The sequence below is a fragment of the Lycium barbarum genome, chromosome 9 (assembly GCF_019175385.1).
Source record: "Lycium barbarum isolate Lr01 chromosome 9, ASM1917538v2, whole genome shotgun sequence".
Taxonomy (NCBI): domain Eukaryota; kingdom Viridiplantae; phylum Streptophyta; class Magnoliopsida; order Solanales; family Solanaceae; genus Lycium; species Lycium barbarum.
The window spans coordinates 31363860-31435948 of record NC_083345.1 but is presented as its reverse complement, the minus strand read 5'-3'; the positions used below and the strand labels follow the sequence as shown (position 1 = coordinate 31435948).

Below are 72089 nucleotides of genomic sequence, written 5' to 3'. Positions count from 1 at the left end.
GTCCTTGATGAAGAGAGGGATGAACTAGTGGCCAAGCTGGCCCAGGCTGAGGCCGATTTGGCAGAAGCCCTTAGGAGTGTGGAGGCTGCCGAGACTCATACCTCGATTGCGGTGGAATATGAACGGTGGAAGTCCCGGAGGGCCACCCTTGAGCAAGCCGAGCATGGCTTTGCGGATCTCCCGGCCCTGATACTCGAAGCTAAAAGGATCGAGGAAGAAGCTAAGAGAGCCCTCGATACTGACTCCGAAGATTCCAAGCGGACAGTATCCGAACAATCTGGATCCAGCCACACTGGATAGACCAGGGCCTGTATTTAGCCTTTATTTTGTCTTTTCCCTTTTTGGATTGATTTTTGTTTTTCAACTTCGTAGGGATTTCAGGTGTAAAAACCCTTACATATATGGAATGTGCATTTTTCTTGACTTTCTTTATTCTTTTGCTTGAATGCTTGTTATGACTTTTGCCCGAATTTTCGGTATGTTTTAAGGACAAGCAGAGACTTGGAGTCATTTTTTCAGACTGTTCCTGAATATTGGCTTTTCTCTTCGTCCGGTACGTTTTGTCCGGGAATTTGATCGAGTGGTTTGCCCGTGGGACTTATCTATGCTTTGTGAATTCAGACGTCTCTGAATCACGTTAGGAATTTTTAGGGCCGATATATTTTCGGCTATTCACTTATCATAGATTAGGTTCGGACACCTGAATCCCAGCCTTAGCAAATTCTGATGTGGCAGTCCCCATTCGAGGGTGTTAAAGATTTTGGCTCGGTTCATTGTGACCTTGTTGCCTTTGTCGAATTTCGACTGTAGTTCCCGGAGTAGGGTATATGAATAAAGCGATGCCGAAATACGGCGGTAATCACCGGGGTAGGGTGTTTTAACAAGAAGACATATCTGAAATGCAATAATCTGAACTTTCAATAATCTTTGTATTGCAAGTATTTGTACATACATTATATGAGAATTTTTTCCGTTTCCTTCTGTTTTTGCCTCAGCAAATACTAAATGGACACGATTCATTCTGATCGTTTGGTCCTTACATCAAAACCTAATATAGAAGGTCCAATTTTGGTTTTCCCGTAGCAAATACTAAGTGGACACGATTCATTCTGATCGTTTGGTCCTTACATCGAAACCTAATACAGAAGGTCCGATTTTGGTTTTTTGAGCTCCTCCGTTTTCGACTAACCGGGGTAAACCTCGATGTGGGTATAGTAGTCCCCTAGTGCTTATCCGAGCTGCAAGATCGAGTAAGCACTATCAAGTCCCCACTCGTAGGGTGTGGCCCCGAGTTTCCGGGCGCTTGTCCTCGTCTTTATCAAGTAACACGTTATACTTGTTGCCTCATTAAAAACCTTGTCGGAAAACCCATTTTGGGACAAAACCGTACTAAGGAAAAGAGTGCAACACGTGTTTTCAAACCTAGCTCCTAACTTTATCTGGTACTTGACTTCCTACAAAAAAGAAAAGGTTAATAAACAATGTGTCCATACCTTAGCAGTAGTATCTCTTCAAATGAGCCACATTCCAGTTATTGCGCAACCGTTGCCCGTCCATGGATTCCAGCTGATACGATCCTTTGCCCGTTACCTCGGTTATCTTGTACGGCCCTTCCCAGTTCAGACCCAATTTTCCATCGTTGGGATTCTTGGTGTTCAAGGTAACTTTCCGAAGCACCAAGTCCCCAACTTAGAAATGTCAAAAATTGGCCCTCTGTTTGTAGTACCTTTCCATTCTCTGCTTCTGGGCAGCAATACGGACCAACGCGTTTTCGCGAAGTTCATCCGTGAGATCGAGTTTTACGGCCATGGCCTCCTCGTTTGACTCCTCGATGGAGTACCTGAACCGGAGACTCGATTCACCAACTTCTACGGGACTGAGGGCTTCGGCCCTGTAGACCAACGAGAAAGGTGTTGCTCCCGTGCTTGATTTCGATGTGGTTCTGTAAGCCCACAATACCTCTGGTAGTACTTCCCTCCAATGATGCTTTGACGTTTCAAGTCTTTTCCTCAGATTTTGAATTATTGTTTTATTCGTGGATTCCGCATGTCCGTTCGCACACGGGTGATATGGAATTGATACGATTTTCTTGATCTTCAACCCTTCGAGGAAATCATTGACTTTGCCGCCAACGAACTGAGGACCATTATCACAAGTTATCTCGGCCGGGATGCCAAAACGACAAATAATGTGGTCCCATATGAAGTCAATAACTTCCTTCTCTCTAATTTTTTTGAAGGCCTGCGCTTCAACCCATTTGGAGAAATAGTCAGTCATAAACAAAATAAAACGGGCCTTACCTGGTGCCCATGGCAATGGACCAACAATGTCCATTCCCCACTTCATGAAGGGCCAAGGTGACATCACCGAATACAGCAACTCCCCGGGCTGATGAATCATCGGGGCATGCCTTTGACACCCGTCACATTTCCGGACAAAATTCTTCGAATCTTCCTCCATCCGGTTCCAGTAGTAACCGGCTCTGATAATTTTTCGAACCAAGGCTTCAGCACCGGAGTGATTGCCGCAAGTCCCCTCGTGTACTTCTCTCATCACATACTCCGTTTCTCCGGGACCCAAACACTTGGCCAGGGGTCCGAAGAAAGACCGTCGATACAATTGGTCGTCTACCAAGCAGAAACGCGCACCTTTTGTCCTTAGTGATCGTGATTCTTTTGGGTCACTCGGGAGCTTTCCATTTCGCAAGTAGTCGATGTACTTGTTGCGCCAATCCCAAGTTAAACCCATTGTGGTTATTTCAGCATGTCAGTTTTCTATCGCTGAATTCATCAAGTGCACCATAGTCCCGGGGTTAATTTCTTCCCCTTCGACTAAAGATCCCAAATTGACCAATGCATCGGCTTCGTTGTTCTGCTCCTTGGGTACATGCTGCATGGTCCATTCTTTAAACCGGTGTAGTATCACTTGGATTTTTTCCAGATACCTTTGCATCCGTTCGTCCTTGACCTCGAAGATGCCATTCACCTGGTTAATGACCAAGAGAGAGTCATACTTTGTTTCAATTTTTTCGGCCCCCATACTCCGGGCTAATTCCAAACCTGCAATCATAGCCTCATACTCGGCTTCATTGTTAGTCAATTTAACAGTTCTAATGGATTGTCGAACGGCATCCCCCGCGGGGGTTCTAAGGACGATTCCTAGCCCGAAACCTTTGAGGTTCGAGGCCCCGTCCGTGTGTAGCGACCAAATACCCGAAGCTTGCCCCGAGGTTAGCAGAAGTTCTTTCTCAACCTCGGGGACCATAGCTGGGGTGAAGTTCGCCACAAAATCGGCCAAGATCTGGGACTTGATGGCCGTCTGAGGCTTGTATTCGATATCATATCCGCTAATCTCTACAGCCCATTTAGTTAGTCTACCCGATATTCCGGTTTATGCATGATGTTCTTTAGGGGGTAAGTAGTCACTACACGCATCGGATGGCATTGAAAGTAAGACTTGAGATTTCTAGAAGCACTTACCAATGCCAATGCCAACTTTTCCAGGTGGGGATAACGGGTCTCCGCATCCCCTAAAGTTCTACACACATAATATATAGGGAATTGCGTACCTGATTATTCTCGGACCAAAACACCACTTACCGCTACCTCGGAGACGGCAAGGTAGAGAAAAAGCTGCTCGTCCGCTTTCGGTGTGTGCAGTAGCGGCGGGCTGGACAAGTACCTTCTTAATTCTTGCAAAGCTCTTTGACACTACAGTGTCTAAACGAAGTCATTATTCTTCCTTAGTAAGGAGAAAAAGCGGTGACTCTTATCCGAGGACCTCGATATGAAACGACTCAGCGCCGCTATTCTTCCGGTGAGCCTCTGCACTCCTTTGACATTATTTACCACCTCAATATCCTCGATGGCTTTGATCTTATCCGATTTGATTTCAATCCCCCGGTTTGACACCATGAAACCAAAAAAATTACCAGAACGGACACCGAAGGCACATTTTTCCGGATTAAGCTTCATGTTGTACTTGCCGAGTACATCGAAGGTTTCCTGCAAATGCTTTAAATGGTCCTCTATTTCCAGGGACTTGACCACCATGTCGTCAATATAAACTTCTATTGTTTTCCCTATTTGTTCTTCGAACATTCCATTAACTAGGCGTTGGTAAGTTGCGCCGGCATTTTTTAATCCGAAAGGCATGACATTGTAACAGTAAGTCCCATACCGGGTAATAAAACATGTTTTCTCTTTATCCTCCAGGTGCATCCGGATTTGGTTATACCCGGAGTAAGCATCGAGAAAACTTAACATCTCATGCTCGGCCGTCGCATCGATCATTCTATCGATGTGAGGCAACGGAAATGAATCCTTCGGGCATGATTTGTTTAGATCCTTATAATCAATGCACATTCAAAATTCATTACCTTTTTTCGGCACCACTACTACGTTAGCTAGCCAGTCCGGGTACTTTATCTCCCGGATAGAGCCTATTTTCAAAAGCTTCGTTACCTCATCCTTTACGAAGGCGTGTTTTGCCTCTGCCATGGGCCTTCTCTTCTACTTCACCGGGGGAACCTCTAGTCTAGGCTGAGCTTGTGAGTTGTTACTTCCGGTGGCACACCTATCATATCTATATGGGACCGTGCGAAGCAATCCGCATTAGCTTGAAGAAATTTAATTAACTTGTTCCTGAGCTCCGAAGTTAACCCCGTGCCCAGGTATACCTTTCTATCCGGTAAGTATTCGAACAAGGTGATTTGCTCTAACTCCTCTACTGTTGACTTGGTTGCATCCGAGTCATCCGGCAAGACGAATGATCTGGGTACACCGAAATCATCCTCTTCATACCCCGGGTCCAACCCCTTCTCCTCCGTTATCGAACCCGTGTAATTTAGTTGCTATTTGAAGTCCTTGCCCCCGGTTGACTCATCTTCTTTTTTATCCGGTTTTTGGGAAGAGGTGACGCTTCCTCGACTGCGAACATCTCCTTTGCAGCGGACTGTTCGCCTCAGATGGTTTTTATCCCCTCCGGGGTCGGGAATTTCAACAGCTGATGTAATGTCGATGGCACGGCCCTCATGCTATGTATCCAAGGTCTATCCAGAAATGAATTATACTTCATATCTCCTCCGATTACATAGAACACCGTTTGTTGGATAGTGCCATCAATGTTGACCGGCAAAGAGATATCCCCCTTCGTGGTTTCGCTAGCCATGTTGAACCCGCTGAGCACTCGGGCTACCGGTACGATCTGATCGAGTAGCCTTAGCTGTTCAACCATTCTCCACCGGATGATGTTGGCCGAGCTACCTGGGTCAATCAAAATACGTTTAACTTGTGATTTAAAAATAAGAATAGAGATTACCAATGTATCATTGTACGGTTAAATGATGCCTTCTGTATCCTCGTTGTTGAAAGAGATGGAACCCTCGGGTAAATAATCCCGGCTGCGCTTCTCACGCACAATGAAAACCTTCATCCATTTTATCACCGGCCCTCGAGGGGTATCGGTACCCCCGATTATCATGTTGATTATATGCTGAGGTTCTACTGGTTCAGCCCGTTTATAAGATTCCCTTTCCTTGTAGTAGCCTTTAGCTCGTTCACTTAGCAATTCTCGGAGGTGGCCATTCTTCAGTAACCGAGCCACCTCCTCTCTTAGCTGGCGACAGTCCTCAGTTCTGTGTCCATGGGTTCCATGATATTCACACATCACGCTCGGGTCCCGTTGGCCCGGGTCTGACCTTAGTGGTCTCGGTCATCTTGCTTCTGCGATACAGCCAATAGCCGACACGAGGTCTGAAGTGTTGACGTTGAAGTGGTACTCCGATATCCTTGGCAAGTCTTTGTTGCTGGCCGAGCTTCCGGCATCGCTCCTAAATGAGAGACCTCGACTGTTCGACGGGCGCTCGGCCCGTTTATCACCCCGACCGGAGAATTGACTCGGGCCAACCCTTGATTTTTCTAACCTGAAGCTTGGCTTTTCCGAATGAGAGTATGGCCGATACCTTTCCCTCGATGGTCTGGACTCCGACTCGTAATTTGTTCGCGATCTCTCTGAGCTTTTGTTGATATTCACGGGCCCCGGGGGGAGCTCGAATTGGTCATCCTCTACTCGAATCCTTGATTCGTATCTGTTATGGACATCCGCCCAGGTCACAACCTCGTATTCCAACAAGTTTTCCTTTAGTTTGAATGGGGCCGTCGAGCTCCGAGGATTGAGCTCTTTGGTGAAAGCTTGTACAGCCCATTCCACCGGAACCGAAGGGAGCTCCATTTGTTCCCTTTGAAATCGGTTGACAAATTCACGCAATAACTCATCGTCCCTTTGGGCTATACGGAAAATATCCGCCTTACGGGCCTGCACCTTTTTGGCACCGACATGAGCTTTTATGAACGTATCGGCGAGCATTTCGAAAGAAGTGATTGAATGCTCGGGCAGATGGTCGTACCAAGTCTATGCTCCCTTCGACAGAGTTTCCCCAAACTTTTTCAACAACATGGATTCAATTTCATCCTCTTCAACATCATTGCCTTTTATGGCACAGGTGTATGAAGTCACGTGTTCCTGACGGTCCGTTGTGCCGTCATATTTCTGGATATCTAGCATTTTGAACCTCTTCGGGATCAATTTCGGAGCTGCACTCGAAGGAAAAGGCCTCTGAATGTACCTCTTCGAATCCGGTCCTTTCAGAATAGGCGGAGCCCCCGGGATCTGGTCTACCCGAGAGTTATATGTTTCCACCCTCTTCTCAGTCGAGTCTACCCGCTTCGCCAATGTTTCGAGCATTCTCAGAACTTTGGTGGATGAATCAGCTCCGGACCCATTACTCTCGACCATCCGCGTCTTGTCCCTTCTGGGTTCGGCAACACTTTTCGCCCTCTCCAGGGTCATTTTATCATTTTTGCTTTGCAACTGGCTATTGCGACTCCTTGTTCGGCAATAGCTGCCCTCTGTTCCTGCAATTCAAAAATTAAACGTAAGTTAATATTATCATCTGGGGTATCCGACACTTTCTGGCCTTGTGTTCGGGACAAAGTAATTGAATTGTGAGTATTTAAAGGATCGGTGGCCGGCGGGGCGGCAGTCTCCTGATTCACGGTGTTTTGCCGGTTGAGGCCCTCCCTCGAATTAACGGGGTTTGGGTCGACGGGATTTGCTGGTAATCCTCGTGGCCCACTGTCTTCATTTTCGGCCACAATCTCATTGTTGTTGACGTGACCAAATTGTCCACTGTTTGCCATTTGGTCCGTTTTCACAGAGACGAACAAAAGATTTTTTCGATCCTAACGGGTAAGAGATAGAAACCAAGATCAAAGACCACTATTATCCTAGTCCCACGGTGGGCGCCAAACTGTTTACCCCGAATTTAGGTAATCAATTGAATTTGTAAGTGAGGTATAGGATATGTGGGTGAATTATAATCTATTTGGTTGGTAGGAAATGTATACGGATTCGCTGCAATAGATATGTGTCTATATGTGTGATTGTCGTGAGCAAATGAATCGATATTTGATGATTTATATCAAATATGTGTATTAAATAGTATGTAAATATTGGATGAGTAAATAAAACTAAAGAACATACAAATCCGGACCAATATCAGAGAGAGAGAGAGATTTTATATATTTTGCTATTACAAAGTTCTTGATCTTGAAAGGCTAACCCCAGAAAGTAGAAAAATGCCTCCTATTTATAGTTTTGTCTTATGAGCCTTCTATACAACATAAAGCCCTTTTGAATAAAGAAAACCCTAAAAGGATAAGGTTGGGCTGTACGGTCTGACACCCATACGATTGGCAGTACAATGTGGCAGAATGGTCTTGACGCGTGGCAATTGTGTAACTGAACACCCAGACTAACTGAAAGAATTATTTTCCGTAGTTTCCTTTCATTCCATGAGTTGGTTAATATACAAAAATATCCTAACCTAAAATAGGAGAGTCCAAATATACAAAATATTCTAACCTAAAATAAGAGATTACAAAATATTTACATAATCTATCACACCCCCGCAGTCGAAACGGGAGGTTTACGAATGCTGAAACTGTCACGAAAATCTTCAAAAAGGACCTGAGGAAGACCTTTAATGAAAATATCTGCAATCTGATATCGGGACGGGACATGAAGGACACGAACCTGTCCCCGCGCAACCTTCTCACGCACAAAATGAATGTCCATCTCAATATGTTTGGTGTGTTGATGTTGCACCGGATTTCCGGACAGATATATGGCACTCACATTGTCACAATATACCAACGTAGCCTTGCGAACCGGACAATGTAGTTCCAATAAAAGATTGCGAATCCAGCAAGACTCAGAGACAACATTAGCCACACCTCCATACTCCGCTTCAGCGCTACACCGAGAAAGAGTTGGTTGTCGCTTTGACGACCAAGAAATCAAGTTGTCACCCAAAAATACATAATACCCCGACGTAGAACGACGAGTGTCCGGACATCCACCCCAATCTGCATCGGTGTAGGAGACAAGGTCGGTGACCGATGAGGGGTAGAGATGCAATCCATGGTCAAGAGTGCCCTGAACATACCACACAATTCACTTAAGAGCATGCATATGATCGTCCCTCGGATAATGCATATGTAAGCACACCTGTTGGACAGCATATGAAATATCGAGTCTCGTGAAAGTGAGATACTGAAGAGCACCTGCGAGACTACGATAATGAGTGGGATCCTCATAAGGAGCACCCGAAGTAGCACTGACCATCGGTTTTGTGTCAACCGGAGTGAGAGAGGGCTTGCAAGAGGACATACCCGCGCGATCAATGATTTCCTCGGCATACTTACGTTGAGAGAGGAACATCCCCCCCTTGTGACGGGTCACAGCAATGCCAAGAAAATAATTCAAAGGACCTAAATCCTTCATAGCAAATTCGGAACCAAGCCGATCCATGATGGAACGACGGAGAGTGTCTGAGGATGCAGTGAGTATAATATCATCAATATATAGTAAAATGTATGCCATGTCAGTCCCCGTATGGTAGATGAACAAAGAATTATCAGACCTGCTATTAGAGAAGCCAATGGAAAACACAAAATCTGCAAATCGTCTATACCAAGCACGTGGAGCCTGCTTAAGCCCATAGAGAGACTTACGCAATAGGCAAACATAATCAGGATGTGTGCGATCCCGAAAACCCATAGGTTGATGCATATACATAGTTTCCTTGAGCTTACCGTGAAGAAAAGCATTCTTCACATCCAGTTGATGTATAGGCCAATGCTTTGACAAAGAAAGACTAAGAATAGTGCGGATAGTCGCCGGTTTCACCACCGGACTGAACGTCTCACCACAGTCAATGCCAACCTGCTGAGTTTTGCCATCACCTACAAGTCGGGCTTTATGCCTCTCAAAATCACCATTAGACTTTTCTTTATGAGTAAAAATCCACATAGAACGAATAACATTAACATTAGGTGAACGGGGGACCAAATCCCACGTCTTATTCATAACAAGAGCATCAAATTCATCATTCATAGCCATTTTCCAATTCGGGTCACGAAGAGCGGCCAATGGGTTACGAGGTAGAGGAGATTTTGTAACCGTGGTATGTAAGTTAAACTGACGTTTAGGCTTGACAATACCCCGTTGGCTGCGGGTGACCATAGTGGGTCGGGAATGGGGATAGGCGGCTGGACAGTGGCATGGGGAAGGGGGCTGACAGTCGGGCTAGGGGCCTGGTGAGCAGCCTGCACGATAGGCGATGCAGCAAGAGGAGTATTATAAAAAAAAAAAAAGTGGAACCCTCACCACCTGTGGCAGCCACCATCGCCGAAGGAGTAGTGTGGGCCGCCTGCATCGCCTGTTCTCGTTCCTCCAGAATGAGTGATGAGCGCGCCTCGGTGAATGGAGGCAATGGTTTGCTGTGACGAATCTGCGTTCCCACACCCTTGAATGCTTCGGTGAGACCCGAAACAAGCTAAAGAACAAGGCGGGAATTGGAAACCGGAGCCCCCACATTTTTTAATTGATCGGAGATGCTCTTGAGCCTTTGACAATACGCAGAAGCGTTTGGGAAGTCTTCCATCCTAGTTGTGGAAAACTTTTGTTCGAGCATGATGGCACAGGAGTTTTGATGGTCCTGGAAGATGTCACGCAAGCGAACCCAGGCTTTCATGGCCGTTGCTTCAGGTTCAAGAATAGTAGTAAGGAGGTCATTCGAAATCGTGGAATAAATCCACTGGAGCACAGTCGCATCAAGAGTCGACCAAAGCTCTTTTTCGTCATCCGAGGGAGGGGCTGCCTGCTTCCCTTTCTCTGGTGCGATGATATGGTGTATGACCTTATGGGATTTGGCGTGGATTTTAAACAATTACGCCCATGTACCGTATTGTGCATTCTCCATTTCAAGAACCACAGGAATGTGATTACGGATGTTGGAGACGGCAAAAGCGGGGTGGAAGGATGATTTTGAGTCAGACATGGTGGCGGAAAGAGGGTGGCAGCCGCGACGGAGCTAGGGCAGCGGAGAGGAGAGAGGAGAGGGAAAAAGAAAGAAAACCCTAGACTTCTGATACCATGAAAGAATTATTTTCCGTAGTTTCCTTTCATTCCATGAATTGGTTAATATACAAAAATATCCTAACCTAAAATAGGAGAGTCCAAATATACAAAATATTCTAACCTAAAATAAGGGATTACAAAATATTTACATAATCTATCACTAACGGCCACGATCACCCGGACTAACGGCCACAATCAACTCGGCTATGGAGAAACCGGACCAAACGATTTCCTTCGCTTTCTTCTGATCAACCACTTCTAGTGCGATACCTCCGGTCCGAAAGAAATTCTTCATGCTCGTGCTTGTTTCTTTCTTCCCTCGATTCCCGGTCTCACCGGTCTAGCATAAATCCGATTTTTACCGTATACAAAATCAACTCAAGCAAAAGAGTTCTTGGCATCTGTTGAACAACAATTCAAGGTTTCTGATAAGGTATTGGCAGGTATGCTCATGGGACTTTTAACTACTAAGAAGTATGATGAGACTGATGGTGTGCGTTAGCACATTATGGATATGGATAATATGGCTGAACAACTTAAATCACTGGATATGACCATTTCAGAAACCTTTTTGGTGCGATTTGTTCTCGATTCACTTCCTCCTCAGTTTAGTCCATTCTAAATTAGGTATAACACAATTAAGGATAAGTAGACTGTAAATGAACTTATCGCAATGTATGTTCAAGAGGAGAAACAATTGAAGAGAGAATAATTGCAATCGATTCACGTGGTATCACAATGTCATAAGGAAAAAGGACTAATGAATAAAGGAAATCAAAAGTGATTCTTTTGCAAAAAGAAAGGACACTTTACGAAGGATTGTCTGAAGCGAAATAATTTGTGTGAAAAGAAAGGTAATTCAATTACTTAGGTATGTTTTGAAACCAATCTTATTAATTTTTTTTATAGGCTGAAGTCATACATGGTCCCTTAAACTTGTCTGAGTTTTCCATTTAGATACTTGAATTATTCGTCGTTCCTATTAGACACCTAAACTTTGAGCTAAGTTGTGTCTATTGAACACATATTTTACATGTCTATTGGACTATGTTTATTCTCTCTGTTTCTCTTGCCGTTAATTAGTCTGAGAGTCCAAGCAAAACTAATTAACCATTTTGACATTCAACTCGTTTTTTTCTTGATTTTTAATTTTAATTAAGTTTTTGATCTAGTCTAATTTAGTTGGTCACAAATTGTATTAAACAAAAACTTCACCCAGTGCAGGTGAGAAATATGTCTATGATGGAAATGAAACGGATGGTGGTAGAAGGTGACAGAGGTTGTAGTAAAAAGAGAGTGGGGAAGAGAAGAAATTTTTATTTTCCAGAAAGAGGGACTTCCCACGCTCTCTAAAGTAGTGTAGCACACATACTATGCTATGTCATCAAACAGTGTCCAATAGACATAATTTAGCTCAAGTTTAGATGTCTAATAGGAACAACGCATAGTAGGAGTGTCTAAATGGAAAACTCAAACAAATTTAAGGGGTCATGTATGACTTCAGCCTTTTTTATACTTGGTGGTTAGATTTTGGTGCCATGATACATGTTTCAATTTTTTTTATAGGGATTCCTTACAACTAGAAAACCAAATGAGGGTGAAAAGTCTATTGCCGTGGAAATAAAGTCCAAGCTACAGTTAAAGCTATATGGACCTATAAACTTATTTTAAGTAGTGATTATTTACTAGAGTTGAATAATACCTATTATGTTCCGTTTATATCTAGAAATTTGATTTATACTTCTTGCCTTGATGGTCAAGGATATCATGTTAAGTTTGGACATAAAACTTTTAAATTATATAAAATAATCTGTTGGTTGAGAGTGGTTCTTTGTGTGATCATTTATATAAAATAAGTATTGATCATTATGTTTTTTTTCGTCAACCATCTTCGACCTTACATGTGGTAACAAATAATGGCACCAAACTAACTCGTCGAAATGAAACTTCATCTATGTTTGTGGCATAAAAGATTAGGACACATCTCTAAAGAAAGGCTAGAAACACTAGTCAAACATGTAGTCCTACAAACCTTGATTTTGCAGATTTTGGTACTCGTATTGATTGCATCAAAGAAAAGAAAACTAAAAATACCAAGAAAGGTGCCACAAGCAGTTCATCTCTACCTGAAGTGATACATACATATATATATATATATATATATATATATATATATATATATATATATATATATATGTGGACTGTTTTCTCCTTGTATAGGCGGTGAAAATTATTTTATCACCTTTATCGATGACTTTTAACATTATGGATATCTTTGTCTTATTAAAGAAAAAATTGTTTCTTTAGAAGTCTTTAAGATTTTCAAAGCAGAAGTTGAAAATCAATTAGATAGAAAGATAAAGGTTGTGAGATCCGATAGATGAGGTGAGTATTATGGAAAATACGACTAAACAAGTAGCAATTTAGGACCATTTGCCAGATTTCTTCAAGAAAATGGCATTGCAGTACAATATACTATGCCCGGAACACCTCAACAAAATGGTGTTGCTGAAAGGCGCAACATTACTTTGTTAGATATGACAAGATGTATGATTAGCGACACTTCTTTACCCTTGTTTTTATGGGAGAAGCCATTAAGATGACAATGTATATACTAAACCTAGTTCCTACGAAGACAGTCCCAAAACAAGTTTGAATCTATTTGAGTTATGGATGGGTAGGAAATCAAGTTTGAATCATATGCATATCTGGGGTTGTCCAGCTGAAGCAAGGCTTTATAATCCTCCTGAAAATAAATTGGATCCAAGAAGTATAAGTTGTTACTTCCTTGGTTATCCAGAAAGGCCAAGGGGAATAAATTTTATTGTTCTAATTTATATACTAAAATAATAGAAACAGGTACAGAACAGTTCCTTGAAGATGGAATCAATAGTGAGAGTCACGAGCCTAGAAATATTGAAGTGTTTCCAAATGAGGATTCAGCTGATAATCCACATAAATAAGATCAAAATAAAATTGTGAAGAATCAAGCTAACATGGAGATTCCACATCATAATAATGACACCACTATTGAGTCCATAAAAGAAAGTTCACATAATAAAAAATATATAATTAATTTGAAATTATTATGATGTTCTCAAATAACTAGAAAGTCAGCAATTTCGAATGACTACATAGTGCACTTGGAGGAACATAGTTCAATTACTGGAATTGCAAATGATCCAACAACGTTTTCACAAGCCATAAGAAGTAAAGAATCTGATAAATGGATGGAAGCTATGAAAGATGAAATGGCATCCATGAAATCCAACCAAGTTTAAAAATTGGTAAATATACCCGATGGAGTTGTTTCAATGCAATGTAGATGAATATATAAAACAAAAAGAAACTTCAAAGAGAATATTAGTTGATATAAGGCTAGGAAAGAGAATTGATTATAATGATACATTTTCTCCAGTTTCAAGAAAAGATTCCTTTAGAATTTTTATGGCTTTAGTGACTCAATTTGATCTTGAATTACATCAAATGGACGTGAAGATAGTCTTTTTGAATGTATATCTAGAAGAAAATATTTACATAAAACAACCTGAAGGATTTGAGATAGGAAAAGAACAATTAGTGTGTAAATTAAATAAATTCATACATGACCTTAAACAAGCTTCCTATCAGTGGTATCTTAAGTTTCATGATATTGTGACGTCGTTTGGATTTAAGGAAAATAATTTGATGGATGTATATAGCGGAAGGTCAGTGGGAGCAAATATATATTTCTAACTTTATATGTAGATGACATACTGCTTGCATGTAAGGATCATGGTCTATTACATGAAAGCAAGATTTTTTTTCTAAGAACTTTGAAATAAAAGATATGGGCGACACATCTTATGTTCTTGACGTTGAAATTTATCGAGATAGGTCTAAGAGATTACTTGGTTTATCTCAAAAGGCCGATATAAATAAAGTTTTTGAAAAATTTTCTATACAAGATTATTCGACAAGCTCAGCACCCATTGTGAAAGGAGATGTTCACTCTTTATAAATTTTCTTTTTAAATCTATGTATCCTCAATATATTTTGTTTGAGTGAATTGTAGCATACTCTAGATCCTTTCTGTGTTTTTTTTCTAACCCTAAGTTCCTTCCTCGATTTTACTTTCAATTTAGTTGAGATTGTATCAGGAAATTTAGTCCTACTAAATAAATAGGTACATAACAGGATAGATTTAATTTGCCTTTTACTGGAGAGATAACAATAGAACCATTTACTAGGTAGAAAATCTAAATTGATAGTTTAAGCTGAAATGAACAAATTATCATAAGTTCATCCATTTTGTGCTATGTATTCAGCCGGATGGAAGTGTTTTTTTCACGAGAATTGAATACGTATAAGTTATTTTTAAGTCCTAATTACAGGTAGTTAGGGTATTTACACTTAATTACAAAATATAATAATATTTTATGAGTTATAGCAAAATATTATATAAAGTAAAGGGATTAGTCTTTCCATTTTCTCTTCCTCTCTTTCCTTATCACCAAACACATGAAAAGCTCCATTGACAGCCATTAAAAAGCTTCGAAGGTTTGAATCGAAAAACAGGTTTCTCAAAATTGTTATTTTTTTTGGATTTGGTTTATTGCAAATGATTGGGAAAATTCTTTTGCGCTTATATGCTAACTTTTGAGGTAGTTTAGTGAAAATTAGAGTTGATTTTGGATGGAATTTCATATTGAAACTCGAAGTAGAAGCAAAACAACAAGTTGTATGTATGTATTTTGCATTTCGTGTGTATGTCATCAATTGTAAGAAGAATAAAAAGTTGTATGTATTTTATATGTCAAGTGTAAGTTATTTGTATGTCCAATGTATTAGTGGATATACAGTGACATACGAAATACATACAACATAATTGTATGTTTTTTTTATGCCAATTATATATTTTATCAGATTCCAGAGGCGGATCCAGAATTTTAACTTTAGGGGTTCAAGATTTAAAATTTTAGTACAGGCCTCAAGGTACCATACAATAATAACCAAACCAAACAACGAACGTTGATATTCAAAAATTTAAAAATTAACAATCCACCTAACACTCAAAATCATAGAAATACTTTTCAAACTCCCTCACCCCGATATGCCCAAAAGTTTGCATGTCAGTAATGTAAACATGAAACAGCTAAGTACTGGATACAAGCAAATGATACTATACTTTAGTTTAAATAAAGTGGTTTGAGATATTCTCTGCACCACATAAATCTCATTGAGTTTTATTCAGCTGTTTCCTTACTTTTCAGGTGTACAAGTGTTATAGTGAGAGCACAAAAAAGTAAAATATTTGCAGATGAGCCAGGCTAAACCAAATCATATGATCATTATCAACATGAAAAAGAGATACATATATATAGTAAATATCACCATTACAATTGTCCCCGACGACTTGTCATGTTTTGAAAACGATCAATAATCGCATCATTTGGTACACTTTCAAATACTTCATCTTCTATATAACAAACTAAACAATCATTAAGAAATTCATCACCAATTCTGCTTCGCAAGTCATTTTTGAAGTACTTCATTGAAGAAAAAGCTCTTTCTACCGTTGCAGTAGCCACAAGAAATATCAAGCTTAACTTCACAAGCAAATAAACAAGTCTCCAAGTCTTGTGCAAATTTGTTTCAACTAATGTTTCTGAAAGATCTCGAAGTCCTTTCAAGTTAGAAAAATCATTGTCTTGTCTCACAAAGAGAATATAATTGTCAAGCTCGTAACTGAGATCTTCAAGCTTGGAAACACTGAACTCATCACGATAAAGTGTATCAAGTTTTATAATTTTGTCTTTATCATAATTTGCAAAAGAATTATCCGGACTCAAACTAGCAATACCTAGAAACAAATCACTATTCACTGCATCAAAACGACTATTAAATGCCGTAAGTTGCAAATCAATAACAACATTCAAGACTTCTACATGCAAATGATGCGAATATGTGACATTTGAACTCTTGCGCTTTGACTTTCCAATATGATAGTTCTTATCCATTTTAGGAATCAGAATATTATGCTTCACACAAAATGAAGAGACATCTTCAATCAAAGATTTCCATTTAGAATCTCTCATCGATTGTAATTGCCTCTTGGCAAAATCAATGAGCTTCATAGCATTCACAATATATTGATCTTTTCTTTGCAATGTCATATTCAAATCATTTGTAATTGCCAACACTTTCAACATCAAATGCAACATATGCACAAACTCAAAAGATAGAATCTCTCTAGAAAAGTTGTACCCTCACTTCCAACTATTTCAAGCACATGAACAATTGATGAGAATAATGCAATAAAATTACGCATTGTTTTAAAGTTAGATCCCCAAAGGGTGTCGCCTGGCCTTTGAAGCCCAAGTTCTTGATTTAGTTCACTTCCCGTATGAACTACACCAAGCACTAGTAATTCCTCTAGTTTTTTTGCTTGATCTTCTCCAAGAATCTCCTTGCGCTTAAAAGAACATCCAACAATATTCAAGACATTAGCAACAATATCAAAAAATTGATCTACATCATAGTGCTTCTTTGCAATAGCTACAAGAGTCAATTGCACTGAGCAAAGCAAAGTATGCAATAAGCTGAAGAAGTGTCTTCCTGAATTAGAGTTTTAAGACCATTGATTTTTCCTTGCATGTTACTAGCTCCATCATAACCTTGTCCCCGTATTTGAGATGGACTCAATGAGTGCTCTAAAAGCAAAGAATAGATAGCATCTTTCAATGCTATTGAAGTTGTATCTTTAACATGAATAACACTAAGGAATCTCTCAATAAGTGTGCCTTCTTTGTTGACATATCTAAGAACAAGAGCCATTGTTCCTTATGAGAAACATCCTTAGATTCATCAACCAATTTGCCAAAATAATATCCATTTAAATCTTCAACAACTGCTTTCATTGTTTCTTTCGCACAAGCATTCACGAAATCTCCATTTAAATCTTCAATAATTGCTTTAATTGTTTCTTTCGCACAAGCATTCACGATCTCCTATTGGATACTTGAAGCAATCATTATGTTATTTTGTGGAGAATTTTCTAGCACAAATTTGTTCACTTCATCATGCCTATTTGCATACCATTTTAAAAGTTGTAGAATTTTTTTCCTTTTTTGTAGAAATTCCACCTTCATCGTGGCCCCGAAAAGGCATTCCTTATTTCAAATGAAATCTTGTCACATCAACCTTAGCATTCAACCGAACTCGATACTCACTTTTATCTTTCTCATTATGCTTGTCAAAATCGATTGTTCTTGATTCCTTAAGCATCATCTTTGAAACACCGATTGTGAAAACTATTCACATCACCAATATGTCTATTAAGCCTTTCTATACCTTTATTCCAACCTCTAACACCACGTTTTGTAAAAGAATCTCCAACTCTTTTATTTCCTCCATGTTCATTTTTAAACAAGTAGCAACATAATCAAAAGCTTGCATCAACTTTAACACTATATTCTAACTATTCAGAATACGAAGTATCAAACCAGTCAGGATTAAATTGACGCATTAGTCCACCAAATTCTCTCTTTGGGAATGGATGATCACGAGGTTGGCATGGTCCTTTTTAAATATAATGTCTGAGAAAATGGTCAAATGAGCCCTCAACGTTTGACCGAAATCCCAACTACACACCAAACCTTTTCAGGGGTCCTATTACACCCCTGGTCATTTTAAAAGTGGAATTTATTGCTCCATAAATGCTGATGTGGCATGAGGTGGCAAAGAAAGTGTAATCCACTCTTTTTGAGAGAGTGAAAGGCAAAAATACATTATTAAAACTTTATTTTTATCAGTATTATTAATTTAATATTAATTTTCTTATTTTAAAAATTATTTCACTTTATTTTTCATTTTCTTTTTATTCAATATTGAATTTTTATAACTATTCACCTCCGCTACCACCGCCGCCACTGTTACCCACCGGCACCGGCGAATCCTCCATCTACCCTTTTCTCCACGAACTTCACCTCCTTCGAAAGCTCATTCACCCCTCTCTTCTCCTCAACCTCAACCTCAACCCAAATCCTTATTTTCTTCTTAATCATAGCCAAACAACCATTAGCACAAAACCCATTTCTCCCACTCTTCCTCACCACCACCGCTGCCTTGACACTCTTGCAATCTTTCCGGAATAGTTTCCTTACAAACTTAGAAAAAGAGAAAAAAAACTTGCTTTTTTCCTGCCGCCTCTTTGTGGAACTATCTTCCATTTGAGCCATGGATAATGAAAAGAGCTTTGGCATGGAAAGTTTTTTAGGAGAAGAAGTAGAACCTAGAAAACCTTTTGCCAAAAAAAGGTCAGAGATCAGGACCAAATTAGTCCTTTAGTTTCTTACTGATTGCAGAGGGAATTTTGGGGCTAAAGATGAACAGAAAGATATCTTATTGTTCCATCATTCAAGCTATTCAAATTTGAAGCTTTTTTGTTGGTGATACAATGATGAAAGGTTCTGTTCTTGATTTAAGAACTTCCATTGGAGCTATGAAATTGTTTAATGGTGGAAGGTGTTGGAAAGAAGAAGAAGAAGAAGAAGAAGAATTAGGGAAAAAGTAATAAAAATAGATTTAAATGAAAAATACACGTGTTAAATGCTAGTTGGGGCGTGTAATTCACTGCATATTTCAGATCTGGGTATAGCATTTCAGGGAGCAAATTATTCCACTTTTAAAATGACCAGGGGGGTCATAGGACCCCCGCAAAGGTTTGGTGTGTAGTTGGGATTTTGGTCAAACGTTTGGGGCTCATTTGGCCATTTTCTCTATAATGTCTCCTTACTCGGTCACGTTCATTATAAGAATATTGTGAGATTTGCTTTCTTTCACCAGGATTAGGTTTAGGGAGATCCAAATCCAACAGTTTATCTTTATCATGAACAATGGACACGAAGAAGAATTTGACACAGAAGAGCTTAAACCAGAACTTGAAGGAGTTGTAATAACCTGGTAAAATCTCTTTACATTGTATATTTTAAATTTATTTCAATTAAAAAGAATTAAACCAAGTATCAGTGGGTGGTGTACTTGAATTCTCTTTTTCCATTTTCTGGTTCTGATTGTGGGATTAACTTAATCCAATTTTTTTTTGATTAACTTAATCCCAAAAAGCTGCATTCTCAAAAAGAAAAAAAAATATCCCAAAAAGAATGCCTAAAAGCTTATAGTGTTGCATATATTTTCAAAATTTATCCCATAAATGAGCATGAGCAATATTGCATTACAATAACGAATGAAAAGACATAGATGATAGATTTTTAGCTTTTTGAAGCATACCAGCAGATCACAAGAAGAGTTTGCTTGAAGCTTATGACTTGGAACTAAGCTGAAAGAAGACCCACTTATTTGATTTTTTGATAGAGAGATTGTAAAATCCAAGAAGCATTGAAGAAAAGCTTTTGATCTTTTGAAACCCTAACTTTTGTCTTGATGTTGAAAAACCTTGTCAAAGGTGAAAAGCTTTTTATTTTTTTAAATATTGTGTAAAATCAAAAAGATCAAAAAAGAATGGAATAAAAAATATTAAGCGGGTCCTATCATTTTATGGACAGAAACGTGCCTTTTTAAATGGAAAAGACAAAAATAAGTCTTGCATCAAAGAGGTTGTCAAGTAGTAGGCAAAAGCATATTTGATATAAAAATGTGGTCAAGGAGAATCAAACTCAGTCTCCTCTCACAGATGAGCTTTACGCTGAGCTGCCCGACCACTGAACTCATGGCCTCTTTTAGTTTGGGGTTCAACACTCAATTTATATCTATAGTAGTGGATATGTCCACGCTTCGCACTTAACTTATCGCCATAATTACGTTACTTATTTTACCCTTTTAAAATTGCTAATACACATAGCAAAGCAAAGTGATTTGATAGAAGACAATGCAGTGTTGATTAAATTTAACAAAATCTTGACATAAAAATACATCCAGGCATTTAAAACTTGAAGTTCACATGCAACAGCAATATAACTATCACGACAGGTAAAAGAAAATTCACTTCCAAAATAAGTTATTCAAATTTTAAAGCATATGATAACATCTTACTGAAAAAATTAATTAATACATATTGTACTAAAAATTGGAAAAGATTCTCACCAAACAAATTAAACATACAACTCCATGATTTTAAGACTAAATATATATAGATCATTAAACCTATTTAAATCACAGTAACATTAATCTTAAAAGGGAAAAAAAGAGATGATACATCTGTCTATACAAATACATAAGAGACCAAATACTTTGACTATATCATGAGCATCGAGAAAAGGAACCAACAAATAATTCATTTAAAAAGAAATACTTGAACAATAACCTAAAATTTCAAAGGATTCTTTCTGGATAATAACAACGGAAGCGTTAAAGTGGAACTTTGAAGAAAAATAGGAGTGGGAAATTAACTGATATTTTACACCGTTTATAAGTCTCTAAAACTGCTTAGTACTGTTAAAATGGAGGAAAGAAATGACTAATTCCTTCCAAGGGAACAATCTACATAAGGATTGAAAATTTTCATTGTAAAATCAAAGAAATATATATCTTAACATGCTAAAACTTAAAACCAAAGGGAATACACTACAAATCATTATCAACAACCACTTTTTACTACAGTCATTTGTAATAGCCACCACCGATAGCATTATCATCCTTCTCAGTCTTAGTAGTCAATAAAAGGCTAGGAGAAGTTCTTTGTTGAGGACATAACTAAAGATTCAAATTCAGTGACTGCTACTACTCATCGAAAAGCATCACTCATCCATCCCTCTTCTCTTTAGGATTTCTATCCTTCACTTCGAAAGTCAGTGTCAAATCCCTGAAAGTAATCCACATGGAGGAAAAAAAATTAAGAGTGTTCAAGAAAACATGAAAATTGCAAGACAATTTACAACTTTTTGAACATAATTTCTACTATTACCCGGAATCTAGTAGTGTTTTTTGAAATATTATATATGTATTAATATATCCACTAAGTATCTGTAAATATTTGATAGTGAACTCAATTTTGTATATTAATTTGAAGTTCTTGTAGGAACTCAGAAACTTTAAATCCTAAATTCGCCTCCGATTACTTTGGCTTAGCACAAATAGTAGAGAATATCCAGATCTAGAGTAGTATATTATTCTTTTCCAACTTACGATTCCCTTTCTTTTCTTCTATAAAGAACATACCATTATAGAAGGAGCCTTCTGCACAACAGTTTGCTTAACACTCCAAATAAAAATGTAACAGTGCAAAAGCATATGAAACTAACCAATTCGAAATTAATTTGAGAGCCGTGAGAGACAATCAGATATGGAATTGAACTACAAGCAAAAAACATAATGATAAGACATTGACAAAATGCCATACTTCCCATTCCATTTGGAAAGGTAAAAATGTAATATGCAAAGTATAGACATCGATGACCCTTAATTTTTTAGTGGACTCAAAATAAAACATATTGTAAGGTTAGGAAGAGAAACTATAAGGTTGAAGAACACCTGCTGATGGAAGAACCTGCACTATTTTAAAGTTTGAAATTGTCAACGACCCTATCAAAATCAAAAGTATCAAAACATAATAAAACTAACCCCCCCCCCCCCCCCCCCCCAAAAAAAAAAAAAGAGCAATAAACTTCGTTAGCAACACAAGAGACAACAAAATCAAATTAAACTACAGTGCACATGGCCGATAACACTAAGTAAAATAACTAGAGATTTAAAATAAATGTAGAAACATTTGCGAAAGAGCCCTAATTAGTCTCTAAAGCAGGCGTACCAAAATATGCTAAAGATGGTGGGTAGAAGCTTCTTCGATAATCTCCGCTTCAACTCATCGCTCCTTTCGTGGAGAAATCAATGAGTCGAAGCGGAGATATTTTATGGTTGCTAAAAAATTCTCAGCAACCATTGATTTCTTCTGTTCCTTTAATTTATGAAGCGGCAGAACAACCTTTGAAGTTAAACGATGGGCAATGTAGATTTTGGATTTTTCCAATTGAGGGGATAATGGGAACGATTGTTTTTTTTTTTTTTTTTTTTTTTTGTTGCTGAGAGGAACAGTTGTTACGTTGTTGACCGTTACATGTGTCGTGATTTTTGAGTTTTACATATTAATTGAAAAGTAAAAAGGCAAAAAAACTACAAAAAAGATAAAGAGGTGCCAAGTCAGCCGGTGCTATTCCCAGCTTTATATATATATATATATACACACACAGATTTCGAATATTTAGCACAGTATTTTCACGGTTTACGTCGAAAGTTTGAGGTTGAACCCCACCCTACCATACTACATCCGCCCCTGCCAAATTCTATGTTTAAATTATTGTTACTTTTTGGAAAAAAAAATGATTGTTCCGCTAGACTAGGAGCCAGTTTGGATTGACTTATAAGTCGCTTATAAGCTGTTTTCAGCTTTTTTGAGTGTTTGACTAGCCAACTTAAAGTCATTTTGGGCATAAAATAAGCCCCAAAAAATAATTGGGCCCGTTTGGTTTAGCTTATCTAAAGCAGCTTATAAGCTGAAAACATTTTTTTGCGCGGAGTGCCCTTCTTTTGGGCTGGTCTTTATATTTTGCCCCTCATTTATGCCTTCTTTAATTTTTGCCCCTGCCGCCAGTTTAATGAAAGTTTTTTGACGAAATTACCCTTACCTTCTTTTTTTGCTTCTTCGTTCCTCCTCTATTTTGTGTTTGTCTTATCTGTTCAAAAATTTAGGTACGAATTTGGATCTTTTGCTCGTTTCAATATTTGTTTTTATGTTAAATTGTTGTTTGTTGAATTGATATCTTTGTCTTCGTTGTTTTTTATATTTAATTGATCCTTTTTTATTTAAAATTATAGTGTTTTGTTAAAGTGTCTGTATGATTTTTTGAACTTTAGTTTCGTTCCCCATGTATATATTTTGGTTTTTTGAATGTCGTATTATGAATGTCGTAATATGTTTTAGTTGATTTTGATATGCGTTTTGGTTTTCTCTTTGTTGAATCTTTGAAGTTTTGTCTGTGAACAGTTGTTTTATGTTGTTGTTGTTGTTTTTGTTTAATAATCTGATTTTTGTGAAGATTGTGTTTGTGCGAGGCGGCATATGCCTGTTCCGGCAGAGTTTTTGTTTTTTGAAACTGAATTTATGCCTATTCCGGCATAATTTCGTGATTTAAGTTAGTTTGTATGTGTTTTGATTTTTTGGTGTTTTTTTTGTTGTTAATAATGTTGGTTTTTATGAAAGTTTATATGTTTTCCTGATTATAAACTTTAGTTTAAGATTTTTGGTGTTTTTTTTTGTTTAGTAACCTGTGTTTTCATGAAGACTGTGTTTGTCTGAGGCAACATATGCCGGGTCCGGCAGAGTTCTTGATTTTTGAAACTGAAGTTATGCCGATTCCGGCATAAAGTTATGCCTGTTCCGGCATAACTTCATGAATTAAGTTAATTTATGTGTGTCTTGGTTTTTTGGTGTTGTCTTGTTAATAATTTTGGTTTTTATGCAATCTTATGTGTTTTTGGTGTTGTTTTGTTAATAATGTTGGCTTTTTATGTAATCTTATGTGTTTTGGTTCTTTCTTCTATTATGCAGGTATTTGTGTACCAGTCTAGGGGCTGATTTTTTATTATGGTATATGTTAATTATTTTCATTCTCATTTTTGGTTTATTCTTATGTAAATTCTTGGTTTCTGTTGACATTAATTTTTCTTTTATAGGAGGAACATCGCTTGGTTAAGTTTGAACACTGGGTTGAAGGAGGTGGCACGTGGAGTGGTGATTTTCATTTTTGGAGTTTGATTTGTCCTTTTTGAGTGTCTCTCAATTGGACTTGTTGAAAAAGGGTGTGTTTGGACAGTTTATGGATTTGGTTGATGTCCACCTGAGTGATAGTATTTTCCATTGCTTGATTTTATCGCAACTTTCATCTAGTAATAATAGTGCGTTAAAGTTTAAGATATTTGATCGCGTGTGTGTATTTGATTCCGAGTCTTTCCGTCTTATTACTGGTTTGGATTCTTGTGTTGGCGATTTTAGTGTTGTGTCTAGCAGACCAAATAGATTGTTGAGACTTTATTTTCCAAATCAGGATAGAATAAGGTTGTGTGATCTCAAGAGTTTCTTACAGATCAAGTCAAGTAATCGTACTGCTAGTTTTGGGAAAGATCTAGTGATCCTGTTAGACTTATTGAGGTCTATCTAATGGAGAGGGTTTTGTTGGGTCGTAACGAGAAATGTGTTGTTAAAGGTCATCTAATGAAGATAATTGATGATGACAGTCTTCGAGTGTCTTATCCTTGGGGTTCTCTTTGTTTTAATTGGTTGGTACGGTCGATTCGTGGTTGTGTGAAGACTTTCATGAGCATGCCATCTAGACGTTATATGATTAGTGGTTTCCCTTACGCTTTAAATGTGTGGCTGTTGGAGGTTTTCCCTATCTTTCGAGGGTTTTCAAGTTTTCATGGTCTGAAGTCTCCTCGTATGTTGTCTTGGGGTCCTTCAAAGCAAGTTGATTATAAAGTTATTACTGATAATTTCTTCCATGCTGAAAAACTATGTGTTTCCCTTTTGTTGATGCTTCTTTTTCTTGGTTCTTTTTCCCTCTTGTTATTTTTTGTGTTTTTGTCTAATTGATGTGTTTATATTGTGTTATAGAGATTCAAGAAATTTATTGTTCATGCTGTTGTTGTTGGTACGGAACAAGAGATGCTGGATTATCCAGTTGCACTTAAATTTCCTGATGATTCGGGCCCTTGTTCTTCCCGTGCGGTTTTGCCATCTCAAGTTACTTCTCAGATAGTTGATGTAAGTTGTACTTTGCCTTTTGTGTTTTTGGTTGTTTAACTGAATTCTGAGTTAGAGGCCTTGTGGCAGAGTATTTTAGTAGGAGACCTTTTTGTAGTCTTTTCTGTTTTGGTTATGGAAGTTAAAGTTTATGCCCCTTGAGGCATACTTTTTGGTTTTGCAAACGTAGAATCTGCCCCTTCCGGCATACATTTCTCCTTTCATATTTCAGTTCTGCCCCTACCGGCATACTGTTCTCATTTTGAGACTAATTTTAGTAGGTAACACATTTTGCAGTCTTCTCTGTTTTGGTTTTGGAAATGAAAGTTTATGCCCTTTGAGGCATATTTTTTGGTTTTGCAAACTTAAAATCTGCCCCTTCCGGCATACATTTCTCCTTTCATATTTGAATTCTGCCCCTATTGGCAAACTGTTTTCATTTTCAGACTTTAATTCTGTCGGGTCTAGCATACTTGTTCAACATTAATTTAATGACATCAAAAGTAATGTGTTGTTTTATTGATCTGTTATACAGGGTGTTTTGTCTAGTGTGAAGAAGCAACATGATAATGAACGATCTACAATTGTCAATCAAGTAAAGTTATGGCTTTTTATTTTTTTATTTTTGAGTTTGTTAATATGATATGTATACTTCGCATGCTGCATTCGTTGTTTTTGTTTATTCTCATTTTCTTTTCTTCTTTGTTTAATTTTTTTTTTCGTTGTTTTGTAGTCTTTGGATAGCCGTTTCGAAGAATTGGATAAAAATTTTGTTGGTGCGATTAATGCTGTGGATAGCTTAGTTCGTGTACATGATGAAACAAAGTCATGTGTAGCAGCTTCTGAAAGTGCTAAAAGAACTTGTTTAGAAAGTAGACTTGACAGTTTGGAAAGTAAATTTGATTATGTGATGCATTCTGTTGAAAGTTTAGTTCGACTGCATAGCGAAAACAAATCTTGTAAAGCTTGTGCATCTGGTAAAAGACAACCTGATTTGGGTTATTCAGTGAATGATGAGGTGAAGTTAGATGCACATTTTGGAAAAGATTTGCAGGAATGTATGGAGAATATGCTTTGTAAAGCAAGGTCTACAAAAAATGAGACGTCTCCCATGCTCGATATGCTCTGTGATGCTGATGTTTCTTCATCAAGTCAACTGTCTGATAAAACTCAAACTCTTTCTCAGTTTGAAAAGGAATTTGTGAAAGAAAATGTAGCAGCTGCTGTTGAAGATAGTAGAAAACGTCCAAGATGCAAAGATGGAAACAAAAAAAATGATGGTTATCCTAATTGGTATTTGCTTACACCAAGCAGTACTCCAGTTGAGAAACGGTTGAGTTCTGCTGTTGAAGATATATACTATACTGCAGAAGAGTTAGGAAAGTGAATTGATTTTTTTGTTGTTATTTACGGCAAGCGTTATGTTATTGTGATTCCCCCTTTTTCGAATGATGTATATGTAAATTGGTCTTTCATTTCTGTACATATAATGAAGTTTCACTTTTTCAAACTGTGCTCTATTGTAGTCTGCCTTAACCGGTATACTTTTGCCATTTTTGTGAACAGATGTTCTGCCCCTTCCGGCATACTTCTAAGATGGAAGTAACTGTTTTTCCTAAAAATAAAAAAGATAATTAAAAAGTGACTCTCGTTCCAAAACATCTCGAATAAGTGCGACAGTTACTTCCAATTAATATATTAATTGTTTTGTTTTTAAAAAAATAAAAAAGGAAAGAAAAACTGAAAAAATCTTTGTATTTTTGTCAATAGTTGCCACAGTTACTCCAATTTAAATTTGAGTAACTGTTTTTGGTTTAAAAAAAAACTGCAAAACTTGTTGTATCCTCATACAATTGAAATCCAAAGAACTTAATATGCAAAAGTCAAGCCAAATAATCTTGCCGCCTCCGGCATAAGTTTGCCCGTTGGGAACAGAAGTTCTGCCCTTCCGGCATACTTCTAAATTCGTAGTAACAGTTTTTTTCCGCTAGAAATAAAAAAAAGATAATGAAAAAGTGACTCTTATTCCCAATATCTCTAATAGGTATTGCTACATTTACTTCCAATTGAAAATGTATTAATTCTTTTTTTAAAATCAAGTCAACAGTTATTCCAATTTAAAATCGATTAATTTGAATTTCTATATAAAGCCACACAGTTATGCCCACAACGGCAAACTTTTATTCTTAGCACACTTACATTATGCCTCGTTCGGCATAAGTTTTGTCACGTGGTTAGCACGTGTGCAGTTTTAAAAATTTTTTGTTCAATATATATTTGCCCGCTCTTCCTGTATTTTACTTTTTCTTTTCATTTGTTCATTATAAAGCTGAAGATGGCAGTTGCTTTGTCAGGTTTCCTATATCATCTTTATCAGTTTTTTCATTGATTTCTCTTAGTGGGGTTTCAATTTCATCTGTAAGTTTTTTTTTCTTTTACGTTTTTTGTAATGCATTGTGGTAATGTATTTTTGTTGGTAATGTTTTTATGTGTTTTTTTTTCCTGATTGAATTTTATGTTTTGCTCATGTCAGTGTGCTAAATCATGAGACGTCAATTTGGACAAGTTACTGACTATTATATTCCTTCGGAGGAGTGGACAGACACACGCATCAGTGCTGTATGGCGAGGGGATGAAAAGTTTGTTAAATTTATTGAGAACAGTTGGTAATTTTGAAGAATCGTCCTTTTGGGAAATTTATGGAATTACATAATATAAAAATGTCGGGTATCTTGGTGAATTTTATGTTGTTGTCTAAAGTTCAGTGTTCTGAAACAAATGAAATGCATTTTAATATACAAGATAAACTTGTGACATTTACAGACCAATCATTTAAGAGAGTCATTGGGTTATCAATTACTGAACCTCCTAGATCTTTCTATGCTAAATATAACAAAACTGATGGCAGTCGTCTTTTGAGAAGATATTTTGGTGTTGAAGATGGTAAAAGGAATTTGGAAATGAGGGATTTGAAGAATGTGATGAGTGCTGAAAATGTAGATTTTGAAGATGACCTTGATGCGGAGATGGTAGCAGAGGTATACATTCTTGGTCGTGTTTTATTGGGCGGTAGAATTGATAAGAAGGTATTGTGGCAGCATATTGTATACATAGAGGATAGTGAATTGTTTGAGTAGTTTAATTGGGGGTCTTTGTGTTTTGCTGAACTCCTGAGGTGTTTCAAATCAATATATAAGCAAGGGATAAACAGACATACCATTGATTATGGTGTTGTTGGTTTTGTTTATGGCTTTAGCGTTTTGGGTTTGGTCTAGGTTCAATGACTATCGCAGACAATATGTTGAAATTATTGGAGATTGTCGTGAACCTCTGATGTTGTCGTATGTCAGTAATAAATCTCCACATTTCAATGATGTCAAGAAATTGCTTGTATCCGAAGAGTACACGAGAGGAAAGGTAATGGTGTTGATTACCCTTTACTTTTCGTGTCAACTTTTAATGTGGTTTTCTTTTTCTGTTTTGATGTAATTATTATTTATTGTTGTATGGATTTTATTTCAATAGCGAGGTAAAGGGGTGGTTGATGAATCTCCGGACAATTCAAGTGGTGATGGAAGTGAATTTGAAGATGCCAATATTGCTGGCAAATCCACTGAAAGCTCTTCTCTAGAGTGTCGCATTGAGGTATTTCTCATCGTTCCTGTCTGTTTTTCCTCTAAAAGTTTTGTTCTTTTTTTTTTCTCTTGACTTTAACATTTTGCTGTATTTGTTTGTTTTCACAGTTCCTGGAAAATGTTTGTGATGTTAAATTGGATAGGATTTTGAATAATCAATAGCAGGAGAAGGTCCGGATGGATCAGCTGATTTCTACTCTGCAAAAAGCAGGATTAAATTTTGAATCCCAAACTGCTCCTGATGCTGAAAATGTTTGTCGACATGTTGATTCTCCTTGTCATGTTGAAAAGGGTAGACGCAAAAGTACGAGATCTGTTCATAAAAGTGCTGCTGCTAAAAGGAAAACTAAATAAGCCAGGTCTCGTAAAAATGTTGAGCAATCTTCCATTGGCCAACGAAGAAGATCGGTGCAGTCTCATGTTGGTGAAGATATTGCTGATATTGAACATGGATTTTGGGATGCTGAAACTGCCACCGGAGACGAGGGGGCAACTCGTTTGGTGTTGATTTGTCTAATGTTGAGGCTGAAAGTAATCAAGAAATTCAGATGGAAGATGTGCAAGCCGTTTCTAGTGAAAGAACCTTTGATGAGACAGAGTTGGGAGGTAAAATCCTGTTTTACGAGAGAAGAAAATTACACAAGACAGTACAAGATGTAGATGCTTCTCCTAATCCATGGCTTCCGGATGGTCCTTAATCTACAAATGTGGCAGCTGATAGGGACAATGCATTTGAACATGTTTTTGGAGAAGGCCAAGCAAATGTGACATGTCCTATGGAGACAGATGTTAAACAAGTTCAATCTCTAAATGCAACTGAAAACGTTGAGGCTGAATTGCCTTCGGTAATTTTACATTTATACTTTGTTGTTTTCTAAACCTAAGTTGCCTGGCACACTTTTCTGGCAGTTAACACTTTGTGTGCTCTTTTTTTGTTTTGCTTATGCAAATGATAGTTTTGGCCCTCCTGGCATAATCCCCCCTTTTATTTCAAACTCATGTTCTGCCTACTCCAACATACTACCTTTTTTGCAAAGTTACATTTCTGCCTACACCGGCATAATTTTACTTTTTGAAACTTAGCTCTTGCCCCTTCCGGCATACTTTCACATTTTATTTTGCAAACTCATGTTCTGTCTCCTCCGGCATACTCATCTCTTTTAGAAAGTTATTTTCTGCCCACTCGGGCATAACTTTACTTTTTGAAACTTAAATCTTGCCCCTTCCAGCATACTTCTCCCTTTTTCAAGCGTAAGGTTTGCCCCTTCCGGCATATGTTTCAAAACTTATTGATAAATTTTCCTTTTTGTGAACCTAACTTCTGCCTGTTTTGACATAATTTTCAATATTTTACCACTTGCAGAATTTGTTAATTTTTTATTTTAATATTTTTGCTTCAATGATGGATGTTGTGTTTCTTAATTTGTTACTTTATGTAGGTTGTTGTGGAGGAACAATTGGGCGGTGAACAGCTTCGTGACGCCAATCATGAAGAATCCAACGTATCTCCACCAAAAGGAGATATGCCTCAAAATAGCAAACAACAGTTGAAAATCTTGAGCCTATAAGATGTGAAACACCTGAAGTTCAAGTTTCTAAAGAGGGTGATGAACACGCTATTGTTCCTCATATTGGTGTTATGCCCGAGCCTATTAAAACGGTTGAGCCATTGAGGACCGAACTTGCCAATGCAGACGCGGTTCAAGTCACCACTCCAAGGGAGTCTGCTGTTGTTGATGGAAAGGGTGATAACTCTCAAGGAATGGAGGACAATTTTCTATATGTGTCCTTTGAAGATATTGCAAATGTCGCTTCTTCCGCTGTCAAAGAGAGTATTGTTATTCAAACCCATCCTCTTGCTGAAGAAGAACCTATTGTTGAAGTGGCAGAAGTGTTATCTTCCTTGAAGACAAGGCGCCTAAGGAAAAGGAAAGCAGTGGGTGATACCCCGGCGCTCGGATGGATGCTATATTCTGCACGTAGTGATCTTCATTTTGGGTCACGGAAGGACGAAAGTGACTGGAATGAAGAGTATAGAAGGATGTGCCCATTCCATTACATCAAAAGCAAAGTTGCTGTGAACTTTTGGAAAAAATTTATCAATCCTCGAAATCTTCCACCAAGTAACTTTCGACCTACTGGGTAAGTTGTTAGTTATGTGTGTGCTTTCTTGCATTTTTCTTCCTTATTTTGGGTTTATGTTTTTTTCTTTTTCAGTCTTTTAAGTACAATCTCTGTATTTTTTCCCCTTACGACATACTTTTCCCTTTTTCAAGCATAAGGTTTGCCCCTTCCGGCATATTGTTCAAAACTTGTTCATAAATTTCCCTTTCTGTGAACCAAACTTTTGCCTGTATTTTTGTAATTTTTGTTCCCTTTTCTTTAATCAGGGCTGAAGACGAGGTAATGTATCCTACAAAGTTGAACCAACTCAGTGAAGTTTATCAGTTGGGTGATTTTAAGCCAAAATATAGGATGTTTTTTTGGAGTTGTACCATGATGAGGTTCGTGATTGTCTTTACTTTTTCTTTTCTTATTTTTCTAGTAGTTATTGCTTCTTGCTTCCTTTTTTTTTTTTTTTGTTTATCGCTGAATCGCTATTTTTTCCCTTAACACAGCATATTGATGTGATGCTATATTATTTGAGCAAGAAAATGATGTATCATCCTCCAGCTGCCAATGCTGTTAAGTACACAACCGTAGATATGATGTTTGATCAGCTTGTGCAATTTGACATCAATAGATACTACGAAGACCCGGTTAATTACCACTGGTTTGCTGGCGGCAGTGATGATGCATTTTTGCTGAGTAATATTGTGTATGGGCGAAGAGGAAAATGTGGTATATCATTGGAGAATGTCGACAGGGTATTAATTCCTATTCGCCCAGGATATGATGATCCTAAAGCAATTTCTCACTATGTACTTGCTGTTTTCATGATTGATGAGCATAAATTGGTAGTTTATAACTCACTCAATCATAATGATGATCATTTGGTTCGCATTGTCGAGGCCTACTGTGGTATGATCCCTAAGTTGTTGATGGTCAATGATTTTCAATTATTCAGGCCATCATACAATAACTTCAGTAATCTGACATATACCTGGGTTGCCTGTCCAAAGCAAGGATCGTACGTTTCATTCTTATATTTTTTAGCTTTTTCCGTTGTTTTTTGTTGTTTTTTGTTGTTTTTTATTTTTTTTATTGTTTTTGCTTTTCTGTTGTTCTAAAACATCCCTCTTTTATGACTTTTAGAGATTATAATTGTGGTCCATTTTTTATCAAGGTTGTTGATATGCTGATTAGCGATCAAAATCCTACTGATTGGGATGGTTCTGGTTTGATGGACTACATGAAAGAGTGGCCAATCAATTTGGTTTGTCATGGGAAAGATAAGCTGAAAAAGGGTTATGACACGCCACCAGATACAGCTGGAAGTGATTATTATGAGCATAACGATATGGAGTGTGAGTATGACATGAAAAAGAGAGCAAGATCTGTGAAGAAAGCAAAAAAATAGTTTTTTTTTAGTTGAAAGATCTGTGAAGAAAGGAAAAAAATAGTTTGTCTTAGTTATTTTTACACAATGTAGTTTTTTTTACACTAGGAGTTTGCCGGGGTTGGCATAGTTTCTCATTTTATGAACAGAAGTTCCACCCTTTCTGGCAGAAATTAAGTTCAGAGAACTTGCTACAACCAGCAACAAAGACAAAACCTTTTAACTTTTTTGAACAGTCAGGACGCATTTTATTGGGATTAGTTGAGACGCCATAATTGTTGTTTTAGTATGAATGAATTTTTATTTTTAGTCTATGTTGTTGTTGTTGTTTTTTTTTTTTCTTTTTTTTTTTCCTCTCCAATATTTGTATGAATGAAATTTTGCTATGAATGAATGAAATATTTTACTTAGTGTTAATTGTATTGTGCTGAATGTTTTATCCAATTTTTCAGCATTTTAAAATATTTTATAAACAACAAAGCACATAAGTATGCCCCTAACGGCATACTTATTTATTTTGTAAGCGGAAGTCCTGCCGGTTCCGGCATAAATGTAAAACATGAAAATAACAGAGAGAAACAATATTGTTATGTCCCAAGGCATACATCTATTAAACTTACCAGGATGTAGTCTTTGAGATACCAATTTTGTTTTCCCGGCAAAAACTGTTATACCTGTGGCATAAATTATAAAACTGGATAATTAAAGTTGATGATTTTTTTTCATTTTCCTCAATGTTTTATGGTAGAGAATTGTAGATTTCATGTAGGGACATTTATCTCTTGCTATTATATAGTTTTTTATTATCAGCAACAAGAAGATAACAACTTAGTAAAAGAAAATAATAAAAGAAAGAATGGACAGAAGAATAAATGTGTGATAAGATGCTTGAAGTCTCAGTCTTAGTAATACCAAAGTTTGCCATTTCTTTCAGGCAGAGTGTGCATTATGCGTCAAGAATCATAAGATAAATTCATATAAACCATATATAAGAGTGTGATGTTAGGATGACAATTTCCTCTTACTGTATCTTCTTGAATATGGATTGAGAGCTGGACTGTAGTTACAGGTTGCCCTAGTGTGTCCAAAGAACTTGCATCTACCACATCTGTATGTGTACTTTGTCGATTCTCTTCTTGGGCGATATCTTTTTGTTTGTTTTCTTCCAGGTCTTATTTTAACATCAGGCGGCGTTATTTTAATATCCATAATGTTTTGTGGAATAATCCATGAGTCTTGATTTCCAACTGATAGTATTTCACCTTTGTATGTCTCTTGGCAGGCTTGTTTCTTAAACCAGTCCGCACAGTATGTAGATTTTAGCAAACTTCTTTTGTCTATAACTGTCATGGCATGTGTGCACAGTAACTCGTCAGTTTGGAACTCCAAGCACTTACAAGTCATATTCTTCAGGTCTACATTGTATTGATATCCTTCATCTTTCACAACAAATTTGACGGGAGTTATGTTTTCAACCTGTGGAAATTGACAATATAAATGAGTGATATTTTTTGTGGCAATTTTCAGATTATGTGAGAGTTATGCCCTTTCCGGCATACTTCCTGTACAGTGAAAATTAGAGTCTACCCCTTACGGCAGAACTAAGTATAAAATAGGGTCATACTTGTTCCTTTGTCCAGCATAACTTTTGTGTTTGGTTAATTTTAAACTATACATTGCTCATTAAACTAAGATTGAAGTGTGTGTTGGTAAAATCTACTTACTTTCATTGTGAGCATAAAAACAGTGTCATAGTTATGCCCTTACCGGCATAATTCCATGCTAGTTAAAATAAGAGTCTGCCCCTTCCGGCAGAATGAAGTATAAAAATAGGGTCATAGTTCTTCTTTTATCCAGCATAACTTTTGTGTTTGGTTAAAATTAAACTATGCATTGCTCACCAAACTAATATTGAAGTGTGTGTTGGTAAAATGTACTTACTTTCATTGTGAAGCCTCTACTTATCTTTTCAAGCAGAATATTTTCAGCCCAACATGTCAGGTCATGGGACGGTCCTGTTGCATCCAATTTTCTCTGGTAAAACCAATTTTGCAGCTTGTTCTGGATGTAATCAATACATGCCATTATTGGCAACTCCCTTGCTTTCCTCAATACATGATTCATTGTCTCGACATTGTTTGTTGTGAGCATGTTGTAACGCCTGTTGGTGTGGAATGAACGTGCCCATCTTTTCGGTGGTTCTTCTTCTATGTATTTAGTAACTTTTGGGTCGATTTGTTGTATCTGTGACATATAGGTACGAAACTGTCTGTTTGTAGGTAGTTCCTGCATTGTAGAACAGTGATAGGATCGCTTCAGATGGGAAATATTTCTGCAAATTCTTCTCCATATGGTATATGCATATTCCATGTTGGGTATCTGGATACAGTTCTTTGATTGCAGTTGCAATTGGTGCGTGGCGATCAGAAAGAATTGATAGGTCTTTGCGCGTGCCAAACACCTTTTTCACGTGTCTGAAGAACCACCTGTAGGATTCATTATTCTCAGAGTCTGCAATACCAAATGCGAGAGGAAATATGCTGTTGTTTCCATCTTTTGCTACTGCTATCATGAGCACACCATGGTATTTTGATTTCAAGAAGGTTGCATCCACCATCATTACTGGTCTGCAGTGTTTCCAACCCTTAATTGATGCTCCATAAGCGAAAAAAGCATACTTAAACTTATTGTCAGCGGTCCATTTGATGTTAGCAACTGTTCCAAGATTTCTTAATTTCATAATGTGAAGATATTGCGGTAGAAGTGTATAGTTATTTTATGGGCTTCCTCTTATGACATTATAAGCGTGTTGGAGGGAACGTCATGCTTTGTGGTAACCAATGTGCAAGCCATATCTGCTTCTCATTTCTTCAATGACAAATTTGGGTGTTATCTTTTGTAGTGTATGGCGTACTAGGTCTGTAATGTATTCCGCTATGACTTTTGAAGTTGCATTCCTCATGTCAGAGGTGATGAAATTTATTAAACAACTATGTCTCTTTTCAAAGTTAATAACTTTGAAAAGTTCTGATCCTCTGAACCTTGAACTGTGGAAACGCCAAATGGAGGTTGGGTCAACACATCTGATGTAATACTATTGCGTGCATGACTTTTCTACCTTGTACTGTTGATGACGAGTAATTGCAATGTTATTCATGCACTTTTTCACGGTATCTTTGTCTTTGAATAAAATGCCAACTTCTATTTGATCAATCGATGCACTAGGTGTCAAAATTTGTGTATCATTTTGTATCCTCTTCCTCTTTAGTGTCTTTCTTTTGTTGCATGGCTGTGTTTGTGTCTCTTCAACTGTCATGCTCGGAGTAAGTGATACAACATTCATTGAAGTTGGATGCTGAGAAAGGTCATTGTTTACAACTTGCTCAATGTTTGGCGGTTGCCATTGTAGCTGCTGAGGTGTCTGGTTAAGAGTTACTATCTCGCTCTGCTCATGTGGAATCCCAAGGTTATGTCCAATAGGGCTGTGTTGTTCGTCATCCAATCCAACTTCAGACATGTCTTCTTCATAAGCAATGCAGAGTTGTCTGTCAATTTCCTCTATGGTTTGTCCTTCTGTCATTAGGATAGAGTCATTATGATGTTCTTGTAATGGGTTGTTCTCCGCATCAGCTGAATTGAACTCTAATATGAAACAGGAATTTCTGAAGTTGTCATTGTTGTTGAGCAGGTACAAGCAAGTGTGAAGATCAATGTCGTTTGTTACACGCATCCCTTTGGATGTTTTCTCACTGGTGTCAAACCATATGTTGGCCTCTTTTTGCTGAGTATCTTATGTATGCCCCGCAAATATCTGTTGAGTGAATTGTTGAAAATTTACACCATCATTGACAAGTATTAGCTTGGTTTCATGATTAACATAATTGTAGGCGGCGTCCCATTTGCCGTTGAAGGCTACGTAGATGCATCTTGGTGTTATTTTTTTGTTTAACTTCCTGCATAAGAGAGATTCACTTGAGAAAAATCCAAAATGAAATGTATTTAAGTTGTTAGTTTTGAAAATTTAAGTTCTGCCCTTCCCAGCAGACTTTGTATGTAAAGTCATGAAGTATGCCTGAAACGGCATACTCTACCATTTTGTAAACAGAAGTTCTGCCGCTACCAGCATTCTTAAAAAACGGAGTAACTGTTTCTGCAACAGTTATTCCAATGAAATTGCAACAGTTATTTTCATGAAACTGAAAAACCTCATGTCTTTATCCAATTTAAATCAAATCCATGCAACAGTTATTCCAATTTAAAATGGACTAATTTATACTTCTATATAAACCAACACAACTTTTGGAAGAAGGAAAAAAAAACACTTTACTTCTGAAAACCAGATATAATCACATACAAAATGAACCAAAATCAACATATTGTACATGTTAATGGTGGCCACGGGCAAGCACATGAACATGCCCATCTTCATAACCAAATCCATCATAGTATTGCAAATTTGCAAATTACTCATTTAATTGTTGATATCAAAAGAGACATAGATTTTCTGAGGGCTCTTTACGGTGCTCTAAGTAGAGAAAATGATGATCTGCGAAGAGAATTACGATTTGTAAGGCAGAGGTTATTCTAGCACACTGGCCAAATTGACGTGGGGCAATTTGGAATGGGTACACATGAAATTAGAACTGATGATGGTAGTTTGGTACTTATGAAGTTAGGATTTTATGTTTTGTGGACATATATATATTTAAATGTATGTTAATGAAGTGTAAGTTTCTTTAGGTTTGTAGAATTTTACTTTAATGGCTTCTAAACAGAAGTATTGCCTTCTCCGGCATACTTGTTCAGAACTTTGCCTGTAACGACATACTCTACTACTTTGTAAATTGTACTTTTGCCTCCTCCGGCATAAGTACTTTTTGTTTTGCTTAACATAATGCAGTAACTGTTTTTGGTTAAAAAAAATAAATGAAAACCTCCTCTACCTTCATCCAATTTAAATCAAATGCCTGCAACAGTTATTCCAATTAGAGGATTGACGCAACTGGACTAATTTATACTTCTATATAAACCAGAACTTTTTCCTTCTCCGGCATACTTGTTATGAAATTGGTTCAGAACATTGCCGGTAACGGCATACTCTACTCTTTTATAAATTGAACTTTTGCCTCCTCCGGCATAAGCACTTTTTGTTTTGCTGATGATAATGCAGTAACTGTTTTTGGTTAAAAAAATAAAAAAAATGAAAACCTCCTCTACCTTCATCCAATTTAAAGCAAATGCCTACAACAGTTATTCCAATTAGAGGATTGACACAACTGGACTAATTTATACTTCTATATAAATCAGAATTTTTGCCTTCTCCGACATACTTGTTATGAAATTGGTTCAGAACATTGCCGGTAACGGCATACTCTACTCTTTTGTAAATTGAAATTTTGCCTCCTCCGGCATACTTGTTCTAAATTTGTACACAGTTTGCCTTAATTCAAGTTTATATCGATAAGCATTGCCTGATTTAAATTGAATTTACTATAATTACAATTTCAAGTAAATAAGCATTGTGTACTAATTTAATTAAGGTATAAAGTAATTAAAATCAGAACAAAGCAATAAATCCAATCAATTCTATTTTGCTGATTAATTTTATCATGCGCAATGTTCAATCTGAGCTGTATGTCATCTGTTTCTTAATAATCAGGTCGTAGAAGATGATTTTTTTTCAAATATTAACAATCTAAACTCAATAAAATCGTTAAATTGAGTTGAATTAAGATTTGTACCTTTTACTGATGTTGTAGCAGCAAAATCAATTGAGAAATCTGGCTTGAAACAATGATTTGAATAATGTGAAAAATTAGGAACGAAGTTGGGCTAGGTTAACGATATGAAAGAAGGGAAGGATTTGAGAATAACGATATTTGTTTTTATATGTAACGGTTAGGGGTAGTAATGTCTTTTTATTATGTTGCTTTTGCTCGGAAGGGCAATGATTAAAGACCACCATTTTGAGGGGCAAAATCTAAAGATCAGCCCAAAAGAGGGGCATTCGCGCCAATTGCCTAGCTGAAAACAGCTTATAAGCCCAAAAAAATAAGTTAGCCTACCCCAACTTTTTTTTTTTTGGCTTATAAGCTATTTTCAGCTTATAAGCTGCTTATTTTAAGCCCATCCAAATAGGCTCTAGGTAATTTACTTCTAATTTTGTATCTATAGGTAAACATCTTTTTTTCACCCTTTTAAATGTTCACTAATTTCTTTGGATGACAATCTTGTATTCTCTCCGGCTCAAAATCAGTGTCATTTTAGTAAAAATCCAGCCAAGAAATCTATAATGTGGAGCTTATAAACTATTCCAATTTATTAAATATTTTCTTTTAGAATTGAGCAATACTATTAAAGATGACTGTTTCTTTTGCTAAGTGCATGAATGAAAACACTTGCCGGTTTTGCCTTACCCCCAGTTTGGATGGTGGTTTCCCGTGATTCATTAATGTATGGTTTTGTATGAAACCATATTTGTTTCTATTGTTCTTTAAATTATGTAATATGGTGTTGTAAACCTATAGTTCATCCCATAGCTATATAACCATGAAAAGTTCCAATTTTTGTAACCACGAATTTGATGATTTTTCCGTGTACGTATTTTATTTCCCTATTATACCCCACCCTCCACCATCCATCCCACTCCACCCCTTCTACCACTCACACTCACCCCACCCACCCCTACCCCACCCTCCACCATCCACCCTACCCACCCCTACCCTACCACTCACCCTCACCCCACGCCCAACTACCCCACTCCTCTGCCACCTATCCCCACCACCCACTACCCCTCACCACCGCGCAACCCCACCCCACAACAACTCACCCCCACCCCTCTACCACTCTCGCCCACTACCCCTCACCACCACCTAACCCCACAACCACTCACCCCCACCCTACCACCCACTACCTCCACCCTCATCCCACAACCACCCAACTCACACCACCCCCACCCACTACCTACTTATTTTTTAAAGTTCCTATTTTGTTTTATTAATATATATAAATTAATTTCTAATTAAGAGTTAAGGGTATTTTAATAAATTTACAAGTTATTATACAGTATCATACAGTCAAACCAAACAATACAAATGTTATTAAATCACGATAAATGATACAGTCTATCCAAAAATTATGTTCATTGATACCGTACTATACAATACAACACCATACTGTACCATACATTAATGACCCATGGGAAACAACCATTCAAAACAGAGGGTTAATTCCCAAGATTGACACCTGTTTTGGGACAGTTTTTATGCATAACACAAATGATAAACCCTAAACCCTAGAATCCATAATTCCTCCACACATTCCTATTCTTCAATTGTACCAAAAACCCTAAACCCAAGTATGCACTTCAAGAACCACCTTATACATTCACTCAGAACAACAAACCATAAACCCAATGAATTTGGGGGTGTTTCCATGCAATTCAAAGCATCAATTTCAAGCCTCAAAGTAGCATGGCGTAAAGACCCAAAATTAGACCAAGCAATTGAAAACGACAAAAAATGGAAACTTTGTGCTAGAGTTGTTAAAGAAGTGTTAAACGAACCGGGTCAGGTAATCCCACTTCACTATTTAGAAAAACGCCGTCAAAGATTGAGATTAACTGTAAAAATCAAGACTTTTCTTGATTTTAACCCGGGTTTATTCGATGTTTATTTGGGTCGGGTCAGACCCAAAGCTGACCCGGTTATGTTTGTTCGGCCTAGTGAAAGATTAAGGCAATTCTTGGATGAGGAGAGTAGGATTTATGTTGAAAATGAATCTTTACTGGTGGCTAAATTATGTAAACTCTTAATGATGTCTAAGGATAAAGTTGTAAGTGCAGATAAATTGTTACAGGTGAAGAGGGAATTTGGGTTCCCAAATGATGTTTTGGTAAATTTGGTGCCAAAATATTCGGAGTATTTTAAGTTAATTGGTGAACCTGGGGAGGGAAAATCGTTTTTGCTATTGGTTACGTGGAACCCCGAGTTTGCGAAGTCTGTTATTGAGCTAAGAGCTGAGGAAGAATCGACGTTAACGGGGATTAGAACTAGGCCAGCGTTTAATTGGAAACTTCCACCGGGTTTTTTTATTAGGAAGGAAGTGAGAGAGTGGATTCGAGATTGGATGGAGCTTCCTTATATATCGCCATACGATGATGTATCGCATTTGGATCAATCTTCGCGAGAGATGGAGAAGAGGAATGTTGGGGTTTTTCATGAGTTGTTATCGCTTTCTATTTATAAGCGGGTTGCCATCCCCATTTTAGGGAAGTTCAGTGATGAATATAGGTTTTCAAATGCGTTCTCGAATGTATTTACTAGGCATTCGGGGTTGTTTTATGTGTCGTTGAAGGGTGGGATTAAAACTGCAATGCTTAGAGAAGCATACAAGGATGGTGAGTTGATAGATCGAGACCCACTTCTTGAGATTAAAGACAAATTTATTGAGTTACTTGATGAGGGCCATAGACAGAGAGCTGAGCAATTGAAGTTGCAGAGAGATCTGGTTCAGCAGGACATGAAAATGATGGCAGTTAGCAATGCTGGACTAGACGATCACAAATGTGAAGAGGAGCTACTGGGAGAGAAGGAAGATGCCGAGCAATAATATCTTGGGTTCAGTGCCAGATTTTTCATTTTGAAGATGCTACATTTCAGAGAGGATTTTTCTTTTGATAGAACAAGCCAAAAGATGCCTTGCATAGAATAGTTGCATGTATCAAGTCACTCTTTTTTCTGCAAACTTATGCTTGCCTCGGAGCAAGGGTTCATCACTGGGTTTCACCCACGCTATAATGGTGATTGCCGAGTAGCATAGCAGAAAGTTCTGGGAAATGTGGCATTGCTCATTGTCAGTTGAAATTAGTAAAACACATTGCAAAGCAACTGCATCTTTTCAACTTTTTGGGACAAGAAGTTATTACTGATAAATCCAGCTTCATAAATTTGTATGGACATTCTTCTTCATCAAAAAATTTGTATGGACATTCTTAGTTTAAAAACCAATTGTTCATATGAGAATATAAACTCAACCTGACAATGTCCTCCCCTGTTTTTCCTTGAAAGGAGTCCGACCTGTCAATCTATTCAACTTGCTTTGAGACCAACCGTGACTGGACTCTTAAATGATAAACCTTCTTTGGCATGCATCTCTCTCTTTCCCCACACTCCCATACTCTGGACTGAGGGTTCTTCCCTTGGGATGCCAAATTCGCTGCAGTCATTTTGGTGTATTTGGGTCACCAACAGGAAGAATTCCAGTGGAAAGGAGGCAAGATCTGATGTGTAGCCAGAGATTTGATTTGGTCTTAATGCAACAAGTTAGAAGTTCCAACACTATATGGAAAAAACTGATTGAATGCAATTTCCTCTTGAAGGCATCTTCAATTCAATGTAGATGGCTGCACTGGAAGGAAGAATTGAGCATCAAGGATGAAGAATTCACCAGAAATTCGAGTGTGCAAAATGGATTATGGTATTCTGTTGCTGACCTGCAACTTTAATATGCCTTGTAGACGAGGCATGATCCTTGTATACATTGGCACAACGCCAGAATCCAGGTAATAGAGCTAATCTGAGGCAATAGAATCATTGATCATACCTAATTAGCACAGTTGCAGTTCCTCTAAATAATAGTTGCGCTTGCGGACTGATCCATTGGGTAAGACGAGAGCATATGCTGCTAAGTATCTAGCCAATTGGTGATTGAACAGATAGAAAAAATTGGACCATCCGATGAATGGTCAATAGTTATGTTTTGTGGAGCAAGGTGCATGGAGGGAAATTATGGACCTAATGATAACTTCAGGGGATGTTTGAGTGTGATGTAAATTTTTAGCATAAGCATCCTGGTCTCAGACTGCTCTATCATGACTTTTTCGCTTTCTTTAGTTTCATTTTCATTTTGCTTTGAAATGCTTGTGCTTATCTAACCTTTTCTCGTCGTGTTCTCTCTTGAGCCGAGGGTCTTCCGGAAACAGCCTCCCTATCTTCTGAGATAGGGGTAAGGTCTGCGTACACTTTACCCTCCCCAGACCCCACATTGTGGGATTTCACTGGGTATGTTGTTGTTGTTGTAAGCATCCTGGAGACTGGGAATAGGCTACAGATGCTAATTTCCTTGTAGAATAAGTCTGGTACGATGGAGTTAAGCATTATTAGTATATAATCATCTTCCTTGCCTGAAATTCTGATCACATTTCCTTATGCAAAAAAGAAAAGGTAAGGGACGGGAAAATGGTCTAGTTTGTACAAATTTTTAACACTAGTGTTATCTAGTTTGGTTAATATTCAGATCTCCCTCTACTTAGGATCGAGGCGTAGTTGGCGTTGTTGTTTGTTGTAGTTATTGAGATCCCCTTCTAAATTTTTCCTTTGTGAAGATAATATGCACTCTTTGGATTTCCTGGCATCATCATAGCTGCCAGAAACTATCTCATATATTTGCTTCCAAGTTTCTCGGAAGTAGTAATATTTTATGATCTCAAATTGTTAGAAGAGTTCCAATTTGTAATATAACTTCATAAATATATTGTTGAGGGCTGGAAATAGTCATTTTTGTTTATTCAACCCTTTTTTTTTTTTAAATCACCAAGGCTTACAGTCTTCTAGTGGAATCGTTGGGAGTCTCCCACACAAGAAGTGCGAATTTAATTGTTGCTATCATCCTTCCCTCTTCCTTGATCTCCCAATGTAATTTTATTTGAGCACTCTTAGAAATAAAACCCAGGCCCTTCTCTTTGTGAATGATAAAATCTTATAGTTTTGTTTGTCTTTATTTCAACTGGTAATGTTCAGAGATCTTTGATTTTGGAACAATATCTGATCGTATATCTAGTCGATAACATAATGTACATAGTCAAAATAGTCTCTAGATAACAGGCTGCCAAATAACTTCGGAATAATAAGCAGAAAAATCAGAAACATCAGTCGTGGTGAAATCCCAATGGCATTTCTCATTCTGGCATGACTCTGTTCCCTTCCTCAAAAGGAGTATTGGAAATACATAACTAAAGGATGAAGTCTAATGCAATGTGATAAAAAATGAGTCGAATACTTAAATTGTAAAAGCTTGGATTTTAATACTTCTGTTTATTTATTTATGTTTTTATCAGTTAGGAAGGTTTCGGTTGTCTCATTTTTTGTATTTCTGATGTAAACATTACTTGAGAAACAGAAGCACCCTTCACACAAAAAGGATGAGGCTTTCTCAACCATGGACCTAATATGCTCTACTACAGGTACACACCAAATTCACCCATATCTGTCTTTCAATATTTTTGGCTGGTGAAACCTGAAAATCAGTACCTAACTTGAATAACATGAAAAACTTGTGACTGCAGTTTTAGTCTATATAAGTGAAACTGAAAGATCGATTGTTGGCAGGTAAATACTTGCTAGCTTGTTGGTGAGGACATAACACAAAGACCTTGAAAGTACTGTTTTCTTCAAGTGTCAGTAGCAGAACGTTATGGACATACATAACATTGCGAAGATAGTATTGATTCTGGTATTCCTAGTGCTTTTCCCGAGTGGATCAAGAAGCCAATGGGTGACTAACCAACCTACTCGTCCTCTTTGTCCCTCTCAATTTGCATTAGTGAATCATGCGTGCTCGTTGCTCCCATTTGTTGGGGTGCCTCCACCATCTCCACCATCCCCTCCTCCGCCATCACTCCCGCCTCCTCCTCCTCCCAGTCCTCCAGAAAGAAGACACAGACGTAGGCACGGACATCACCACGTGCATAAGGAAACTCCTGTAGAAGAGGACTGTTGCAGGTGGATGAAACAAGTCGACAGCGAATGTGTCTGTGATCTTCTGGTTCGTTTGCCTCTGTTCCTGTCTAGGCCTGTCCACCAGTATACAGTCATGATTGATCCATCTTGCAATATTACTTTCCAGTGTGGTTCCAGGATAAAGTTTGAAAACCAAATGTTATCTCCCTTTCCATGATGCACCACCTCAATTATACCTTCACTTATGATGTTTATGTTTGTTAAGAAAGTATAGTAACCTAGTACTTTTGTTTAATGCTGATGAAAGTCTGTAATGTGTAGTTGAAGTAAAAGAAATAAAGTTATGTACCCGTTTCCATCAAATTTTGGGCTAATCTTTGTAACTTCTATATCTTTCATATGACAAAAAGTGGGTTAAAAGCCTTTCTTGGTATTTCTTCACCAAACATTGAGAACACCACGAATTGAGAAAGCCTTTATTGCTATTTTTATCAATTCCTTTGGCGGAAAGTTAGACCTAGAATGGGTTCGTGGGTTTAACTCAATCAATTGTTTTCAGCTCGAACTACGCTTATATATGCAACGACAACAACAACAAAAAATGTGTGTGCATCAATTATATTCTTTCTGAATGCTCTGACTTCGTTTCTCCTTTTACATATCCACAATAAATAAAACTTGAAAAGCCTCCATTCCCTTCGGCCTTACATCTGGTGAGCAAGTCCAGGGTTAAAATTAGCTTTTGCTAAGTTAACAAAATACATATACTAACTCATATATGTTCTCTTCTTTGAATAAATGATCAATATATATACTCTAGGCCATATAGCCACCACTAACTCTGATGGGACTTTTGCCCTTTATTATAAAGAAATATTTTAAAAAAAATAGGAGATGGTTGTTAAGGCCTCAAATAAAACAAGAACGGGTGTATTTCAGAAATAGCACACATGTGGAATAAAGTAGTGTTTTGACTAATGGAGTATCATAGTATGCCCCAAAAAGGAGATTTCTGAATGGAATTACATGCTGATTATGATTGATTGATTTGAGTTTATTCTAAACTGCTTAGCATTCACACAGAGTAACTAAAATAGAAAGAAAATACAAAAGGACAACCTTATTCTTTCCTTCAATTTATACGTTGTAAAACATAATTATGCAGTACAGAAAAACAAATACAAATATGTCTATAAAATAAATATTTATTAATAGTATATTATAACAAATTAAATACTATGATAGTATAGAAAATTATTTATACTAATAGTATATTGTATATATATCTTAAATTCATTCGAAAAATACTTGATCCAGTGGATCATTGGCCATGGTATAAGTTATAATAGTGATGGAGTCCCACTCTTTTGTATTTGTTAAAAAAACTACAACTGATTCTTATTTTAGGTCCATTCTATTAAGCAACATCTTTTGGAATTCTTCTTAATTATATATAGGGAGAGAAGAGAAAATGAGTGAGAAAATTACAAGGTGGGAGCTGAACCTTCATCAACAATGTAAAAATTTGGATAGTCAATCAACCCCACTACTAATATTCCCTTATTAGCATAAAAGATAGGTTAACTTACTATAAAAATCTTTTTTTCCCAATTCTAGTACATAGCGATAGTGAAACCTACACTTATATTGTGTAACAAAATCTCTGCAACTAATATCATTTTGTGATGTCCAATCACAAAAAAGAAGAGATATTTTGTTTTGGTTTTTGAATACTAGCAATTCCATCCAACTAACTAAGATGCGATGAATCTTATCCCTTTTGATGTAACAAATTGAAAATGAAAGCTACCTCATATGTGTGGCTATGTGTGTACACGGTACACATTATAATTTTATGAATCTTTTTACTGCTCACTTCTTTTTAATTTAATAATACCAAAGAAGACTATGGTACATGACTACATGCATAGCTCATCACCAACGGCAGTAACCCCACCGAATTTTTTCTTCTTTTCTTTTATTTCTCTTATCATTTTATTTCTAATTACCTCCACTTTCTATGAAATATATAGGTTATAAAAATAATTTGGTACTACTAAACTCTGCCCAACCCCCAACATTTGTAGTAATTTAACGAAAAAATTGATTTGTACATGACTTAGAATAACTGTACTGCTTGTTTGTGTAGGGGTGGGCATAAACACCGAAAACCGAAAAACCGGACTGAACCGAATTAGTTCGGTTTTTCGGTTCGGTTCGGTTCGGTTTCCGTTTTTTTAAATAAAAAATTCGATGTTCTGTTCGGTATTCGGTTTCGGTTCACCAGTTCTTCGGTATTCGGTTAAACCGAAAATTTAATAAATAATTTTTACTCCCTTCACTTTCAGATCACTTAGCTGCTAGCCCACTCCACTTTGTGTCTTTCTTAGGCCCACTTTGTGAACTATCCAAGCCCAAGGATGCTGACCCAAATTAGTATTACCATTTACCAGGCCTAACCTAACACCAGCTATCTATCCAATTCCAAGTCCAACTCGTCTCCAACAGTCAACAGATCAACCATTCATGATTCAACCCTAACGCCTCCTCCTCTCATCTCCTCTCCTCCTCACGCCTAACCTAACAGTCCGACTCGTCACTCGTCACTCATCACTCCTCAGTCCTCATTCGTCACTGTTGACTGCTCTGTCCAACGGAGGCGGGACTCCTCAGGTAATTTCATTTTCTCCTTATAATTTCTTTGTTTGATTCATTGATTGTTCTTCCTTTTCATAAGTTTGAACCTTAATTTCTTTTTTCACCGAACCCTAGCTAGTTTTGGATAAAGAATCACTGAATTTGTGAGTATTGGGTTGGATTTGTTTTAAATTCTTTTCCTATTCAGTAAAGTTTAAATCTTTATTATGGGTGTTAAATTTTCTTAAATTATCAGTGGGTATCTTTAGAATTGTAAAGAAAAGAAGAAGATAACATCTGTTCTTGTAATTTTGCGGTAGTTCAAAACAATGAAGAAGCGCGTAAATTAAGGTGCTTGACATGTGGTATGATACTTAAATATAATTCAAGAGTGAATGACACAGGCTGCTACTACTGATTTTTGTGCCAATTTGGCTGCTACTGATAAGCACCCAGAAAGGCAACACTATATTTTGCTATGTGAAATTGTTGTGATTTGAAGTAGGAGGCTGAGGCTCTGATCTCCTTTTTCTTCTTTCTTTTGGTGACCAAATGCCATGTTTGTGTAGCCATCAGTTGGATTTAGTAAAGTTTCATTGTTGCATTACATGATTAGTTACTGAAGGTGTCCTGCTACTGAACTGAGCCAATCTTAGTTGAATTAAATTGGCTGCTGCTATTTTTCCTGCTACTGAACTTGGCTGTTGCTATTTTTCCTTGGCTGCTGCTATCTGCTACTTATTTTTCCTGTTTCGTGACATCTCAAAACATGAAACAATTGTATATAGTATTTGTATGCTATGACCAATCAATCAAGTATCCCAGTCTCCAACAAGTAGAAAACCGAATTAGAAAAATCGAAACCGAACTTCAAAAAATCGAACCGAACCGAATTAATTCGGTGCGGTGTTCGGTATCCACTTTCAAAAAACCGAAACCGAAAAAACCGAACCGAAGAACCGAACGCCCACCCCTTTGTTTGTGTGTACCTAAGAACAGGAAATAATCATGAACTGTCCTTGAACTTCTTAACTTAGAAGAATTATATACGATTCGTCCTTCGCTATAACAATTAAGATATACTTCAAGAAATTCAACCCAAAAAATAGGAAAGGATGAACATGCTGCATGATGTAGAACTTCGCCAAGTCTTTTTCTTTCCCCACGAAAGATTCTCCACTATAAGCACCACTTTAATTATAGTACTCCATTCATTTCAATTTATATGTCATACTTTTCATTTTGTCACTTTAAAAAAGATTCACATTATTATATTTAGAAGAATATAAAAATACCTTTAATTTCAACATTCTCATGTTGCCCTTAATAGCACTACCTTCCATGTCATATTTATGACCACAAGATTCAAATGGTACTTTGATATATTATACACATACCGTTTAAGATCACAAAATTCAAAATTCTTGTTTTCATTTTTAAACTTCGTTTCAAATCACACATAAATTGAAACACAAGGAGTAGTAATTATTTCTTAAACACAAAGAACTAGCAAACATTCCTCAACATTCATAAATTTTTACTCCTTCTGCCTCAATTTCTGTAGCACTTTTCGGTTTTCGAGATTCAAACAATGTAAACTTTGACCAATATTTTAAAATGTATTTTTTCATCATATTAACATGAGAAGAATATTGTTTTTTAATATCAAAACTTTAATACTAAAATATTTAGTTAATCTAATTTAATTTATCTTCAAAAATCAGTCAAATTGTCTATTGGGAAACGAAAAGTGCCACATAAACTGAGACGGAGGGAGTATTGTATAAGATCTCTCTGTCAATTATTATTTGATGTTCCATAGCAAAAGGGTTACAGTCTTTATGTAGTTACAATAGTGATCAGTGAAAAATAAAAATAAACTATATGATGCTAAAGCTAGCTGTTGGTGGATATATATATGAATGTTATCTCCAAAACTGGCGAATCACACGCTCAACTAAGGTACCAAAAAAAAAGTCTTCAGATTAATGCACAACTTGCTGTCCCATCACTTGTATAAACCATTGATTTCCTATTATCTTCGCATAAAAATTTACCCACAATCTTTGTGCTCTGTCCCATCACTATATTCTTCCATATTTCCTCAGCTTTTTCTTCCTCTTCTTTCCTCTTTTTTGTGAATACTTCCGTTGCATCTAATCGATGCACTTTCCATCCCTTAACGTTAATCAATCTTTTAATTTTCTCTAACTGTTTACTAGCTAGTATACAGTTATTGATCTTCACTTCATTGATAGCATCCTTTAGAAGTCTCTCACGTGTCTCTATGTCCACGGAATTTGACAGTTCAGCTCGAAAATAACTGTCAAATTCTGGGACACCAATTGCTTTACGTATGCCTTTGGTGTAATCTTTGCTTTTTGGATTAAACATGTTTCTTACCTCTTTAATCATTCCTTGATCGACCATTTTGTCCACTCGTTCGTATAGAAACGAATTTAGTATGTTCATTGACACGTCGACCCATAGGAAACAACAATCGTACCTCGTACTAAAATGATAAGAATTGTCGTGGACAAGTGCCTCGATGAATGAATTCGATCCTCCAACGATGATGGGAAGTTTACCGCGGTCAGTTATAGAGCTAACGGATAATGAAGCCATGTTGCAGAAATTTTTTGTGGTGAATTCTTTGTAAGGATCAATTACACCTAGGAGATGATGAGGTACACCGCAACGTTCTTCTTGTGTGATTTTGTTCGTAGCAATATCGAGGCCTTTGTACACTTGTATTTTGTCAGAATTTATGATTTCTCCTCTGAATTGAGTGGCTAAGTCGATGGAGAGTTTTGTTTTTCCGGCACCAGTGACTCCCATGACCACCACAACCTTGTCCTTCTGAGGCAAATTTCGCAAGTTTAGCAAATTTGGCCATGCTTGTTTGCACATTAGTGCAGAAGAGTTCATCATACCGATCATAATAAGATAATAATTGTAATAACTATGCTTCAATCTCAATTAAGTCGGGATGACAGTAAAATTTTGTGGCTATGGCAAAATGGGTACGGAGGGAAGTACCTTATGAATTGAAATGCGGCAAATTGACAATGTGTTGTTTGGAGAAAGAAATGTTCTTCTATGAGGCTTTGGGTGGTAATGGTTTCTGAGCTTATATAATGAAAGAAGAATAATCAAAATAAAGCTTTTTGATAGAGCTAAACGGGAATATAGCAATGATAGAGCAAATGATTGATTTGACGAAAAGAAGTGTCACATTGTATGTCCCAATGGTTGAAAGTGGGTTTAAAGTACTGTTTTTTTTTTAATTAAAGAATCAAAGCCTTTTGGCTTGAGAAGCAAATTTTAATTTCTGAAAGTCAGATCAACATGTTTTTCCCAACAAAGAAAGAAGAATAATCAAAATAAAGCTTTTTTTTTCAAAAAATGTTTTTGTAAAAGTTGAACCAAAACCAAAGTCAAGACCACCCCTAGTGTTAATTTCTTCTTTTTCCTATTTTGTATTTTTGATTTTCTTCTCTTTTTTTCTTCCTACTTTAAGTTTTTCTTTTAAAAAGTCTTTTTGGGATACTGTGGACGGTGATAAAGTAGGTACCTTTATTTTATACTAGCAAATAAGAATTATGAAATCATATGTAAGCTATTTTAGCCATTACTCGTGAAAGGTGATATAAAAGTTTGATAAATACATTAATTTGTTATTTGTCAACTTGGAATAAGTTATTTGGGAGTTAATTAGAACGCTCTCTACCAAAGCGATTTCACTTCCATATTTCGAACTCTAAACTTTTGGTTAACTATGGAGGTTTGTGATCCATAATCAGTGGTGAAGTCAGGATTTTCAATAAGCGGTCGTTCAAATATGAAAAAGTAAACACACGAAGAAATCAAATGGGGGTTCAACGTCTACTATGTATACATACATGTAATTTTCCGCCTTCCTCCCTCCACCCCTGTCCATAATTACTTACTGACTAATTGAAAAGTCATTTTATGGACTAAGTATGGTTTACTCTAAATAGTCACAAAGACATCATAAGTAAGGAGGTAACAATGCATGATAACACACAAGAAATGATCCTTTTCCCACTTCCACTCTTTTCCAGATTCTCTCCTTATGGTCAATTGGTTTACTGATTTAGATATTGAAGTATAAATTCTGGCACGAACCTGAATTTTACTTTCTGTTTTACATAGGAACTTATAAAAATAGAACCTACTTAATTCACCATCAAAGTCTATGTTATACCGAATAATTAAAAAGAAAGGAGAAAATTAAGAATATTGTTCAAGGTGTGTTGTATGGTTTTATATGGTGAGAAACTGACAATACAATCAAATGGAAATGGGAATATGATGTTTTTTTTGTCCTTGAATTCCCTAGTTTTATTGGGACAGTTCACTACTCACCTTTTGGCGCTGAAAATTATTTTACTCAAGATATATTAAACAAACTTCTCGATTTTTTTTTAATGATAGGTCCAACGGTACGCATGGTTGTGATATGCATGTGCCCTCTTTTTTATATCATCAAATGGGAGATAAATATTTTATCTTATAACTACTAGTAGTAGTAAATTACTAATAATGATATGAACACCTCCACTTAAGCTTTTGGTTTTATGAGAAGTCAAATTAATGACTAAATTTAGGTATTGTCCTTTTTTGGAATAATAAACACAGAACGTGAGGATAATCATAGATATTACTGCTAATGGAAGTCGAATCATAATGTTGCTATCCCTTTTTGTATTATATTTTTTTTCAACCTTAAAGTTGACCATATAAGTTTTATCCATGAGATAAGAATTTTATAAAAAGAGGGATTCATACAGTGGCATTCAAAACCTTGATAGCTAAGCCAGTTAAGCAATGTCCTCTTCTATTAGATCAAATCCTTTGATATCTGATTCCTCATGCAAGAGGAAGGTTATAATTTAGTATGTGTTTGGACAATATTAGGTTGAAACTAAAAAAAAAAGTATTTGAAGTTGAATTTAAAAGAGAGAATTTGTTTAGACATGAATTTTACTTGGAAAAAAAATTGAAATTTTATGAATGAAATTTATTATTTCATCTGAAATTAAATACTTGAGTAGTTTTTCAGCATACCAAAATGCTAAATAAACAGTTGTTGATAATTAATGAAATATTTTTCATGGCCCAGGGGCCTATTTTTTCGCCAAAAGCAGTCAACTAGTGGTGACCTTTTACATTACATGATAAGTGAATCTACTTTATTTCTTTTTACAGCAATTCAACTTGTGGAGACTTTACATTGCATGAAGCATGATAATGAATCTACTTATCCCTTCATATAAAAAAAATTGTCAAAAGATTCTATGCCTACTTGTAATACAATATGGTTAACTTTTATATCTTGACAACGTTATATTATAATATTACTTAAAAAGTAGGGGCCGAGGAAGGACTAGAAACCAAAAACGATTCAAAAAAATGCTAAAATCTTACGATTAGGATTTCAACCCATGACTTAAGAAATTCTTTGTACATCCTTAATTGTCTATGTTAGAAGGTCTTCTAGTGTTGATGATATACATATATAAAAAAATACACAGTATAATTTTTCGACAAGGGATTTAATTGACTACGTCTTTTGACCAATTGACATGCTGTAAGACTATTTATTACCACTTACTGGTACGTACGAAATAATTCTACACTCAGATGAGATTCCAAATACACTTCTTAGAATGTGACTTTTATGTGAATTCTACGTGAATGGAATATAATGCCTTTTGCTTTATACACCTCAACTTTAGGTTAAACATTATGTCAAGCTTATAACCTTTTTTCCTAAGCACCTTCACCTTAATCTGTTGAATCTTCCCTTATCGACACCTTTCGTTATAGAGATATTAGGTCCAAATCTTATCGAAATATGAGATATTTCTTTACATCACAATGACGCGATAGAAGAATATGGAAGATTCAACAATATATACATCAAATAAAATTATCAAAATACAATATTATATATAAATTTAATGCCGGTGTTCTTGATAGACTATGAAATAGTCAATGTAAATATTAGCATAATCTTTTCATAATTAGCAAATGTATATTAGGCGTGATCTCTTCCTTATGTATAGCTAATTAGGTCCTATAATTTAGCCTAGTATTATGCTGACAGTTAGATACCTACTTTGTATATATTGACTATCATATATCAATACAGGTTACAGATTGATTTCCTACATGGTATCAGATTAGGTTTCCTTCCTCACCTCCTAAACCTAGCTGTCACCTTCTTCCTAAAGCTAGCCGTCGCCTTCTTCCTAAAGCTAGCCGTCGCCTTCTTCCTCCCTCACCTCTCTTCAATGGCTGACAAAAATTTCCATTCTGCTTTGACTGTCACGAATGTGAAATCCTTAATACCAATCACCCTTGACATGGAAACCAACCATTATCACGAATGGGCGACACTCTTCAAGGTTCTAGCCCGCGTCCACTCCGTACTTGGGCATATCATACCACCAACTGACACCACCGAACTCATCGCATACAACGCAACGAAGGCGGCCGATCTTCCGCTCTGGAAACGGCTCGATGCGGTGGTCCTCCAATGGATAGATGCCACCGTATCCCATGCTATTCTTACCTCTATTCTCGTGGCGGATGATGTTGCGGAGAAAGCTTGGAACCGAGTTGCTCAGATTTTCCAAGATAACAAGAACTCAAGGGCAGCGTACCTTGAAACAAAATTCACCACCACAAAAATGTCCGACTTCGGATCGGTTATGGCTTATTATAATAAGCTGAAGTCCCTCGCCGATCAGCTTGACAACGTGGGGCCGCCGGTGAACGACCAACGTCTGGTTTTACGCCTCCTTGCGGGCTTGCCGGAAACATATGCACACTTTGTCACAACCATCCAACAAAAGGACGTGCTGCCCTCTTTCTCTAAACTGTGTTCCAGACTCAAGCTCGAAGACGCCGTTGCCAAGGAACGAGCCCGCGATTCTGGTCCCGCGGCCCTCATTGCCGATAATGATGCTCCCCCACTGCCACCTGGAGGCAGCAATAATTCAACCAACCGTAATTATCACAATCGTGATAATAATCGTGGCAGGAATTACAACAAGAACAAGGGAAAGGGAAATAACAGCACCAACAACCGCAGGAAATCTGGCCGCGGCAGTGGCGGACAAACCAGCCACCACCAATCGCTGACAGCCCAGCCACCAGCAGGGGGCTACTACTGGCCTGCCTGGCCACCGCAGCAGTGGGCACTGCCCCCTTGTCCGTATCCGACAAGGCCATGGCAGCAGCGTCTCTCGACTCTAAGGCCCAATGGAATTCTCGGTGCAGGTCCACGCCCATCTCAGCAGGCCTATTCTATGCATGGTCCATCCTATTCTGGGTATACTCCAATAGACGTAGAGGCCGCCATGCACACTTTGTCTATGCATCAACCAGATGATAATTGGTACATGGACACCGGAGCGACTTCCCACATGACTGCCAACACAGGTACTCTCATGTCTTATTTTAATTTGAGCAAGAATTCTGGAATTGTCTTTGGTAATGGTAGCACTATTCCAATTCGTGGCTATGGTCATACATCTCTAACCCCACCTAATCCCCCATTACATCTCCAAAATGTCTTACATGCTCCAAAACTCATCAAAAACCTTATTTCCGTACGTAAATTCACTAAGGACAATAATGTTTCTGTTGAGTTTGATCCTCTTGGGTTTTCTGTGAAGGATTTACCGACGGGGAGCTGCCTAATGAAATATGAGAGCACCGGGGAATTGTATCCTATCACTGCCACAAAACGGACCACTTCGCCATCAACCTTCATTGCCGCAGCACCTAGCTTATGGCATTCTCGCCTTGGGCATCCGGGAAATGCTATCCTTAGTTCCCTTCGTAGTAATGCTTTAATTCAATGTAATAAGGCCCGAACTTCTTTTTGTACCTCTTGTCCTTTGGGGAAACACGTTAAATTGCCATTTCATAATTCATTGTCATTTACTACTATGCCATTTGATATCGTTCATAGTGATTTATGGACATCTCCTGTTTTGAGTTCTAATGGGCACCGCTATTATGTTTTCTTTCTTGATGATTATAGTAATTTTCTTTGGACTTTTCCGATCTCTAACAAGTCCCAAGTTTATTCTATTTTTCTATCTTTTAAGGCATTAATACGAACTCAATTCGAAAGAGACATAAAAAACATTCAATGTGATAATGGGCGGGAGTTCGATAATGGGCTTTTTCAATCTTTTTGCACCTCCAATGGTTTGAATTTCAGATTTTCTTGCCTTCATACCTCTCCTCAAAACGGTAAGGCGGAAAGAAAAATTAAATCCATTAACAACATAGTGCGCACTCTTCTTGCCCACTCCTTCATGCCCCCTTCTTTTGGGCATCATGCTCTCCAAATGGCCACATATCTCCTTAATGTACTTCCCACCAAAGTCCTTGGGTATAAATCACCAACGCAAATTCTCTATCAACGAACCCCCTCCTATTCTCATCTCCGGGTTTTTGGATGTCTATGCTATTCTCTTTTCCCATCTACAACTATTAATAAGTTGCAAGCAAGGTCCACCCCGTGTGTATTTTTGGGATATCCGTTGAACCATAGGGGATATAAATGTTATGATTTATCAAGCAACAAAATCATAATATCAAGGCATGTCATCTTTGAGGAAACTCAATTTCCCTTCTCAAACTTATACAAACCAACCCCAACTTCTTATGATTTTTTGGACCATGGGATTTCTCCATACACTTTGCACTTTCTGTCAGGGCCCAATCCACCCGTTCAGCCCACGGCCCACCCGATAGCATCCCCAAACCAGCCGTCCAGTAGCACGCCAGCTACGGACCCGTCACCCCTGGCCCATTCCCTTGCAGTCCAGTCCGACCCTTTGTCCATACCAAGTCCAGCGTCCCTTCCCCCCAATGCTGGCCCACTGCCATCCGGCCCAATCCCTGCACCTGTTACCACTGCCCAGCAACCCACCTACATGGTCACTAGAAGCCAACATGGGATTTATAAGCCCAAACGACCGTTCAATTTAAATACTTCCACCATACTTGCATTTCGCCCATCTCGCGAAATTCGGCGAGTGCTTTAAATGACCCCAATTGGAAAGATGCCATGGTTGATGAATATGATGCTCTAATTAAAAATAAGATGTGGGAGTTGGTACCCCATCTCATTGATGTGAATCTTATTCGTTCTATGTAGATTTTTCGTCATAAAAAGAAATCTGATGGTTCTTTTGAGAGGCACAAAGCCCGTTTTGTAGGTGATGGCAGGTCTCAATAGGTTGGAGTCGATTGCAATGAGACTTTCAGTCCGGTTGTCAAACAGGCTATTATTCGTGCTGTATTGAGCATTGCACTTGCACACTCTTGGCCCATTTATCAGTTAGATGTCAAGAATGCTTTTCTACACTGTAATCTTAATGAGACTGTTTATATGCATCAACCTGTTGGATTTAAGGATCCAAAACATCCTCATCATATCTGTCTCTTGAAGAAATCGTTATATGGGCTTAAGCAAGCTCCTCGTGCATGGTACCAACATTTTTCAGACTATGTCTCCACTATTGGCTTTTCACATAGCCGATCTGATCACTCTCTCTTTATTTATTGTCGAGGTTCTGACATTGCTTACATTCTGCTATATGTTGCTGATATTATTCTCACAGCTTCTTCAAATGCTCTCAGAAAATCCATCATGTCTCTGCTTAGTGCCGAATTTGCTATGAAGGATTTGGGCCCTTTAAGCTACTTTCTGGGTATTGCTGTCACCCATACTTCATATGGCATGTTTCTCTCTCAGAAAAATTTGGCGCCACTACCGGGCCTTCTTGCGATGATCCCACTCAATATCGTAAGTTGGTCGGCGCGTTGCAGTACCTTACGTTCACAAGACCAGACATCTCCTATGCAGTTCAACAAGTATGCCTTCACATGCACGATCCAAAAGTTGAACATATGAATGCTCTTAAACGCATAGTACGATACATTCAGGGTACTCTTGAGTTTGGTCTCCATCTGTACAAATCCTCTATTGCCTCTCTTGTTTCTTATACAGATGCAGATTGGGGTGGGTGTCCAGACACTCGCCGATCCACATCCGGTTACTGTGTTTTCCTTGGCGATAATCTACTCTCATGGTCATCCAAACGACAACCTACTATGTCTAAGTCGAGTGCCGAAGCCGAATACCGTGGTGTGGCTAATGTCGTTTCTGAGTCTTGTTGGCTTCGAAACCTTCTTTTGGATCTCCGTTGTCCCATCCGGACGGCATTGGTTTATTGTGATAACGTTAGTGCCATATACCTATCAGGTAACCCAGTCCAGCACCAACTCCAACTTCAGACATTCCAAAACAAGTGATTTTTTTTTTTGGGTGTCTATGACTAAACGCCTACTTAATCTTTTATGTCTTTCTTTACCTAAATCTTCTACCATTAATCTAAATATTTCTCTCAAGACAACAGTTTTTAACTTTAGAGAAACAACAAATTTAAAGAATCAATTTAAGAACTAGAAATACAAAAAAAAAAAAAAGTGTAATCCCACAAAGTGGGGTCTGGGGAGGGTAGGATGTACGCAGACCTTACCTCAACCTTTTTGGGGTAGAGAGGCTGTTTCCGATAGACCTTCGGCTAAAAACATAGTCAATACAGGCAGCAAAATATCAAGGTAGAAAATAAATGGAGCAACATATAGTAATACACACATAAGGATAATACTCTACACGATACCTAGATACCACCACTTTAAAAATAAAAATAAAAAGGAGATGGAAATGGCTAGCCCTCTCCTCCCCCCCCCCCCCCCCCACCCCCCGACACACACACAACGCGACAAAACTCAAGTACCTACTAACCTTCTATCCTAATCTTCGATCTCCAAATCTTCCTATTTAAGGTCATGTCCTCAGTCAGCTCAAGCTGTGCCATGTCCTGTCTAATCACCTCCCCCAATTCTTCTTCTGCCTACCTCTACCTCTCCTAACTTCTGCGACCACCAATCTCTCACACTTCCTAACTGGTGCATCCTCACTCCTCCTCTTCACATGCCCAAACCATCTCAGTGTTGCTTCCCTCATCTTGTCCACCACAGAGGCCACTCCGACCTTTTCCCATATAACTTCATTTCTAATCATATCTCTCCTAGTATGCCCACACATTCATCTGAGCATCCTCATCTCCGCTACCTTCATCTTTTGAACATAGGCGTTCTTGACTGGCCAGCATTCTGCCCCATACAATAATGTTGGTCTAACCACCACCCTATAGAACCTACCTTTTAGCCTAGGCGACACCTTCTTATGGCAAAGCACCCCGGAGGCGAGCCTCCATTTCATCCACCCTGTTTTAATAGTGTGAGATGTCATCATCAATCTCCCCGTCCCCTTGTATTACGGACCCAAGATACTTGAAGCTTCCTCTTTTAGGTATAACTTGTGCCTCGATCTTCACTTCCACATTTTTCTCTTGCGTCACATCACTGAACTTGCGCTCTATGTATTCAGTCTTAATCCTGTTTAACCTGAAACCTTTAGACTCTAACGTCGTTTTCCAAACTTCCAGCCTATCGTTAACTCCACTACGTGTCTCATTAATGAAAACTATGTCATCTGTAAATAACACACACCACGTGTTACACCTCCAGTTTTCGTCACAAGGAAGTCTTTGGCTTGTTGGTGGTTTATTCACTTAGCATGGAAATCCATACCCGAGTTTTTGGGAGATTAAGTGCTTTTTCTCGCGAGTACCCAAGTATAAGTATACGTTCTTTACCATACGATAGGATTAGAAGCTAAACGCATCAAACCGTCGCAAATAGAATGGACTCAGGAAACTGGCAGAGATTCCATATATAGACGATGTTAGCCCAAAAGATATTTATCGGAGGTAGTATGACCTTATGTCACTCCCAGAGCTCTAGTTACTCATTATGTTTATGCATTGCACTCATTATACATATGCATATTGACCCTTGACCAGAAGGCGTTATATACGCGTATATTATATGTATATTGGGTATGGGGAAATGGATAGGCGTTATATACGCACTACCACCTGATCAGCTGGTACACAGAGATGATGATATATGGATCGGGCCGTACATTCCTCGGCACTATTATATGATATATGGATCGGGTCGTACGTTCCTCGGCACTATTATATGATATATGGATCGGGTCGTACGTTTCTTGGCACTATTATATATTATGACCTATGCATATCATGCGCCCTTAGAGGCACTATCCTGTTCTACAGATGTTCCCAGATGTTTCATGATTCTTATGTACTTATGTTCCTATGCCTTATATACTCGGTACATTTTCCGTGTTGACTCCCCTATTGCCGGGGGGCTGCGTTCATGCCAGCAGGTTCAGGTAGACAGAGAGACAATCCAGCTCAGTAGGATTTCCCCTCAGGTGTATTCAGTGCGCTCCACTTGATACGGAGCTGCGGTCTATTTTGGTATGCTATTTTGAGATGTACATGCGTATATGGGTATGGCAGGGCCCCGTCCCGTCCTTTCTACAGTTTTCTATCCCATTAAAGGGTCTGTAGACAGTTGTATGTAGTTGGTACGTTATGTCGCCTTGTCGACTCCCATTCATTTGTGTACAACATGTGTCGTAGCCCGGTCGGCTTGTCACTCGTACTTCACATGGCATGTTTCTCTCTCAGAAAAATTATGCAGCAGATATTATAGAGCGTGCAGGCATGACTGCATGTAAGCCAAGTCAGACACCGGTCGACACCAAAGCCAAACTTGGCGCCACTGCCGGGCCTTCTTGCGATGATCCCACTCAATATCGTAAGTTGGCCGGCGCGTTGCAGTACCTTACGTTCACAAGACCAGACATCTCCTATGCGGTTCAACAAGTATGCCTTCACATGCACGATTCAAAAGTTGAACATATGAATGCTCTTAAATGCATAGTACGATACATTCAGGGTACTCTTGAGTTTGGTCTCCATTTGTACAAATCCTTTATTGCCTCTCTTGTTTCTTATACAAATGCAGATTGGGGTGGGTGTCCAGAAACTCGCCGATCCACATCCGGTTACTGTGTTTTCCTTGGCGATAATCTACTCTCATGGTCATCCAAACGACAACCTACTATGTCTAAGTCGAGTGCCGAAGCCGAATACCGTGGTGTGACTAATGTCGTTTCTGAGTCTTGTTGGCTTCGAAACCTTCTTTTGGAGCTCCGTTGTCCCATCCGGACGGCTACATTGGTTTATTGTGATAACGTTAGTGCCATATAACTATCAGGTAACCCAGTCCAGCACCAACGCACTAAACATATTGAGATGGACATACATTTCGTACGTGAAAAAGTTGCCCGTGGAGAAGTTCGTGTTCTTCACGTCCCGTCCCGTCCCGTTACCAGATTACAGATATTTTCACTAAAGGTCTTTCACGCGTACTTTTTGATGATTTCAGGGACAGTCTGAGCGTACGACAACCTCCCGCTTCGACTGCGGGGGTGTGATAGACTATGAAATAGTCAATGTAAATATTAGCATAATCTTTTCATAATTAACAAATGTATATTAGGCGTGATCTCTTCCTTATGTATAATTAATTAGGTCCTATAATTTAGCATAGTATTATGCTGGCAGTTAGATACCTACTTTGTATATATTGACCATCATACATCAATATAAATTACGGATTGATTTTCTACCATTATTCGTGTTGTTTTTTTTAGTGATTATAACACGTAATTAAAATGATGAGAAGCGAGTTGTACAATAAGCGACGAGTCGAGAGTTGTATCAAATGAAAGCGTGGACAGAAATTGGAATAAAACAATGAATGATGAAGTAATTTGTGGATATCAATCCAAGAAGGAAAGGCTATGAATTAGGCCTCGGACAATCAAAAGATCAAAAAGGCTTTTTAATTTTATTTTCACTTTACCTAGGCTCTGGTTGGTTCGCAAACCATTAGTGGAAACTGGGCCCACAATTGCATCATCCTTGATGATGAGCAAGAACATTTTGAATTGTATTTTTCTTCTTTTTACCTTAGTGATCTATTTGTCTTGTTATAGGCTTATATAGCCTATAATAAACAGGTTCATAATCATAGCTACGGGATAGAACCTTGCGCATAGACACAGTGATAAAAGGATAACGAAGAAAAAGTAGACCATGATTAGTTTTACATTCGTAGTATATATGATGTGATATTATTTGTTTTAAGTCCTTACATTATTAAGGTGTGTTACATTTTATATGTTTACATTATTAAGGTATGTTACACTTTATATGTAGTTTAATTATTTAATTTTAAATTAATTTATAATATGAGATTTTAAGTGCATACACAATATTACTAATGTTTGTCTTAGGATAGGCCATTTACATAACACCCTTTGGGATGCGACCCTTCTCCGGACCCTGCTAATGCAAAATATTTTGTGCACCGAGCCACCATTTTTTTTACACAATAATTTTTCTTTCGAATTATGTACAATACGATATTTACCACATCATATGAGTATTTATGCCCATCAAAACAGACAGACTCCTCGTTCTGTACTTCCCAAACTATAGGCAAAAGCAGTAAACCTGCACGCTCCAAGCTTTATGTTACACTTGTTCGGTAGCTCTTCATGGACTGCAACACAAGAATCACTTTTCACCCTTTTTATACTTGTCTTCATGAACAATTGGCTTTGATACAAGTTTGAGCTAAGTCAGTCCAAACACGCAGTTAACATGATGTGATGTTATTGCTTTGGACCAAGCTTTTATGATTTCCCGAAAAAGCATTATTAAGATCGGGGCTAAAGGTGATGAACGAGTTTAATTGAATTATAACGGAAGCTTCTTGATATATCATTATTTGATTATTATTTTTTTAGTATCCCCTTGCTAGAATTTCTTACTCTGCTATTGATTAAGAGTGTTTTTATACTTTATCTGTATTTTTTCTTATTTTTTTTTATCAACTTTTAATATGAGACTTTATTCGTACATTCATTACTCACGGAATGCATGAGACTTTTAGTGGACATTCATTAACGTCTAATTCCAAATTCCACTAAACTTGCAATTATTCGTCAAGGTTCTTTTCTTTTAGAATTATGTTCGCGAGGAAGAGTAATTATGAATTTTATGAGCCCAAACAAACTCAAAGAACAAGAGACGAAGAGAGGTCTTTTTTTTTTTTTTTTTTTTTTTATGTGTATGTAATTCACCAAGAAGGCTGATTTATATAGGTCGAGAATCAGGAGGTGTCAAAGAGGACTTCACGAGCCCTAAATCAATCAATAAAGAGGACTTAATGAACCATTAACCCCGCCATTCAAATAAACAATTAAATCAGTCATTAAGGGAATTGAAGTGCCAGAATTAAATCGTTTACTTAGTACTTAAATAATTTTAAAAGGGTGGAAAAGTCAGTGAACAATCATTTGAAGAAACAATTTAGAAGTGAGCACATTGATTAATGATTGAAGGGTCTCTTCTCGCGCGTCATTTTTATTCGTGTGTATCCTCTCAATTCATCAAACTATCTTAGTGACTAACTAATGATGGTTAAATGAAGAAAGAATCAAGATATGGCTGATTTGTTCAAAAAGAAAATGCACTCTTCTTTTTTAACGATGGAGGACTGATTTAGTCATCATTTCAGCAGAAACCTAAGTCACGCTTAGCAGCAAATAGCGTTTAATTTGTCTTCGATGAGACGCACATTGCACAATAAATACGTTACTCATCATAATTAGATAAGGCTAATCCATAGGTGCTAAAAGCTATATATGCAAATTCAGAATTTAGAATCAGCACTGAATGAGTAGTACTTAATATCTTTTTTTATTAATGATGGTTTTCGGCTAACTTATAAACACGTAGACTATTTTACCGGTACTTTTTTCTAGTCACAAATACCAAATAATTCTGCCACCGAAGCTTAGCATAGCAGTACTTATTATCTTATTATACGTATATACACATTTAAATGTTTGGCATATATAGTTCAATGCCGAAACAATAGGTTTTGTTGAATTCTAACTCCCTAAAATTTGAAAAACCAACAGTGTAAACATTATTGATGTAGTTTAACTTGTAAAAGTAGATTAGAAAAACATTTTAATAGGTTAGAAATTGATCTTACTTGTAATTACCAGCATGAGAGATCGTTTGGTTCAAAATAAGGATATCCTCATATTATAATTCTATACCATATACGGGATGATAATACCAAGATTTTGTGTAAAATTTTTATACTGGTTCTAGCTAATATCCATAAATAAACACGGATAAATGTATTCCAAATTTTAACAGGATATAATATCCTAATTTCCATAACCAAACGACCCATGATTGTATAAATATTTTCTTAAGTTATCAGTACATAGAATTCAAACTTCTTAGCAAATTTCCTTTAGAATAGAATTAGGTCCATTGGTTGACAGTTTTGCACACTTCTGAGCATTCAAAGGCTGACATAACTAGAAAACAAAATTCCTTATAACAAGAGAGATTGGAGAGCCATGCCAATCACAATCATAACTTCCCTTTTTATCTTTCGGTCCCAGTAAATGTGCAATACAACTGCAATAATATTGATGATTCTTATTGCTATGGACCATTTAAGATTTTGATCTTTTATCCAATTCCTAATTTATAAAATCAATCAATTATATCTTAATTTTAAATTAGTTGGGCTCGGTAATATATATATATATAAATATCATCTCTATAAAATGATTTATATAAGAGGAGGTTTGATCAATTGTCAAGTACCATTTGTGGTTATAATATGCACAAATTAAGGTTCAAAATGGAGCCCTTAGTGAAAGAGTGCAATATTAGCCCAAATTGTTATAGTAAAGGAAGACGTAAATATTCACAAAATAGAGGGGGTAAATTTGAACCTTTTTCATATATATTTTAAATTTTTTAATGGCTCCGCTAGTGAAAAGGGACAAAAAAAAATAAGTCATTTCACAAACTACGTACAAGGACAAATGTGTGTCAATTGTGTAACGACAAGGACATGATTGCCCATTTTGACCCTTTGCCGAAAATTAGTTTACCCCTTCCATCAGTAAAGGTGTACCGGTTTAGGATAGGATACAACTGTTTTGTTTAAAATTAAAATAGTAGTGTTTCTATGGGCACTTAACCACTAACCTTTCATTAATTCGTTATTTGATATTTAAAAAGAAATTAATACCAAATAAATATTAGTTCCTCGAACTTATTCGCAAGGGCGAAATGTTTTATTTATATATCCACCTTATAAGCATAGGATATTCAAAGCGCTTTTGGACTTATTTTAAAATGTGGGCGTTTGCTTATAAACTCACTAAAATCCTTCTCGAGAATCAACGTGGACCAAATTCATGCTCAACACAAGGTAATTGACATGCTACGAGAGACGAAAGGCGAAAAACAAAACAAGGAAATGAAAAGTCGCTCACTTAAGAAAATCAACATGAAATACTTTCACTGAACTTTCTCATTATTTGGAATCATCCCCCACCCTTTATTTCCTCTACTTTACGCACTTTGCATCTTTTCTATCAATCCCAGCTTGTAACGACTTTTAATTTAATGCAGCTTTATTCAGCCCAAAAAAAATGTTATCTTTTTGCTTCACTTATCTCTTTAAGAATATTGCTGACTTAAAAGGGTCGAAGCTCAATGCATGTGTTATGTCCCGTGTTTTCGTATAATTGAAAATCGAGAAATAATTACGACTTGGGTGTTAGAAGGACATAATTTGATTTTAGTAAATGTGACTATGTTGGTTATGGAATTCTTAATGTCAAGACATCGGGAAAGGCCGAGGGTAAATTTGGAATGTCGGAAATTAGTTTCGGGAGTTACAAAACGAGACTTTAACTAATTGGGCCAAGGAAAATTATGACCCAAAGTTGAAGCCCAACAATTGAAGGGGGCCGGCCATGTCTATTGGCCCAAGCCACTTTAAAAGGGTCATATGCTATGCACATGACCCCTAAAAGGATATATACTATGTATGCTTAGCCATTATCAAGAAAACTAGATCAAAAATTTCAAGAACCACCCCACAAAGGACTTCGGCCGAACCCAAAAAAAGAAAAGAAAAAGAAATTCCCAAGTTCTATTGTTGATCCAAAAATCCAAAGTTTTCACATATTTGTGAAGTACTCAAGGCCCTCTTCAACGGGGTATAATTAGTTTGGCGCAAGAACGACGTTTACGACAAGTCGGGTTTTCAAGAAAAGGTGAGAATTCTTACCCTTTAATGTTATAGAATTGATGTGAATATGTTAAGGATTGGAAATAGAGGGAAATCCCGTAATTTTGATGTAAATAGAAAGCCGTGGGTGTGTGTGTATAGTGTGTATTGGCCGTGAGCCATAGAGAGGAAAAACGATGTGAATTGATCTTGTTTAAGTTGGTATAATGTGTTGTTGTGACCCTTAGGTCGTGAATGATTAATTGATGAATGAAATTGGCGTTGAAAAATGATTTTTGGATATTATCGGAAAGCGTATACCTTCGGTATCATTATGTATATCATTGTATATTTAAGGTGCTAGAGACTTTAGATATGAATCTATAATGATGTTAATGAATTCGGAATGAAACGACGTGAGGTAGAATGTTCGTCGTGAATTTTTGATGTTTTGAAGGATTATGGAAAATAATGGATTTTGGTGTAATTTCGTGTATGGCTTGGATTGTAGTTAGGATGTGATTGTATAAGTTTGAATGTGGAAATGAATACAATTATGTAGATTTAGAATTGGAGTTTTGAAAGTTTAAATGAAAGTTGCCAACTTAGATAACAAAGTAGAACTTTGAAGCTAGAATGGTTTGATTGTTGTTTGTGTTGTTTGTTAACGTGTGGGCTGTTGTGGTTGATGTATTTTGAGCCGAGCTAAGCCTCGGGGATGTTAGATTTATAGGGGAAATGCTGCCGAAATTTCGGTAGGCAAAATTGAAGTTAAGGGCATTTTTAAGCCTAAGAATCTCAATTGGTAACTTTGACCATTTGCAGATTTTTGACGAAACGGAACTGGACTTTCGGGAGAGCTTACGACGTCTGTGAGGTATGTAAAGCTTCCCACTCCTTCATTTGGCATATCCTAGTATGTTAGTCGAATATGAGACCTTCCGGAGCATTTCTGTTCCTCGAAACCCGATCCACAGAAAAGTTACTATTCATTCAATTCAATTGAAGCCTAAGGGCTCTATTTTGGCTAAAATGCCACCATTCTTCCGAAACCTATCGAAATGTGGTCGGGTAACCTAGAAATGATTATGTATGACCCCTGGCATATAAATGTTCGTAAAAAAATATGTTCGCCACCTCACTTTGACTCGAGGTGGGCCCGCTAACCCCGAGACGCCCTATTTGTCTTATTGGGCTGTCCTTTTGAATAACGTTTGGAATGGCACTTTCGATGTTGGAATTCCCGTCTATGGGATATGTTTCGACAATTACGATAGGTTAAGCTACATTCTGAGCTACACAAATTATTTTGGAAAAAGTTTTGATGAATGAAACTTTATATCGGCTAAGTATCCGACTATTTTGCATTATGATATGACCTATGGGTTTACTTCGTTTTGGAAAACTATTTTGAAGTACGATTTGCATTTGTTTGCTCACGACTCCGCTCGTGCCTTATTATGACTTCGTTCACCGGTTCCCGGGCCGGTTTTGATTCGTGCGCCTTATGATAATTCGGTCGTATGCTGTGTTACGGTTCCCGAGGCTTCGCCATAGGGCCGGGTTCCGTTTGGAGTTATGCTGTGATATGGCTCGTGATGCGATACGCTCACCTATGATTATGTTTGTGTTCGGGGATGTACGGAGATTTGAAACCTTCTGGTGTTATGATGTGTGTGGCCCCAGCGTCGGAGTGGCGACCACGTTCCTAAGCGTTTGCATGATTTCAATTGCATTATGTATACGTATATGATTTCGATACAGACTTTGACATACCCAATTGTACTCCACTTTGACATTTGATTTGCTATCGGTTTTGATCCATATTTCTGTACTCCGTGCTTTACATACTCAGTACATATTTCGTACTGACCCCCTTTCTTCGGGGGCTGCGTTTTATGCCCGCAGGTGCAGATATCGGTGATCCTCCGCAGTAGGCTTCACTTCTTGCTATTCCGGAGTACTCCTATTTGATCCGGAGTCCACTTTTGGTACAGACTCTTTTTGCTTTGTATATATTCGGTATATTTGACTATTTGGGTACGGCGGGGCCCTGTCTCGCCATATGTCTTTGTTTTGAGTTCGTAGAGGCCTGTAGTCATATATGTGGGGCGAGGGTCCTATGTATGTTTGTCTGATTCCGTTTTCTGGTCTTAAGGCGGTCTGTTTGTTATGCTGGCCCCAAATGGCCCTTATGCTTATATTTGCACTTTTGACCGGCGATGTCCATTCCGCCGCTCAGTTTGTATTTGATATGATATTTTGATTTGGCACGACCGCTTAAGACATATTTGATATCAATTATGTTCGATATGATTTCGAAAAATTATGAAATAAGTTTGGATTTAAAAATGAATGTGTGATTCGGTCTGGGTACCCAGGTAGGGTGCCAGTCGCGGCCCACGGGGCTGGGTCGTGACAGCATGTTCACCATGATATGCACTTTGATCGTATCTTTTTTCTTTATCTTTTATAGAGCAACATAGGCACTCCTGAGCATTTTTGGCCTTTCAGCATCCTCATTTAGATTTTGTATTTCGGCCAGCTAGCTAACGGTGCTTTGATAGTGAAATATAGACATGCATGCAATTCCTATTTTTGACCCAAGATACGGTCTGATTTTAGTTGTCTGTTTAATTTGGTCCTAGAAATGTGCGAAACAACTACAATACAAATGATCCTTTCAGATATTGTCTGATTCTTAGATGAGTTAGGACCACCCACCCCCTCCTTTGAACTGGATCCTGCTTGACTCACTTCTCTTTTGGTCCTAAAATCTTTGCAATTTGTCTATATAGTAAAAGTAGTATTGAAAAAAAGGTCAACCCCATCTTGATCAAATTCTGATTAGGACATTTAGATTTGTATGCTTTTTGTTAGATACAGTAGAGAACCGTAGCCTGTAAGGGCCAAGTTCGATGCCCTTTTCACATGGCACCTAGCAAAACACAATGTATTTACAAATAAAAACTTCTTAAAAATGTTATGTTCAAAAAGAGGGAAAAGACAGTTTAACCGAGGTTGCCGCCATTTTACGTGTGCATTGACATAGGTAAGAGTGGCAAATGAGTGGGTTTGATTGGATTTGGGCAGGTTAAAAAATGGTTTAAACAAAAATGGGTTGGATTTCAACCCGTCCATATTTCATATGGGTAAAACATGGGTTGGGTGATAAATGGGTGGGTTAGTTATGAATTATCCTATATTATAGCGTAATTTTTTCTTTTGTCAAATTAAATTAATTTTTTTAGATATTTATAATTAAAAATTATGAAATAGAAAATTCGAGGTGGGATAGGGCAGGGTGGTGGTGATGGTGATTGTTTTGGGGGGGGGGGGGGTGCGGTAAGGTTAGGGTGGGCATTATAAGAAAAAAAAAATTCATTTTACAAAACTAAAATAAAATGTATGAAATAGAAAATCCGGAGGGGGCCGGGTGGTGGTGGTAGTGGGGTGGGCGGTGTTGGTGGGTGTGGGGTGCGGGGGAGCATGGGGTAGCGTAAAGGTGGGTGGGGATGGCCGGGAGCAGGGGCAAGGGTGGGGTGGGTAGCCAAGGTTGGGGTAGGTGTAGGTGATGGGGTGGGTAATCGATCCCGAAAATATTTTCCCTTAAATCTTTAAAGAAAATATTTTCTCCTATTTTGACATAGGCATAGATAGATGTAAAATAATGTTGCATCTACTTCAACCTTGGCTTGTAGATGTGGGTATGAACTTCATAGCAATGTACTATTCTTTATTTTTTGGCTTAATGCATATGCAAACCCCTAAACTTGTCCCTTTTTATCATTTTGGCACCTCAACTAAGTGTTGTTTCCATTGAACCCTTGAATTTGGCCTCAAGTGTGTCAATCAAACACAATCCAACTTACATAACTTATATGGTGAGTTTCATTTTCTTTAGCCTTGCGCGTGAACGTCAATCGTATCTTACGTGAAAAATTTAACCAACTAAAACCCCCCACGCACACATCATTAAAATATGTGTATAACGACCTTTTTCAAGAACCAAGCAATTCGGCCAACTAGGAATTGAAGACTAGCCTTTTGAGATTGATTTTGAAGCTTTTTTGGGATTCTGAATAACATAAAAGGATCTGGTGTTGCTTAATATTTTTGGCTTCTTATTTTCCAGTTTTGATTTCTTATTTTTCAGTTTTCAGTTTTAGTTTCCAATTTTGATTTCTTATTTTCCAGTTTTGTTATTTCATTGGTTTAAGTGGTGCTTCTTCACTTGTATAACACAGTAGCACACTTCTTCCTATCTGATGTGTATACTTAAAATGAGTGCGGTGTTTTAATTGGTTGAATTTTTCACGTAGGATGCAATTAACATTCACACGCAAAACTAAAGAAAATGAAACATATATGTTATTATGTATGTGGATTGTATTTGATAGACACACTTGAGGCCAAGTTCATGGGTTCAATTAGTTGAGGTGCCAAAATGAAAAAAGGAACAAGTTTAGAGAGCTGCATATGTATTATTCTTTTTTTTTTTTTTTTAAATTACTCCTATCAACTAAATATACAGTTCTTTATAACTTGAGAGTTATAGAGGACAGTTCTCACAATCCAAATATTCCCCTATATGGTCTAAAAATTCAAAGCATGCTCCAAAGTTGTCATTAGTGATCTTTAATGTTTAAGGCTTGCACTTAGAACATGAATTCTCTTTTTTGAACTGGACAAAAATATAAGAATCTGGAAAAAGTTATTCCATGTTCAAGAATTTTGTGCACGATTTTTTTTTTTTAAAAGGGCAAAGGTGTGATTATACTCCTCAACTTTGCTGTTTAGAGCAGATATATCCCCGTTAAAAAAGTGGTGTATATACACCCTTGCCGTTACAAAATGGTGTAAATATACCCCTACCCTTACATAAATAGTGCAAATATACCTTTTTCGCTAACGGAAAAATCATTTAGCTTATTTTTTAATTAAAAGAAATGCCATGTGGCTTTAAAAAAAAGTTTACTCATTTTATTTAGTAGACATATATTTCTAACGCCACATGGTATTTTTTTTTTCGATGGATCGGGTTTGATTCGTTTAAAAAAAATATCACCGTGACTTTTTTTTTTTTTTAAATCTACCTATTTGGTGGGTGTGGGGTGCAGGGGAGGGTGGTGGTAGTGGGATGAGCGGTATTGGTGGGTGTGGGGTGCGGGGGAGTATGGGGTGGCATAAAGGTGGGTGGGGATGGTAGGGAGCAGGGCAAGGGTGGGGTGGGTAGGCAGAGTAGGAGTTGGGGTAGGTGTAGGTGGTGGGTGGGTAGACGATCTCGAAAATATTTCCCTTAAATTTTTAAAGAAAATATTTTCTCCTATTTTGACATAGGCCTATACAGATGTAAAATAATGTTGCATCTACTTCAACCTTAGCTTGTAGATGTAGGTATGAACTTCATAGCAATATACTATTTTTTATTTTTTTTAAAGGGGAAAAGGGTCAAAAATACTTCTTTACTTTGAAAAAATGGGTTAAAAATATCGTCTGAACTTATTTTGGATCAAAAATACCCCTCTCATCCTTAACGTTTTCAAATATACTCCTATCTTGACGGAAATTATCCGCCAAAATAACCCGAAATCATTTTTTTAAACTCGCTCCATTATTTAAACCCGACCTAACTAAATAATAACCCATAAGATCCCCTTATTCCCCCAATTCCCTCAAACTTCAAACCTACGTATTGGGGGATTAGAGGATCTTATGGGTTATTATTTAGTTGTGTAGGGTATAAATGATGGAGCGGGTTTACGAAATGATTTTGGATTATTTTGGAGGATAATTTTCGTCAAGACAAGGGTATACTGGAAAACTTTAAAGATGAGAGGGGTATTTTTTACCCAAAATAAGTTCGGAGGATATTTTTAACCCTTTTTCCAAAGTAGAGGGGTATTTTTGACCCTTTTCCCCTTTTAAAAGTACTCCTATCAACTAAATATACAGTTCTCTACAACTTGAGCGTTATGGAGAATATTTCTCACAATCCAAATATTCCCCTATATGGTCTAAAAATTGAAAACATCCTCCAAGTTGTCATTAGTGATTTTTAATGATTAAGGCTTGCACTTAGAACATGAATTCTCTTTTTTGAACTGGACAAAAATATAAGAATCTGGAAAAAGTTATTCCATGTTCAAGAATTTTGTGTACGAATTTTTTTTTATATAAAAAAGGGCAAAGGTGCAAATATACTCTTCAACTTTGCGATTTAAACCAGATATATCCCCGTTAAAAAAGTGGTGCATATATATCCTTGTAGTTACAAAATGGTGTAAATATACCTCTGTCCTTACACAAATAGTGCAAATATACCTTTTTCGCTAACGGAAAAATCATTTAACTTATTTTTTAATTAAAAGAAATGTCATGTGGCTTTAAAAAAAATCTACTCATTTTTTTTAGTAGACACATATTTCCAACGTCACATGATAATTTTTTTTTTGGTGGATCGGATCTGGTTTATTTATTAAAATATCACCGTGGCTTAAAAAAAAATAAGTCTATCCATATTTTTAAACAAACCAGATCCGACCCACCAGTAAAAAAACTTATCATGTGGCTTTAGAAAAATATGTCTACTAAAAAAAATGATAGATTTTTTTTAAAGCCACACGGTATTTTTTTTTAATTAGAAAATAAACGAAATGATTTTAAAAAAAAAATTCGTCAGCAAAAGGATATATTTTCACAATTTTATAATGGCAGGGGTATATTTATACCACTTTTATAATAGAAGTATATCTAATCTAAATTGCAAAATTGAGGAGTATATGTGATCTTTTTCCATTAAAAAAAAAGTAGAACTCCTTTACTGCTTTCGTTTTCGATATTATCACTCGCATATGATATGATTAAAATACAACAGTATGAAATCTTTCGTCCTTTCTTGTCCTTCATTTGGACCTGACCTGATAAAACACCAGATGATGTTTTGTCTTATTTCAAATGACCATCTTTTTGTTATCCACTTTCTTTTCATTAGTCATTTTTCAAGTTGTCATTCTTAGGTCACGGCACAGAGTAGCTTTGATTAGGAGTGGCAAAATGTAGAATAAAGTACTAATCAAGAAGGAAGCACAACATGAGGAGAAACTGCGTTCTTATCACAACTCAAGAAGGAAAGAAAAGCATATATAACAGAAAGCACAGGAATTTCTTATTTATGT

At 37.3% G+C, this 72089-nt stretch overlaps 3 protein-coding genes and 1 long non-coding RNA gene across 4 annotated transcripts; 2 read left to right on the top strand and 2 right to left on the bottom strand.

Moving 5' to 3' along the window:
- Window positions 1–15857: 15857 nt before the first annotated feature.
- Window positions 15858–17298, bottom strand: LOC132611833 (uncharacterized). Its single transcript, XM_060326200.1, has 3 exons — window positions 17124–17298; window positions 16729–17037; window positions 15858–16663 (listed from the first exon to the last, which is right to left on the bottom strand). Exons 1-3 carry the CDS (start codon window positions 17296–17298, stop codon window positions 15858–15860), a joined length of 1290 nt encoding a protein of 429 aa, XP_060182183.1.
- Window positions 17299–39547: 22249 nt separating this feature from the next.
- On the top strand, window positions 39548–43820 carry LOC132611041 (protein WHAT'S THIS FACTOR 1 homolog, chloroplastic). The gene is made up of 3 exons (XM_060325456.1): window positions 39548–41912; window positions 43529–43592; window positions 43738–43820. The coding sequence occupies exon 1, from the start codon at window positions 39710–39712 to the stop codon at window positions 40958–40960; it is 1251 nt and encodes a 416-aa protein (XP_060181439.1). The 5' UTR covers window positions 39548–39709; the 3' UTR covers window positions 40961–41912; window positions 43529–43592; window positions 43738–43820.
- Window positions 43821–48502: 4682 nt separating this feature from the next.
- LOC132611039 (adenylate isopentenyltransferase 3, chloroplastic) lies at window positions 48503–49811 on the bottom strand. Its single transcript, XM_060325455.1, has one exon. It carries the CDS (start codon window positions 49663–49665, stop codon window positions 48706–48708), a length of 960 nt encoding a protein of 319 aa, XP_060181438.1. The 5' UTR covers window positions 49666–49811; the 3' UTR covers window positions 48503–48705.
- A 14855-nt stretch (window positions 49812–64666) lies between these two features.
- On the top strand, window positions 64667–67179 carry LOC132611040 (uncharacterized). Its single transcript, XR_009571439.1, has 3 exons — window positions 64667–64957; window positions 65737–65788; window positions 66820–67179. It is a non-coding gene; the product is annotated as an uncharacterized LOC132611040 (long non-coding RNA).
- The last annotated feature ends 4910 nt before the right edge of the window (window positions 67180–72089 follow it).

Excerpts from the sequence above, each read along its gene's own strand:
- LOC132611833 (XM_060326200.1), bottom strand. The coding sequence starts at position 17,298 with ATGGCTCTTGTTCTTAGATATGTCAACAAAGAAGGCACACTTATTGAG. Across the intron at positions 17,038-17,123 it reads ACAAGGTTATGATGGAGCTA|TGCAATTGACTCTTGTAGCT; the intron begins GTAACATGCAAG and ends TGCTTTGCTCAG. Across the intron at positions 16,664-16,728 it reads TGAAATAGTTGGAAGTGAGG|TGTTGGCAATTACAAATGAT; the intron begins GTACAACTTTTC and ends TGATGTTGAAAG.
- LOC132611041 (XM_060325456.1), top strand. The coding sequence starts at position 39,710 with ATGCACTTCAAGAACCACCTTATACATTCACTCAGAACAACAAACCAT.
- LOC132611039 (XM_060325455.1), bottom strand. The coding sequence starts at position 49,665 with ATGATCGGTATGATGAACTCTTCTGCACTAATGTGCAAACAAGCATGG.